The 72,089-nt window shown below is 47.1% G+C and overlaps 1 protein-coding gene and 1 long non-coding RNA gene across 2 annotated transcripts in view; both read left to right on the top strand.

The window, feature by feature from the left end:
- LOC146075511 (uncharacterized) overlaps positions 1 to 5,024 on the top strand; it is an 18,986-nt gene extending 13,962 nt beyond the window's left edge. Inside the window, exon 3 of the long non-coding RNA XR_014473587.1 lies at positions 4,890 to 5,024. This is a non-coding gene — a long non-coding RNA (uncharacterized LOC146075511). The remainder of the gene's footprint in view (positions 1 to 4,889) is intronic.
- Positions 5,025 to 15,229: 10,205 nt separating this feature from the next.
- On the top strand, positions 15,230 to 51,684 carry DOK2 (docking protein 2). Its single transcript, XM_083184805.1, has 5 exons — positions 15,230 to 15,833; positions 30,063 to 30,350; positions 43,141 to 43,240; positions 45,971 to 46,143; positions 48,013 to 51,684. The coding sequence occupies exons 1-5, from the start codon at positions 15,771 to 15,773 to the stop codon at positions 48,667 to 48,669; spliced, it is 1,281 nt and encodes a 426-aa protein (XP_083040931.1). The 5' UTR covers positions 15,230 to 15,770; the 3' UTR covers positions 48,670 to 51,684.
- The last annotated feature ends 20,405 nt before the right edge of the window (positions 51,685 to 72,089 follow it).

Raw genomic sequence — 72,089 nt, 5'->3', positions numbered from 1 at the left:
CTATCTAGCCCAAAACATATGCAATTCTCGCAGCGTGTATGGGCACCTTTAGTGCCTGCAACATTTTGCAGACACAGCACTGAGGTGGTGTATGCATACATGTACATGCACGGAGATCCTCCATAGGATCGCATGTTGCATACGCTCTCACAATCGGGCTGCAGCTTGTTGCAAAGGCAATGTGAAAGGGCGCAAAATTTATGGTTTGCAGGAGGGCGCCGGACACTATAGCACCGGCCCTGGCTGGAGGGCCATGGTTTGTCCATGCCTGCTTTACTGCAGGGTTGCCGACTTTAAAAAAATCCTCTCCGGGAGAAGCCCGGAGAGGAATCTTGCGTTACGCGTTTTGGGGGTGGGGCTTAACTGTGACGTCATTAAGCCCCGCCCCCATTACGACAAATAGCCAAAATAACTGTTGTCCATGGAGGGGGCAGGGCTAAAACGTCACGATTGTGCCGTTTTAGCTCCGCCCCCTCCCCTGAGACCCGCGGATTGCGGCATATAAATGCCGCGATAGGGGGGCTCAGTGGGGGTCCCCCTGATTCCGGGAGGGTTGCCCACCCTTCCGGGGGCCGGGAGGAAGGACCTGATTTTCGGGAGACTCCCGCAAATTCCGGGAGGGTCGGCAACCCTGCTTTACTGGTTATTATTACACCAGAATAGAGTAAGAGACATTTCATAGATTATATCAAGGGTTCCCAAACTTTTTAGATTACCGGCACCCTATAGTTTCAGAATTTTATCCACGGCACCCTTAAGCCAAAAGTTTGATGGTGAAAAATTAAATAAATTGTGTGTATATATCAACTTAAGGTTTAATTATTTGTTTCTATTCTGTAAATATATTTTACTAGGTGATTCATCGCGCCCTACGGGCGCTCTTCACACCGTCGTAAGGGGCTGCGCCCCCTTAATTTGTGAACGTTTGTATATGAGAAATATGGTTAGAATTGTATGAAAGATGCCCTGTATTGCAACTTAGGTGTCCGCGAATCGCGGGAGGGGGGGTCGCGGAGGGTGCCGCGAATTGCAGGAGGGGGGGTCGCGGGGGGTGCCGCGAATTGCAGGAGGGGGGGGGTTGTGGGGGGTGGATGCTGCGAATCGCGGGAGGGATTGCAGAGAATCGCGGGAGGGGGGTCGCGGGGTGGGTTGCCGCAAATCGCGGGAGGGGGGTTACGGGGGCGGGGTTGCGGCGAATCATGGTAAGGGGGGTCGCGGGGGGTGTGCCGTGAATCACGGGAGGGGGGGTCACGGGGTGGGGTGCCGAGAATCGCGGGGGTGTGTGTGTGTGCCGTGAATCGCGGGAGTGGGGGTTGCGGGGGGGGGTGGGGGGGTGTGACGCGAATCGCCACAAGAAAAAATCAACACAGAAAGGTCAACACATGTAAATGTTGACATAAGTGTGGCACTTCATTGGTGTCCATGTCGACACATGAGAATGAATATGAAAACATTCAAAAAATGAAAAAAAAAACTTCAAAAACTCATGTCAACCTTTTTCATTGTCGACCATAGCCATGTCAGTGTTTTCCATGTGCAATTTAATTCTGGAGCTGCCGCGAATCGCGGGGGGGTGCCGCGGGGTGGGGTGCCACGAATCGCGGGAGGGCGGGGTTCACAGGGGTTCCGGTGGGGGGTTGCCGCGAATTGCGGGAGGTGGGGGATCACGGGGGGTGCCGCGAATCGCGGGAGGGGGGGTTGCGGGGGGGTGTGACGCGAATCGCCACAAGAAAAAATCAACACAGAAAGGTCAACACATGTAAATGTTGACATAAGTGTGCCACTTCATTGGTGTCCATGTTGACACATGACGATGAATATGAAAACATTCAAAAAATGAAATAAATCTTCAAAAACTCATGTCAACCTTTTTCATTGTCGACCATAGCCGTGCCAGTGTTTTGCATGTGCCATTTAATCCTGGGGCTGCCGCGAATCGCGGGGGATGCTGCGATTTGCGGGAGGGGGGGGGGTTGCGGGGGGTGGGTGCCGCGAATCGCGGCAGAGCGGGGTTCATGGGGGTTGCCGCGAATTGCGGGAGGGGGGGGTCGCGTGGGGGGTGCCGGAAATCGCCGGAGGGGGGGGTTGCGGGGGGTGTGACGTGAATCGCCACAAGAAAAAAATCAACACAGAAAGGTGAACACATGTAAATGTTGACATAAGTGTGGCACTTCATTGGTGTCCATGTCGACACATGAGAATGAATATGAAAATATTCAAAAAATGACAAAAAAATGACAAACTCATGTCAACCTTTTTCATTGTCGACCATAGCCATGTCAGTGTTTTCCATGTGCAATTTTAATCTGGAGCTGCCGCGAATCACGGGGGGGGGGGGGGGGTGCCGCGAATTGCGGGAGGGGGGGTCGCGGGGGTGGGTGCCGCGAATCGCGGGAGGGCGGGGTTCACAGGGGTTCCGGTGGGGGGTTGCCGCGAATTGCGGGAGGTGGGGGGTCACGGGGGGTGCCGCGAATCGCAGGAGGGGGGGTTGCGGGGGGGTGTGACGCGAATCGCCACAAGAAAAAATCAACACAGAAAGGTCAACACATGTAAATGTTGACATAAGTGTGCCACTTCATTGGTGTCCATGTCGACACATGACAATGAATATGAAAAAATTAAAAATAAATCTTCAAAAACTCATGTCAACCTTTTTCATTGTCGACCATAGCCATGTCAGTGTTTTGCATGTGCCATTTAATCCTGGGGCTGCTGCGAATTGCGGGGGGGGGTGCCGCGAATCGCGGGAGGGGGGTCGCAGGGGGGGTGCCGCCAATCGTGCAAGGGGGGGTCGCGGGGGGGTTCTTTTTGCCGCGAATCGCGGGAGGGAGGTCGCGGGGGGGTGTTTTTTCCGCGAATCGGGGGGGGGGGGTCACGGGGGAGGGTTTGCCGCGATTCGCGGGAGGGGGGGGGTCGCGGGGTGGTGGTTATGCCGCGAATTGCGGGAGGGGTCGTGGGGGGGTTCTTTTTGCAGCGAATCGCGGGAGGGGGGGTCGCGGGGGTGTTTTTGCTGCGAATCGCGGTAGGGGGGTCGCGGGGGAGCGGGTGTTTTTGCCGCGAATCGCGGGAGGGGGGGGGGGGGGCGCGGGACAGGGAGGTTTTGCCGCAAATCGCGGGAGGGGGGCGCTCACCTGGTGGCTGTGGAGTAGCAGTGCTGGGCAACATGGGAAGGCAGTGGGTGTCTGGCACTGTCTGTGGGCTCACTGGGCTGGTTCTCTGTCACATACCTCCCAACATGACCCTCTCCAGGAGGGACACAATGCTCTTGTTTCTAGACTTCCCCTTAATGTATGATTGCCATCACCTGTTTTAAACAGGTTAATTTCTCAGAAAGGTGTTCAGCACAGATGAAGGCAATCACACATTAAGAGGAAAGTCCAGGAACAGAGCGTTATAGACACAGACACCCACTTTGAGTGACAGATGTAGCCAAATATATAGGAGATGACTGGCAGCCACAAGCATTGGTTTTGCCTATTACGTTGATTGTAATTAATTTGAATTGGTCCTGGACCACCAACCCAAGGCACCCCTGTAAGGGTCTCAAGGCACCCTAGGGTGCCACGGCACACAGTTTGGATTATATAATAATAGTTTTAAAGACATTTCTTCTCTTACAATTATAAAACAAATTCAAGTGTAAACATGTATACAATTTACACTTGCATTGCATAATTAAAAAGCACAGTAATGTCATAGCTATACCAGCCTGACTTTTTCATTGCTGCTGAACTGCTGTAAGCATTTAACCCATTACTGTAACTGCTCCTCGGAAAAGTTTTTTATTTTTCAATTTACTGAAATTCCGATTATTTTTTAAGTTTCTTGCTAACCTGAAATCTCCTGTTTTCAAACCACTGGCAGTCTATCACTTCCAACACGAGGCCAGGGAATGTAATAGGATTTACAACTTCATTTCTCAAGGTCCAATCTTGACATTTAAAAATGGCTGCTTGTTAATGAGAAGCCAGAATAGGTCTCTTAATTATATTATGGTTTCTTATTCACTGCAATAATCAGCACTGTACATATTTTGATTTCCCTGTAGAGTGTGTTAAGCCGTAGGTAGTAATTTTCCCAAACCCATCTGGGAAATTGCAGTATGGACCAACCATGTTGGTCAACATTAAATATTCAGCACAAAGTAATTAGCCTTAGACCTCCTTTATTAACACTAAAATTGCCAATGGGAGATTTTTGAAAATAAGGGTGAGCGATTCAGACCTGCTTGGTGCGGGTCGAATCCGTTACCCTGTTCGACTGTTGGGGTTTGCGTATGTGCAAAATATGCGCTTGTGCAAACCCCAGGAGTGAATGCCTTCGACGAGCTTCACAGTCACCGCTGCGTTCCGTCCAGTGGATTGGTATGAAATCCCGGCGGTCGGAATACCGGCAGTCAAAATCCCGACGCCGGAATCCAGACCGCCAAAATCCTGACAAGGGAGATACTTGGATCACCCCCCCTTGCGGGCTCGCTGCGCTCGGCGCACTAATTTATTCTCCCTTTATGGGTATCGTGGATAGAGGGACAAAGTGCCGGGATTCCGGCGTTGGGATTTCGACCGCCGGGATTCTGACCACTGGGATACTAACTGCATCCCCCCTCCAGGATGGGCTGGCAGGGAGCGGACAGGGGGGCGGGTAGCAGTGGACCACCCAGTGTTTCATAGGTGTGGCCTATCCCTATTTCCAATTGTAAAGCACAAGTTCAGTTGCGCTTTACAATTGGAAATAGGGATAAAACAGAAAATCATAGTGGTAGGAGAGCCCTGCTCGCAAGCTAACAGTCTATAGGGAAATAGGCATAGATACACAAGGATCTTTGTTATCTATTGCATGTTGGTCTTTACACATTGTTAGTGGTCATCACTTTTGTCATTTACTTGCAGGCCCATACCTAAGCAAAGGAAGAAACATTACTTGTGACCTCACTTGCCTAGCACAACATCTGAGAGCAAACTGAGAAACCTTGCTTGGCATCAACAAAGTTCTGAGGGTAGTACCAGAGTGCATGAAGAAAGCCCAAAAGAAGCTCTACAAGACTGTGGCTTTCAAAAACAATGATACGACTATTATAGTGTATCAGGGAAAGTCAGGTAAGAGCGTAATAGCTTGGAGTACTTTGCATACAGAGGTACAAATTGACACTTGACATGTTACAATGAAATGAAGTACTGGTTGATGTTAACCAGATGGCCTGAAAGCTGGTGGAAGATGGTGGGCTGTCCTTAGCTTTTACAGTGTTCCAGACTTGGCAGGTATCAATGCATGGGTTAATCAGAGCAGTAAAGAGCCTGGCTGGGCCCAGGTACTTTTTAAGGGGCCTAGTCATAGAAGGTCATAGCACTTTACGCACCTCCCTGGCCATGCATCAGCCCAGCACATAGCAGAATATGCTGGGTTGAGAAGAGATGTTGCTGCTGCCAGGTAACAGGGGCCCCACTGGGCCCCTCCATCCAGGACCTGATTAAGCAATAGGGGCATGGAAGCTAAGGTTGAAACTGTAATTATGACACTCTACAAGGCACTAGTTAGGCCTCATCTGGAGTTTGGGGTGCAATTCTGGGCTCTACGAAAGCCCAGACATTGCAGAACTAGAAAAAGTTCAGTGAAAGGCAACCAAGCTCATAAAAGGTTTAAAGACATGTATAAATATATTAGGGGACAGTACAAGGAACTATAAGGCACCTTTTTTACATTGAGGTCAGTGACCAGGACACAGGAGCATCCCCTTTGATTATAGCAGAGTAGGTTTAGGTCCCTCCAAAGGAAGGGTTTCTTTACGGTTAGGGCAGTGAAGTTGTGGAACTTCTGCCAGAGGAGGTGGTGTTGGCAGACACAATAACACATTTAACATAAGGTTGGACAAGTATTTATTGGATAAGAACATTCATAGGTATAACCATCAAAATACAGTTTTGTAGTGGGAACATGGGGCACATTAATGTCTGCACAATTCACTAGTTATACCCCTTTTACACCGCCGAAAAATCCGGGTCAGCGGCGGGTCAGACCCGGATCAGCGGCGGTGTAAATGGGGTCAACCCGTGCCCATTTACACAGGACCTCCAGGGGCAAACACAGGATTTTCAGAAGGGGGTTTCCAGAGGGGCGAAGCAAAGCACGGAGATGGACACTTAGGTGACCCAGTATATGCCGGGTCAGTAAAATTATTATAGATAGACCAAATACATATATATACACATATATATATATATATATATATATATATATATATATATACATACATACAGGGGCGTCAACAGCAGTGCAGACCCCTGGGCATAGCAATGTATTGGGGCCCCTACCGATCCTCCAGCAGTAGGGGTGGGGGGTGCTTTGAGCAGAAGCTTTGATGTCCCGCGGGTGGTAGGGGGTATTATATCAACCGCTCAGCATGTAGGGCCTGGATCAGTAATTTCCACTAATTACCCCTTTACTGCACAGATGGTGGGAGATGGGGTGGGAGAAGGGGGCATTGGGCTGAATGAAGGGGCCCTGATACATAACTTCCAGGGTGGTAGAGGATGTTTAATATGCAGAGGAGGGGTGTATAGTGGAGTGGGCCTATTATTCATAATTTTCTGGTGGGAGGACAGCTTGCTTGATTGCAGATATCTCCAGTTCCCGGAAATAAATTTCTTAGATTTTAATGGAATTAAAAACTAGAGAATCCCACCTACCAAATGGTATTGGGGACTAGGGGATCAGAGTTCAGGAGGCAGTGCAATCTGCCAACGAGTTTATAAAACTACATACCAGGTGTGTGGAGTTGGAGCAGTAACCAGATGCTCGAAGGCTAATATCTCTGGTTCTGGGCACAGTAGAGACAAGCTTCTAGTGTCCATCAAAGGGGGAGAGTCCCAGCTTTTGGAATATACCCTCAGAAAAACTCTAAGTCAGACAGAACCTGAAATATCTGACTGGGAAGAGCAATTAACATTCTTGGATGGGGACCACTGCTTTGAAGTCAGATATCTCCGGTTCCCAAGGGCCAATTTTTAAAATTCTTGTACCCTTGGAAAGAGGGGACCCTCAGCTTTCAGCCTAGGACCCTTTCTGGGTACTCAGAAACCCCCCCTGCGTGCGCTACTGACCTCTACCCAGGTCCTGACCTGGGTTGAACACGGCTAGGACCCGTGTAGAGGCCGGTGTAAATGGTCCCAGCACAGGTTGGACCATCCGAGCAGGACGGAGTGGGCAGGGGGCTGCAGCCCAGTAGCCGCTGCCCAAACAGGGGGATGGGGGAGGCACTGGCAACAGTGACAGGCAGACGTGACATCAGAGGCGGGAGAAAGCGTGGTCCCTGGTGGAGGCTGGCGGCAGCACAGAGCAGGGAGACAGCGCCTGGCACTTAACACAGCCAGCTCCAGCCGTGTGTAGGGAGTAGGGCACAGGTTCTTTGAGTCTTAGCCTCAAGTGGCTGAGCCCTAACAGCGTTTCATCGCAGGGGGTGGGGGAGGAGTAGGGGAGCGTGGGAACAATGATGCAGAGGCAGCCAGAGTTCTACAGCTGGGGGACAGAACAGCAATTTGCAGGCAAGATCAGGATGGGTGCCAGCTACCAAGTGCAAGCTCCCGCAGCACCCCCCCCCCCCCCCAGGTCGAAGTGCTGTGTAAATGGGGTATGAAGCTAGGTCCGACCCTGGATACTCTGGTGTTCGAAGACCAGGGTCCGACCAGGGATTCTGGTGTAAAAGGGGAATTAATTAGCCTAAAAGTAGAGAGAGAGAAAAAAAATGAAAACTCGATGGACTTATGTCTTTATTCCACCTTACTTACTATGTTTTTATGTTACTTTCCCCAAAACACCTATTTTCGGGAGTTATGCGGCCTACACAAGTAGCGATTTCAGGCCATGTTCTGAGCGAAATTACTAACGGTGTGAAGGAACCATCGCAATAGCGATGTGTGGCCATGTGCTTCACTATCGCCTGGCGATTAATATCCAGCATGCTGGATAGATCGATAATCGCCGGTGTTCTCACCTGCACATCACTATGCATCGCTGTGTGCTGAGAGATGCTGAGCGTTCTGAGTGATCTAGCATTACATCAGCAGCACATCTCCCCGTGTAGGCCCCATTAGCCACAAGTATTAAGTATCCCCCAAATGCCACCTGCCACTGCAACCGTAAAGCAGCCCCTGCAGCTACCGCAGTCTTCATCTCTGTTTTAGTATATTTTTTACTTACCTCTAGTTTGTTTTACTTTGTGGTGAAAACTTCTGGATTGCGCTTGATTGCAGTCATAAAAAAGTCATAATTCTTCAAGATGATCAGGCTCCCTAAATAAGATGTTTTATACAAGACATTAAGTAAAGGTTGCATTTATGTCTTGTTACATGAAAATATTTAAAACTAACTTTCTGAGATGACAATGCTTGATGTTTAAAATAAAATGTATATTATTTGATATATTACATGTTCGATTTTCAGACGAGATTTTCAGGTGCAAATTTTTACACAAAGTCACTTGTGTAAAAATAGATTTTTTTATGGAATGTGCAATTTTTATTGCAGGGACTTGGAGAAACACAAGTCCCAGCATGCAGGGCATAAAAGGGTCTGCTGGGACTTGTAGTCCCACTGCATAACTAATGTTACAATAAATACACACTGACATCCATACACCCACACGCAAACATACAAACGCACCTCCCCACACGCGAGTCTATCCTCTTCTCCAGTATGAAAAAACCCGGTACTCTTTACCTAGCACGGCGCCCACGATTTTGATCGTGGGCATCGCAGGTAAAAAAATCGCAGCCATCGCGGGCATTGAATGCACTAAAAATCGGGTGCGATGCGACCGACGCGATGCCCGCGATTTCCCATAGGGAACAATGTTAAATGTCTCAATTGACCCGATTTTCATGTTCAATGCCTCAATTGACCCGATTTTCCATAGGAAACAATGTTAAATGGCCCACAGAGGCCAAATAGGCACCCTGAAGTGTGAAATGGCCCCCACAATTCTTAACGCCACCCCACGATCAACGTGAACCCAAAGCGCAGCGAGCCCGCGAGGGGCGGCGGTACGCGTCCTACGACCTTTTCATACCCCCACTATCCACGTCGGCGTGGAGTTTAGAATAGAATAGTGTGGCGAGCGCAGCAAGCCACCGAGCCCGAAGCGTGGCGAGCGCGGCGAGCACACTTCAGGGTGCCTATTTGGCCTCTGTGGGCCATTTAACATTGTTTCCTATGGAAAAATTGGGTCAATTGAGGCATTGAACAGGAAAATCAGGTCAATTGAGACATTTAACATTGTTCCCTATGGGAAATCGCGGGCATCGCGTCGGTCGCATCGCACCCGATTTTTTAGTGCATTCAATGGCCGCGATGGGCGCCCTTCTAGGTAAAGAGTACCAAAAACCCTAACCCCCAAACTGGAGAAGCCGCTTGACTGACTGATTGATTTTATATAATTGACATTCTGTTGGCATTTGTGAAAGATTGTTCCAGAAAATGGGAGCATTGGTCTAGTTTCTGGGTGATTTCCTCCATGGAGGTTGGTCTTTGTAGTCCCACAGGTGAGACAGCGATGCTCTGGGGTCATTGGGTCAACCGATATTATGTCGATATGCACTGGGTCGACCACTGAATGTCGACAGGGCTTAGGTTGACACATGAAATAGGTTGACATGGTTGGGAAGTCGACACATGCATTAGGTCGACAATGGGAAGGTCGACAGTCAAACAATCGGCATGAGTTTTTCATGTTTTTTTTTGTCCCGAATGGCGACATAGTTGACATGGACACCGTCAAAGTGTACCGGGTCCCCTCGGATGGCTTGCTGTGTTTTTTAAACTCGTGTCGATCATTTGACTGTCAGCCTTCCCATTGCCTACCTAATGCTTGCATCGACCTTCCAACCCTGTTGACCTCAGCCCTGTCGACCTTCAGTGGTCAACCCAATGCATGTGGACCTAAATAGTGTTGACCTACTGACCGTATCCGGCTGTGGACCGCACAACGACAGCACAGAAGACAACCGTAGTTATGTGCTGTCCTTCCCATGCAAGGTGACATGTGTTGGGCGTTGGGAATTATATCAATAAACATTTCTCGTTTAGATCTGTGTATCCATCATTTGTATGTACATGTCTGTTACCGAGTGTTCTCTCTCTCTCTCCTCAGCCTATTTATAGCTTGTGTACATATACAGTATATGTGTAACGGAAATAAGTTCTCAGCTAGATAATGTGGAAGTCGTCTCCCCCTCCCTCCCCCCGGCTGCCCTACATGTGACAATGTACATGTGACTATGTCAGCTGCCCGCTCTGTCCTTGCACAGGGTGCACACAAAGCTAAGGCACCTGAGAGTGTCATAGATTTGCATGCGTGTTCCACATCATTCGATGGTCGGCTGCAAATGGATGTTTATGCAAAACATTCATTTGCAGCCGTGAGGGTGAATTTGATGTGCAAGGGTGGCGCAGGCGGCATTGGGAACGGTGGGCTTAAAATCACATGCAGCGCTGCAAAAGTTCACAGCGCCGCGTGTGAACCAGAATAAGGTCCTGCATAAATGGATAATTTGAGGCATGGCACTTGTGTAATGATGTGTAAATGCTTCTGTCCTATAAACAGATACAATGTAGAATGCCACTATTTGTAGTGTTGATTGAATAGTTGCATTGTGCTGCTTTATGACAATGTTTGGTCAAGTTGGCCATAGAATACCCACCTCCTAAAGGCACGGTGATACCAACACAATTGCACCACTTGATTCATTTGACGTTTTTCATTTAAATTGAATTTCCCCTAACATAGGACAAGGGATGTGCAACAGAAATCTGTCCTGGACACTGACACATGCTGCAATGCCTGTATCTGGGTAAATGACTCTACAAGGGGAACTGTGCCAGAAATACACTTCTCTAGTACAGGTAACGTCCACTGTGCAATGGGGATAATTCAGTACCGCTCGCTGAACTCGCAAAATCATTTGCTGCTTAGCGAGCAGCCTACCGCTGCCCGGCCGAACCAAAGCCACGTCAAAGTACCCCATGCTACGCACCAGTCAAGGTGCCCCATTCTAGGCACCAGCCAAGCCAAGTCGCCCCATGCTAAGCACCAGCCATGGAGCCCCATGCTACCAGCCATGCCAAGGCACCCCGTGCTACACACCAGCCATGCCAAGGCACCCCATGCTACACACCACTGTGTGAATCAGTCAATGAGACACTTTAGCTTACCGAACATGATGTCACAAATTCTATTCAAATGTCAAATCAAATTTTGCATAGGTTTTATTTTAGGAGAAATGTTGATACTTTAATAAAGGTTAGGGGTTGGGGTTTGGACTTTAGGTGACATTGTGGGCCTGATTCAAACCTGAATGCATGGCTGCACAGGGGCTGATTAGCAATACACCACGCATGCGTACAGTACATACGCAAGGCCGGCAACCTTTTCTATATGCACACGGTTTGCAAGGTGATTGACATGAAGTAGGTGTGCTGGGGTGGAAACCGGACGATTAGTAGGAGTGTTAAGAAAAACACAGGTGTGTCTCGAAAAAAAAATAGCTGGGAGTGTCTCAGTGTTTTAGGCCGTATTTGTCTTTTTCCTTCGCACTGCCGAGTAAGTCTTGGGTTGCGCAGCGTCTGCGATGAGTTGGCCAGTGTACAAATCATTTGATGGTGAGCCTGTTACGATGGAATGTGAACATTTTTGTATGGCTGTGAATGGATGTGTAGCTGTACACAGCTGCGTAACAATGGCAGGAACAGTGTTATTGGGGTGCATGGTCTGCGGATCCCAATGGATTTGGAAGACTGTATGGGATCTGCTGAAAATGTCCCTCCAAAAATGTCCCTGGAGTAGACAGATTCTAAAGGTACACGTGGATAGATGCTAGAGGTCCTACTGGGTAGTGTATATTACCACCCAGAAGTTACAGATTCTCGGTAGCGATATATGTAGACATTGGTGTCTGAAAAGAGATGTGGTTTTCTGCTTGCATTCAGATGGATCTATGTAGCTCCTATACATCTGCTTGGGAGAGAAGCTGTTGCTGCTATCAGCATGCATTTGCAACAGCCCTATCATGTCTGCTATAGATCCATCTGAAATCACAGATATATGCGCAGGGGCGGGCTGGGGCAGGCCCTCTGCACTGAGGACATGTCCTCAGTGCAGGAGGCCGTCGGCCATTTTCCTGTAGCCGCAGCCGTGTTCTGGAAGCCGCGGCCAGCGCAGGAGGGCTGCCTGGAGGAGGTGGATAGTGATCCAGTGCGGCCCGCAACCAGTGACCGGCTAAGCAGCCCGGGGGAGCAGGAGGGCTATCGGACCCCACCGGACCCCCCCGCCGAGCAGCAGCAGCAGATGGGGCATATGTGTTTCTGGCACTGTGGGGGCATTTCTGGCACTGCGGGGATATATGTGTATTTGGCACTGTGGGGGAATATCTGGCATTGTGGGGGCATATGTGTCTCTGGCACTGTGGGAGCATATCTGGCACTGTGGGGGCATATGTGTCTCTGGCACTGTGGGGGCATATCTGGCACTGTGGGGGCATATGTGTATTTGGCACTGTGGGGGAATATCTGGCACTGTGGGGGCATATGTGTCTTTGGCACTGTGAGGGCATATGTGTCTCTGGCACTGTGGGGCATATCTGGCACTGTGGGGGCATATGTGTATTTGGCACTGTGGCGGAATATCTGGCACTGTGGGGGCAAATCTGGCACTGTGGACATCACATTGTGTGGTGTAATGGGCATCATGGTATGGGGCGTAATGGGCATTACGATGTGGGGAGCATTGGGTAATTGCCATCACAGTATGGGGTGCAATGGGCATCAAGGTGTGCGGCATAATGTGTAATTAGCATCACAATGTGCAATCTGCAGGTACACAATACAATCAAGGTACAGGCCACGTCCCCTTATGATAGACCACACGCCTAATTTTTCAGCGCGCCTCGGCGCGCACAAGCATTCAGGCTTCCAGAGATAGGGGGTATGGGCCAGTGCTCTGGACTTGCCCCCTAGGCTAAAAGTTGCCAGCCAGCCCCTGTATATGCGCACTCTAAATAGGCCGCAACAAGCAGTCTGGTCCCTGGTATCCACAGACAGATTCCAAGAACCTCAATTTATTGCTCTATATGAGATAGCAGAGCTTAATATTATAGAGTGTGCATCAGGCACCACATGTCTTTGTAGAACTACAAGTCCCAGCATGATGGCACCTCATGATACATGTATATTATTAATGTGTGCATTTCAAGATTCCCCCCCCCCCATGATCTCTGAGAGAACAAGAGCGCTGCTGCCAACATGTGTCCACCATCAATGAGGACCACGTCGCTGCCATGCAGACCATAATCAAGGTGGATGTCAGGGTGACCATGGTCCACTTAGAGAAGAAGATAGGCATCTCATCAAGATCCATCCACTTGATACTCCATGAAAAGCTTGGCCTGAGCAAGGTTTCTATGCACTAGGGCCCATTAACTGACCAGGAGGAGGCTTGGGTGATGGTGCCGCAACATGCTGGCAAGGTTTGATGGTGGTTGCTTGAACTCTGTCTGGGAGATCATCAGTGGTGATAGTGGATTTAGTTTTCACCCTGAGACCAAACAATTGTCGGAGGAGGATGCCCGACATGAGTGCAGCATGCAGCAAAAGCAGATGGCCGCTGTTTTTGTGACCAAGACTGTTACATAGCTAGAATAGCTACGTAGTTACCATAGCTACCACAAATGCTACTGTAGCATTTGTGCAGCAGCCCACTGACACTGGTTACTAGTAAGCCAACCAGTGCCCGCTGTAAGTGCAGAAAGCCATTTCCAGATGCCACCCAATATATCATGTTTGTGGTGCCCTTCTCTATCATGACAATAAATCTACCCACAAGTCCAGGAAAGTGGTAGATTTTCTGGCCCAATTACCCATCCAGGAGCTTGTTCATCTACTGTCCAGTCCATACCTGACCCCATGCGACTACTTAGTGTTCCCACACATGAAGTGCAAGATGTGCGGGCTTCATTTTGAGTCACCAGAACCTGCAGTGGAAACTTCCCTCCAGCATGTAGAAGACATAACTGCTTTGGACTGGTCTAGCTTCTTCACCAAATGGTGTGAGCACCTTCAGCTTTGCATAAACTCATCTGGCAAATATTTTTTTTTAAAAAGTAGTTGCACACCCCTCATAGGTCTACCTCAGATGTGTCTGCTGTGCCTTCCACTGTAACCCAAACCCCTCTGTGGAAGATTTGCATCTTTATGTGCGCCAAGACACTTGTTTGAGGAGTCTTTAAGTCTGTTAGTAAAGCACAAGAATGCACTTTAATGACAAATGGCTTCACCAAGTGGGTGCTAAGGTGCAGAATAGTTGCATTTGCTAAGGTGCAGAATGGTTGCATTTGCTAAGGTGCAGAATGGTTGCATTTGCTAAGGTGCAGAATGGTTGTATTTGCAATGCATGATCAATTACAGGCAGAGGCGGCTTTAAGGTGGCCATACACACGCAGATTTATCTGTGTGGTTGGAACAAAAACATGGTTATGGATGAGAGCAAATGACAGTTGACCATTTGCTTGGAAATGCTGGAAAACTGACAAACTGTCCCTCATCCATAACCATGTTTTTGTTCCAAACAGCCAGATCTGAAGATAAATCTTACTAGTGTATGGGCACCTTTAGAGTTCATTGGTCCTTAGGCAAGAAACTAGTTTGGGGCCCCCCACTCTATCTATAGCACTATTTTTTGCTGCCAGCATCGATAGAGTACCTTGGCGTGTGCACAGTCTACTGATAAATGCTCAGCTGCGTGACCATCGGCATTGAACAAATTTGAATTTGGCTCTAGGCTCTATACCTGTAAAGGAAACTGACTGCCCCTTTACCTTACAAACCTTTTTTATCCTACGGAAGGACATCAAAGGGAGTGTGGGCAGGTCTATGTGATGTCATTATGTCATGCTGTAGTCATACAATGCTACTCTGGGAACATTTTGAATGGCAGGATATCTTTATGGGGCCCCTTGGGACCTGCTGGGCCCTAGGCGGGTGCCTAGGTTGCATGTGAAAAATTTACCTCTGAGTACAGGTCATAAAGCCGTCCATTGTTGGCATAAAACAAATACGATGGCATGCCTAACAAACAGGCCTGCTCAAAAACTAAATAGACTAACTTGTTGCAAGTAGACAGATGTTTATATATAGACTTACAAAGATACACACTTATGACAGGGTAGATTTCACAGCGGAAGCGTGTACAAGGGAGGGAGGAACTGAGAGAAAGAGAGAAGCAACCTGCTGAAGAAAAAAAACTACAAGGAAGAAGAAGATAACGGGAGAGAGGGTTCAAAAAGAGACTGCAAGAGCAAGACTGCTGAGAGACAAATGAGAGAGAGAGAGCGAAACAAAGAGACAGACACCTCAAGGATAAAATAGGGCAAAAAGTTTTATAAAACAAAACGAGAAAAAATAAATCCTCCGTGAGATCCAGGAACTGTGAGATAGATGCTCCCTTGGCACAGTACATGCAGAAGTGGTGAGGGAGAGAGGTGCTGTGGTGATTACGAGTGTGGCGAAATCTGCAAGAGGACAGTAATGATGAGCAGGGGCAGTTTTAGTGGAAGAGGGATATTAAAATATAATTTTGTGAGAGAGAATTAAGAGGTCAGAGACCATTCTGGACAGTGCCGGACGTGGGGAGACAGTTACTGTGCAGTAAAAGTTGAGAGCGTCGGGAGATACTGTGGGTGGGGAGGTCACAGTGTTATTAGGTGAGACAGTAGATAGGAGCACAGGTGATGGAGGTGGGACTAGTGAAGCAGGGACCTCTGTACTTGCAACATCAGCAGCGATTTGGAAAGGTGAGTGTTACACAAAGCTTTTATATGACTACTACAACCCATTGTAGTTGGACATGCCCTTGTTGTGTTGTCATGTGACTGATTTTGCGTCTGTTGTATAACTAAATGCGGCTTTCTGGGGCACTTGGGCACCTTTATCGGGTGGTATGATGATTTGTCTGCTGGAACTGGAGGAATAATATGTGGATTGCTGTGTAACAGTGGCGTAAGTTCATCCAAGTTGCCCGGAGGCAAGATAAGTATTGGTGCCCCCCCAAATAGCTCAATCAGTAAGGTGTCTGTCTCCAGTAAGGTCATGGGATCTAATACAGGGTATGATACTTGCAAAAATTATGTTAGAAGGAGGAGTCAGCCACATTAGCAATATCAATTGCTTTCAATTAGCTGATTCAAACTTGATGGGGAGGAGAGGTGCCCCCTTGGGAGCAGGAGCCCGGCGGCAGATGACTCCATTGCCTCCCGGAGTTCTGCCTCTGCTGTGTAAAATATTAAAGTGATCTCTAAAGGGTGAGGGTACTGGAATTATTCCCTAATATTCTTAGGCAATGCAGCACTAATGTGATAAATATATATGACGTTTATGTGCACCCTAATTACAAACACTGCTTCTTACGTCTAGGACATAGATTGTTACTTCCCTTGTTCAGAGTTTTGTAATAATATATATTTTTTTAATTAAATATAATAATAATAATAATAATAATAATAATAATAATAATAATAATAATAAAAACTGACACAAACTGGCATCTATTTATCCACAAACATTTCTGGAAGTGAGAGTATTTAATATTCATTGAATATATTATTGCTGAATATTGGGACTATTTTATTTTGGGTTGTATTTATCATTTCTATGTGCCATGTTTTCACAGCACATGTACAGTATAACTGGTTGGGCACCTGGAGCCAGGATGTGACCCCAGAGCAGAGCGCTTGAGCCATTGTGCAGGGCATTGTGCACCATGCAGTGCATTGTATACAGGGTGGGTACTGTATGACTGTCCCTCGCATGATACAGATCTACTGGATCTAGGAAACCTAGATCAGCATAAACAAATTCCAATGTACCTGATTGTTGCAGCTCAGGGCCCCATTCAGATTCATTCGGCCAGGTCCAAATTCGGACGATGGACGATGGTTTCTCTACTGCGCATGCACATTGGATGCAATGCCCATGCACGAGGCCCGGTTGCAAGCAGCTTCAGGAACCGTAGCCTGCAGTGAATTGCCAGGACTCCAGCTCAGCCTTTGTGACCAAGGCCAGTGGGTCAGAATCAGACTCACAAGATTCAGCCATCTGCCAGAATAAGCAATTATTTTGCTTGGAGCCCAAGGTAGAGGCCATTGCTGTAGTGAAGGGGCGATGATACAAATGCATGTATGACTTTAGGCAGATCTTCTGAGGGAATTAAGTGCTTGAATCTGGCTACTTTCCTTAGATGATTAAATGAGGATTGAATTGTGGTACTATCACATTGGCATCCCTTGAATCCACTCCCCTTTTAATACATGCCAGTGTCCGATTTGCTTTTGCTGCTGCACTTGAGCAGTGTGCACTATTACCCAATTTTACATCTATGATGACCCTCAAGTCCTTCTTTACAGCAGAATTCCCTATTATAACTCCATTTAGCCTATGGCCCTTATTCAGATCTGATTGCAGTACAAAGTTGTTTGGAATATGGGCCAAACCATGTGCACTGCAGGTGAGGTAGATGTAACATGTGCAGAAAGAGTTAAATTTGGATGGAGTGTGTTGAAACTGAAATCTAAATTGTAGTGTAAAAATAATGCAGCCAGTATTTACCCTGTACAGAAACAAAATAAATCACACAAATCTATCTCTCTCTATACATCTTACATCTGCCCCACCTGTAGTGCACATAGTTTTGCCCATTTTCCAAACAAATTTGTACTGCGATCAGATCTGAATAAAGGCCTATAAGTAGCTTGTTCATTGCTGTGCTCATAATTAATTACTTTACATGTATCAACGTTAAATTGCATTTTCCACCTTTCTGCCCACATCCTCTCCTGAGTTAATTTCCTTACTCAATTTTGTGTTGTCCGCAAATATTGCAACTTTACTCACTATGTCACTTCCTATATCATTAATGAATATATTAAACAAAGTTGGTCCCAATATTGAACCTTGTGGGACTCCACTTTGGAATGTATGCCATTTACCACCACTCTCTGTCCCCGATTGTGCAACCAGTTTTTAATCCAATTACAAATTTTATCTCCTAACCCTAAATTACCTAGTTTTATTAATAACCTTTTATGAGGCACCTTGTCAAAAGTCCATGTTGACCTCGCGACCTGTCGACCGAAAGTCATATTGACTTTTTCACCTGTACATTCTATATGTCGGTATTTTGACCTTGTCTGCATTTTAAATGTTGGGATTTTGTCCTTGTCGGGATTTTAAATGTTGGGATTTTGTCCTTGTCGGTATTTTGACCCATTCGGGATTTTGACCCTGACGGGATTTTGACCATCGGGATTTCATACCGAATCTGATCACTGTTCCCCAATGTTTCCCTTATGATTATGCTAGTAAGAATGTACCATTGTTGCTTAGGGTAAGTTAGTGTTCTGCGCAGAAGGCAGATGTGGGTCAGTTGTGCAATTACTACTTCCTGAGCACCGTTATCTTACTCTCCGGCAGCTACAGGCCATTGCTGCTCTTTTGTTTCTGCGCACACACACACACACACACACACACACACACACCCTCAGCAGCTGCAGCTGAACTCCCCAAAACTTAATTTTCAAGAATGATTTGCATGTAACACATCTGGGGACATGACTGCAGTACAGTTATTAAGCAGTGTAAATATTGTATGAATGCAATATAGGAGTAGGCACTGAGGGGTGCATCCAGCCAGTAAGTGCCATACAATGTACACTGAGAGCTGAAAGCAGAAGAGGATAAATGAAGACTAGAGTGAGAATTCAGAATTACTTGCAATATAAGACAGCCAAAACAGGAGATATGTTACTCTGCAGTCTGAGTATTGCATATAGCATGTGGAACAAGAGAAGTGGGACTCAGATCCCTGATTCTAAACAAGATGCAAAATTGCTGCATTTGCGCTATCCTGTATGTGCGACATCGTAGCATGAAAATCTTCCTACATGCCTGCAATAGATGAGTAGTGAGCCAAGAATGGAAATACCAAGTATAGGGTGGTGCACAGATGATGGTGATGGGTAGGGAGCCAAGGGTAGGAATACATAGTATAGGTGGTGCACTGATGTTGATGATGGTGTTGATATATAGGGAGCCAAGGGTAGGAATACCTAGTATAGGGTGGTGCACTGATGATGGTGATGAGTAGAGAGCCAAGGGTAGGAATACCTAGTACCGGGTCGTGCACTGATGATGGTGATGATGATGGTAATGATGATAAACAGGGAGCCAAGGGTAGGAATACCTAGTATAGGGTGGTGGACTGATGATGATGGTGATGAGTCGAGAGACATGGGTAGAAATACCTAGTACTGGGTGGTGCACTGATGATGATGATGATGATGGTGATGATGATGATAAATAGGGAGCCAAGCGTAGGAATACCTAGTATAGGGTGGTGCACAGATGATGGTGATGAGTAGGGAGCCAAGGGTAGGAATACCTAGTATAGGGTGGTGGACTGATGATGGTGATGAGTAGGGAGCCAAGGGTAGGAATACCTAGTATAGGGTGGTGCACAGATGATGGTGATGAGTAGGGAGCCAAGGGTAGGAATACTTAGTATAGGGTGGTGGACTGATGATGGTGATGAGTAGGGAGCCAAGGGTAGGAATACCTAGTACTGGGTGGTGCACTGATGATGATGATGGTGATGATGATGAATAGGGAGCCACGGGTAGGAATACCTAGTATAGGGTGGTGCACAGATGATGGTGATGAGTAGGGAGCCAAGGGTAGGAATACTTAGTATAGGGTGGTGGACTGATGATAATGATGAGTAGAATATAAGGGGGGGTGCACAGAATGCTGCAGACAACTCTGCATACAGGCAAATCCTGTGTATGCATTTCCCCATCACTCTGCACCATGCCCAGTAACTGCATGCAATTTCTGATTTCTCCAATATGTCAGAGTCCTGAGTAATTGCAGATCTGTTGCTACTCGTCCTTACCATGCTCACACACTGTAACATACATTACTACACTGCTAACGGAGTAACCTACAAAGAGCTCCCTAGCCCCTTGTTACCATATAATATTGTATAACTATGAGAGATGCTTCTGTGCGCAATAACTATACATTCTCTGTATAGTGTGACATCATGTATAATGGATATATTGTATCTCAGAAACATCAATGATAGTATGAATACACAAAGGATTTTATTTTAGATGTGTCTTATATGACCGCGGTTATCATGCATAAAGGAGGAAACGGCTTCCTGGTGGATGGTGGCGTTAAGTCCTGGACCCGCCAGATCAGTCGTGGCAATGGGTCACTGACCTTGCAGGCATATTGGAAGTGGATTTCACAAAGGTCTCCTCCAAATTCTAAACTATCTTGGTATTGTCATGATGTTTTACTCAATTAAAGTAAATAAATGAATATTCTGAGATGTAGCTAACGACTCATCCAAATAATAATAAATCTGTTGGTTGAGTTTTTCAGCGTTACATACTGCAATATGCATCTCAATGGAAACGGCAGGAAGTCCACAATGTTTGCAAAATCAGAGGTTACCGCTTCCCTCTGTAAGCCGTAGGCTGTTCTGTTGGTTTCATTTGGATGTGTTGGTTGTGCACAGTGTATAATGCACAGAATGTATATAATTGAGCTTCTTCTAGAAGCCAAATCTCCTCGCGGCCAGTCCGGCACAGAGGAGACCAGTCATTTGCAGCTGCCTCCTTACACATTAAATGTTTCTCCCTTTTGTTCCCTGCAGCTAATGTAATGACCAGTTCACTGCCACTTTGTGTAGCAGCTGTGTGGCTGATTGTAGAGAATAACCTTGTTTCCCATTACACAAGTCATAATACTACAGAATACCCAGAGCACTAACTGCTTCACATCATAGGGACTGCACACCAGGCCCAGAGGCCTTTCCTAGACCCAACCAACAGCAGCCAACCGGGGCGGTGGGCACCGGGCTCATAAATTAATAAAATATTAGATAAAACTATTGTGTAATGTTGTGGAACTACAAGTCCCAGCAAGCCTACACCACATGCAGGGACTTGGAGAACCACAAATTCCAGCATGCGGGGCATTAAAGGGCCCACTGGGTCTTGTAGTTCCACAACATGACAAATAGTGAAATAAAATACACACACACGATCAGCATAACTTTATTACATACTACATTCATTGTAATAAATGCCGGTGATCTCCCCAGGCAAGGGGACAAAATTCGGTACCTAAAACTTGGAAATGTATAGCAATATTCTTAAACTTCAGAAGTGTATTATTTATTTATTACCAGTTATTTATATAGCACACACATATTCCGCAGCGCTTTACAGAGAATAATTGCACATCAGTCCCTGCCCCAGTGGAGCTTACAATCTATATTCCCTACCACATGTAGACGCACACACAGACATTCTAGGGTAATTTTGTTGGGAGCCAATTAGCCTACCAGTATATTTTTGGATTTTGGGAGGAAACCAGAGTACCTGGAGTAAACCCATGCAAGTACGGGAAGAATATACTAACTCCGTACAGATAGAGCCATGGTGGGAATTGAACCCATGACCTCAGTGCTGTGAGGCCCTACACAACATATTACCTCACGGTGTATTGCTATTAGACACAGTGGTGCTGTTTTTTTATAGAATACTCAAGGTCTGGAGCAGAGTATGATAGTAGTCACATAAATGAAACAGTATAACAGTGTATGATTCATTGATATACACTGTATATATATTTCTGCTACATAGTTGCAATCAGGGGATACTTCATATGTACGTTCAGAGATAGCCCTTGATGGATTATTTTGCATTGAATCCTTGGTTATACAGGGCTAACCCACTGCACTAGGATACATTGATGTACAACCTTCAGACCCAGACTACCGAGTAACATTATATAAATCGCCAATTTTGGCACAATTATCATTTATAAGTGTATGTTTGTATGTTGTTGTCTCTATTTTTAAATGTGTGTATGTGTGTGTCATTCATTTTAATTGACCTTAATAAAAGTTAGGTTTTAAATTATTCATAACCAAGGGACTCAGTCCCACGTGTTCTTTGCCTAGAAACAGTGAATGACCATAGACTACACCACCATATTGGATACACACAGGAGTGTATTTGTTACCTATATCATACCATAACTCAGGGGCGGATTGGGAACTAAAAGTGGCCCTGGAAAATTTCTGAAAGTGGCCTCATGTGGGCGGCAACAAATCAATAAGGGGTGGAGCCAACATTACATCAGGCGGGATTATTACATCACTATACTTAGATAAATTGTTGACAGGCAAAACGAATGCCACACCTCGTAATGCACATTACACATCATGTCAGGGCTTTACTCATTTTTGTAAAGCAGGGACAACTGGGATAGTGTGCGCCGCAGGCACTCCCCAAAAAAATCATACCATAATGCCTATGACACGTCACACACCCATTACATAGTATACCACATGCAACAATGGCCTGCCAGGCTTGCTGGTGCCAGGCCCCCAGACCCCCCAACTAACAACTACACTACGGCATTATGGCTAGTGCCGTACAAGAACCGTTGTTAGTGTTACCGATGATTTTCATGCTAGTCCACAAAGCAACTTACTGCAGACTTTTTTTTAACCGTAATCCTGTATTAAAACATACATCGCTCTCATACATACTCCGCCACTCTTGACCATACATACATACATCGCCACTCTCATACACACACCAATTTCATACATAAACCGCTGTCTTACATACAACACCGCAACTCTCATACATACATACACCGTTCTAATACATACACTGCAACTCTCATACACACACCAATCTCATACATACACCGATGTCTTACATACAACACCGCAACTCTCATACATACATACACCGTTCTAATACATACACTGCAACTCTCATACACACACCAATCTCATACATAAACCGCTGTCTTACATACAACACCGCAACTCTCATACATACATACATACATACATGCATGCATACACTGCCACTCTCATACACACACCAATCTCATACATAAACTGATGTCTTACATACAACACCGCAACTCTCATACATACATACATACATACATACATGCATACACTGCCACTCTCATACACACACCAATCTCATACATACACCGCTGTCTTACATACAACACCGCAACTCTCATACATACATACATACACCGTTCTAATACATACACTGCCACTCTCATACACACACCAATCTCATACATACACCGCTGTCTTACATACAACACCGCAACTCTCATACATACATACACCGTTCTAATACATACACTGCCACTCTCATACACACACCAATCTCATACATACACCGCAGTCTTACATACAACACCGCAACTCTCCTACATACATACATACAGGCATGCATACACTGCCACTCTCATACACACACACCAATCTCATACATAAACTGATGTCTTACATACAACACCGCAACTCTCATACATACATACATACATACATGCATACACTGCCACTCTCATACACACACCAATCTCATACATACACCGCTGTCTTACATACAACACCGCAACTCTCATACATACATACACCGTTCTAATACATACACTGCCACTCTCATACACACACCAATCTCATACATACACCGCTGTCTTACATACAACACCGCAACTCTCATACATACATACACCGTTCTAATACATACACTGCCACTCTCATACACACACCAATCTCATACATAAACCGCTGTCTTACATACAACACCACAACTCTCATACATACATACACCGTTCTAATACATACACTGCCACTCTCATACACACACCAATCTCATACATACACCGCAGTCTTACATACAACACCGCAACTCTCCTACATACATACATACATACATGCATGCATACACTGCCACTCTCATACACACACCAATCTCATACATAAACTGATGTCTTACATACAACACCGCAACTCTCATACATACATACATACATACATACATACATGCATACACTGCCACTCTCATACACACACCAATCTCATACATACACCGCTGTCTTACATACAACACCGCAACTCTCATACATACATACATACACCGTTCTAATACATACACTGCCACTCTCATACACACACCAATCTCATACATACACCGCAACTCTCATACATACATACACCGTTCTAATACATACACTGCCACTCTCATACACACACCAATCTCATACATAAACCGCTGTCTTACATACAACACTGCAACTCTCATACATACATACATGCATGCATACACTGTTCCTATTGATCCCATCCCTCCCTCATGCTAGTGCACAGTTAGTTGATGCCACAGCCATTGGACTGCTGAGAGCAGTCTTCTGCTGCTGTGAGCGGACTCAGGGGAGCAGGAGCCACAACTGAGGACTCCAACACAGGCTTCTTCCGTTCTGATCCTCCCACCCTGCCCCAGCATAGTTTGCGCCTCTTGTAATGTGCGCGGTGACGTCATGACGTCCCAACACACATACAATCACAGACTCAGAGTGAGACTGTCACTCCAGAGTCCGCTGCCCTGCCTCCTCCCAGTGCACTCCCCGGCGAACAGTGCCCTGCCTGCTACTGGATGCGGCCTCTCTCCAAGCGGCTACTGTCCTGCCTCCTCTCCAGGCCATGTATGTTATATAAAATAAAATAAAAATGAGTCCCCGGCCATTGCCGATCAGCAGCCGTCCACGCCGCATGCAGCAGCGCTATCCACTGCACTGGTCCCCACAGAGGCGGAACAAGCAAGTTGTGGGCCCAGGTTCAAAAATATGGTTTGGGCCCCCAAACACACACAAAAAAAACACATTGTGGCTTGTTTTGTTTACTTCAAATTTAAAGCCCATTACACACTAGTGCCCATTATACATTCACACACTGTAATGCTCATTACACATTCACACACCATGATTCCCATTACACATTACACCGCACACTGTAATGTTATTACACATTATACCACACACAAAAATGCCCCTTACATATGATACAACATGCCATAATGCCCATTACACATTATACCATACACTGTAATGGTCATCACATATTATGCCACATAAGGGCCACTTACCTACATGCCCAATATTAGGGGCTACATATGCAATGTCAGGGGTTGCATGCTTGTTGCCAGGACATACATCCTCATTCCCAGGGGATTACATGATTATATACTCCTTGCCATGGGGGGGGGGGGGGGGGGTGTGTTACATGCTTGTTGCCCAGGGGGATTACAGCTCTGGGGTCTGAGCTTGGTGTTCTGCGGTGGAGACTGGATATAGGAGCGTGGTGGCTGTTGCTCAGTGCCTGAAGAGACTGACTCCACAAAGGCACATGGGAGTAGAAGTTGCTGCGGCTCGCCATATGCTGCAGCCCTCCTCTATGACCAGCAGACATTTTTGGAAGGGGCAGCTCAAGGCCGTAACCAGAACTTTTTCAGGCCCCATAGCAAGGTTTTGAAGGGGCCCCCATCTGCAGAGACAGGATATATAGGGCATATAGGTATTTTGCACTCTCCTCTGACTCTAACACCCACAGTAATGATAATTGGCCCAGGCCCTATCAAAGGAAAACATTTTGGAATATACAGTATGAGTGAGGAACCTTTGGCACTCCAGCTGTTGTTGAACTACACATTCCAGCATGCCTTGCAACAGTTTTAATAGCAAAACTGACATGTGTATTTCAACAACAGCTTGGGTGCCAAAAGTTCCTCGTCCCATATTATTGAATATGCCACTTCCAAGAACGTATTTAAAAAATGGTAAATAAATGAAATAAAAATATTGGGACGTGCAGCACACTTATTTATTATCACTAATTTAGTGCTGCAGTGCATCAGAGCAGACACTGATGCTGTGTACTGCTGCAGCGCTGCTTACTAACAAGGTAAAGGCAGTGGCAAACAGGATTTTAAAAGGGGGGTTTCCAAATAATTGGTTACAGACCAATGAAAAAAAATATTGAGCAGAATAAATGTCCAATATACAATTTATTGTGTAACAATAAATAATATGAAATAACATTTGGGCATATACTTATACACGTAACGCACACAGTAGTAACAACGCTTATACACATAACACCCGCAGTAGTAACGATACTTATACACATAATGCCCACAGTAGAAACTACGCTTATACACATAACGCCAGCAGTAGTAACAATGCTTATACAGGTAACGCCCACAGTAGTAACAACGCTTATACACATAACACCCGCAGTAGTAACGATACTTATACACATAATGCCCGCAGTAGTAACAATGCTTATATACATAACGCCAGCAGTAGTAACGATACTTATACACATAACGCCCACAGTAGTGACGATACTTATACACATAACACCCGCAGTAGTAACGATACTTATACACATAACGCCCACAGTAGTAACAATACTTATACACGTAATGCCCACAGTAGTAACGATACTTATACACATAACACCCGCAGTAGTAACGATACTTATACACATAATGCCCGCAGTAGTAACAATGCTTATACACATAACGCCAGCAGTAGTAACGATACTTATACACATAACGCCCACAGTAGTAACGATACTTATACACATAACACCCGCAGTAGTAACGATACTTATACACATAACGCCCACAGTAGTAACAATACTTATACACGTAATGCCCACAGTAGTAACGATACTTATACACATAATGCCCACAGTAGTAACGATACTTATACACATAATGCCCACAGTAGTAACGACGCTTGTACACATAACGCCCACAGTAGTAACGATACTTATACACATAACGCCAGCAGTAGTAACGATACTTATACACATAACGCCCACAGTAGTAACAACACTTATACACGTAATGCCCGCAGTAGTAACGATACTTATACACATAACACCCGCAGTAGTAACGATACTTATACACGTAATGCCCACAGTAGTAACGATACTTATACACATAACGCCAGCAGTAGTAACGATACTTATACACGTAATGCCCACAGTAGTAACACTACTTATACACATAACGCCCGCAGTAGTAACGATACTTATACACATAATGCCAGCAGTAGTAATGATACTTATACACATAATGCCCAAAGTAGTAACGATACTTATACACACAACGCCCGCAGTAGTAACAATACTTATACACATAATGCCAGCAGTAGTAATGATACTTATACACATAATAGTAACAATACTTATACACATAACGCCCGCAGTAGTAACGATACTTATACACATAATGCCAGCAGTAGTAATGATACTTATACACATAATGCCCACAGTAGTAACGATACTTATACACATAACGCCCGCAGTAGTAACGATACTTATACACATAACGCCCACAGTAGTAACGATACATATACACATAACGCCCGCAGTAGTAACACTACTTATACACATAATGCCCGCAGTAGTAATGACGCCTATACATGTAATGCCCACAGTGTGGCTGGGTTGTGGGTGAAGGAACTTGCACGGCAGGAGGGTTGAGTGGGCGGTCGGCTGAGTAGGGTGCTGTGTAGGCGGCTGAGTGCATCATCGCCGCAGCCATGCTTTGGGGCCCCTGAGAACGCAGGGGCCTGGGTCAGCTGTACCCTTGGACCGTGCCTGTTGCCGGGCCTGAGTACATCCCTCACCCCCATAGGCAGACTTGTCACATAATCAGATCCCCCTCCAGCACAGCCCCCCACCCCCCCACAAATATGCAGACTCACATATTCACATGCCACAGGCCCTCCAGCACAGCCCCCACCCCCACCCCATAGGCAGACATGTCACATACCCCTCCAGCACAGCCCCTATAGACAGACATGTCACATCCCTCCAGCACAGCACAGCTCATTCTCCCCCCACCCCATAGTCAGACATTTTATGTCTGATATGCCTATGGGGGGGGGGTCTGAATATGTCACATGTCTGCCTATAGGGGGGCTGAGCTGGAGGGGGATCTGAGTTGTCACAGTGAGTCTGTCTGCCCTAATGCAGACAGCAGGCAGTCACAGACCCCCCTTCCTCCCATATGCAGGCATGGCACATATACACAGAATCTCTCTCCCCTCCCTCCCTGCCCCCCACCCCCGGCGGCCCCCACCACCAGTGTACTTTGATCATTCCCTAACAGGGTTGCCAACCAGTGTTGGCATCCTCAGAGCCCACAGTGTGACTTACATGATTCTTTCCGAATGCTGCAGCCCGGCCACAGCGCTGCTGCTCTTCGTCTCTCTCCCCTCTCAGGCTGACGTCATCAGTCTGAGAGGTGCTCCCCCTGCCTGTCAGTGGCTGTATCTGCAGCTCAATGCAGCTGCAGCAGCTCACTGAACTCTGCTCTGTTACTCGCGGCCATCGGAAACAGCATTCGATATATCGGGCGGGGGGAGGCGGGCCACCATCTATGACGGACGGCAGCCACCCACCAATGAGGATGTCGGCCCACACCGTGGGCGAAGCCTCCTGCCGCAGAGCGGCTGAGCAGCCCCGGCCTCAGTCCCAGGCTGTCACTCTAAATTCGTGACTGTGAGTGTGCGCATGCGCACCTTTCAGCAGCGGCGGCCTCTCTGTAGTGTCGGCCTCCCGGGAAAGTTCCCGGTAGATACAATGGCCAATCCGCCCCTGCCATAACTACATAGATACTTTGTGTACTAAACTTTTTCCATCCAAATATTTGCAGCCTTGCAAATCCACCAAACCCCACCCGGCGAATGTCCACCTCCCCTTCGCAGCGTGGGTTCGCCCGCACAGGCTGCGAATGGATGTTTAGCATAAACCGACCATCGAAAGTTGTGGAAGGTACACGCATATAAAAGTGACTTTCAACTCACTTCCATATGCATCAACACTGGGTCGTATATGGGCCGGTAGCTGACATCTGGTGATGTCAGCTGCCAGCCCCCCGCACCCGCGTCACCGCCTCATTACCATGAGAACACCCAGAATTCCCATGGGAACGCCCATGGAACGCTGGGCATTCCCATATGGTAATGGGGCAGCCTGGTGCCCCCGCCCTTTTCATACCCCCGCACGCCGTGGAACCAAAAGTTTGCCTTGGGCACCCTAAATCTGCACATGCCCAGATACGCGCCACACTCTGTGACATGACAGGTAGAAGCTGATTTATCACTCTCCATTGTATCACTTTCTGAAGGTTGATACATCTGGCCCTGAGTGATGTATCTAGATCACTAATGAAATGAAGCACAGATCGCTCCGTGTGTGTGGCCCCCGGCTGTCGTGTGACTAAATGGATGCTGCATTCACATTAAATCTAGTCATCATCAGTATTCTCTCAGTTGAGAACAATGGCCATGGCAGATCGCTCAGTACAAAGCGCTAGTGCAGTGCTGAGCGATCTGTGCTTAACTAGATCACTCAGCTCACTGTGTGTACGGTGTGTACGGGGCATAAGGGGTATGTGCACTAAGCCTTGTGGGACGACTTTTTTTACATTATTTTTTATGCATGATTTTAGTATCACCCGAATGCTTTAATGGGAGCAGGGTTGGTGAGTATAATTATCAGGGTGTTGAGTGGTCCTGGAGCCGGAGATTGTTGCGACAAGGAGGAGGGCCAGTGTCAGTGGTAGCGGCGCAATGTTAGCGGCGGCGCATACGCAGCACATGATTGCTGCATTTTTTTTTTTTTTACGAAAAATACCCAGATAGTGCTGCAGAGACAATGCCCCACTGGAGGGACAGGGCTTTATCGTAAACATGCGATAATTGGTGCAATGTAGATTATCACGTTGCGTGTTAGGCCGATATCATCACATCCGCATGTGAAACGTATGTTCAAACACAGCCTGTAACAAGGCAGATAGAAGCTTATTGACTGGCACTTTATCTCCATCAACTTTATCTTTCACTAAGGCTTAGTACATAGACCTATAAATCATGTGGGAATCATAATTCATGTGGGATTAAAAAAAAAATCTTGAAAATACAAGCTGTTGGTGGTAGGTAAGGACCGGATTTGGGAAGCCCTCATTTACACATACCTGTGTCATGTCATAGCTATGTCCCTTACTTATACACTATCTCCACCAATAATCTCTCATCTCTTTGTCCCATTGCAGAAGTGGAAGAAAGTATGGGGATTTTTGTATGAAACTAACCCCACTGGTTTGGCACGTTTGGAGATGTACGAGGGCTCCCAACCCCCAGAGACTGGCCGCAAGCAGGAGTGCTGGAAACTGCTTCAGCTCAGCGACTGTGTCAGCCTCTCCGAGCGCTCCGGGGAGAGCAGCCCAAAGGACACCCGTGCTTTTAGCATTGAGACAGCACAGCGGGTCTACCTGATTGCCAGCGACATCATCGAGCAGCCAAACTGGGTGAGAGTGCTCTGCAGCTTGGCATTTCCACAGGTGAGTCCACACAGCTGAGAATAATATACAATTAAATATTCTGAACAATTTGTCTCATATGAGTATGTGTAAATATAGATATGAAAGAGAGCGCCACACATCTGGAAAAATATATATGTTTTCAAATTTATTTTCTAAGATTTAATTTCTTAAAATATATACATAAAAGCAAAGCACATTAAATTAATATAAGAATTGTTAATGCAACATATCAGCGCCTCAAAGTGGTACCACGCCTTCAAAAGGAAACGTTATTTGAGAAGTCTCCAAATTGGTTGATAATAAAGTTCCGGTAGATGGCGGCGTCGGCGGTATGCAGCTGGTGGTGAGAGGTGCAAGCTGTGGTCCGTGATTTGAAGGTGGCGGGCAATCCGGGTGGGTAATATGCAGAGGGTACAAGCTTCAAAAGAGTCCTTGACGCGTTTCTCCACTGTAAGGGTATAGCGGTTTCATCAGAAGGAGGTGGATTTGGAACCAAGGGCCTCATATATTTAACAAGCAAACCCACCAATCAAAATGACAGGATCACGAGCTGATTAGTAAGTCCAGATGGGAGTTAACTCTCAATGAGCTCTACAGAAATTCAATGGAGCATATATAGACATATAGTAACAATTAAAATAAACAATATTATTAATAATATCCGGAAATAATAACAATAATAATAATATTGATAATGATTAAGATACAGAGATCAAGATTTGCATACATACATATAATTCAATTAAATGAACACAATAAAAAGGAATGGCATCATTTGAAGAAAAAAAAACAGCAGTCATATTGAGGTATGAGTAAATCGAATTCCTCAAGCTCTATAAATGGAGCTATTGATCAAATGGTAGGGCGCTGGTGCTTAACTACAACACTCCACAGTTTTGAGACCTGTTCGGATTAAATTTAAATGTTCAGATTTTGATGTATTATTTTGAATTTATAAACTCAGGTTCACTTACCCCCATTATGACTTTTTATTAGTTGTTGAAATCAACTATAGTTGACCTATTGACATGAAAAAACATATCTGCACAAGTAAATAGCTTGTCTAAGATGGAAACTATATGTATCTATTCCTTGTACTTGATAAAATGCAAGTCATACATACAGTACATATCTTTCAAGTCCGTTCAGCATGGAATATAGAGTCCGCAAGGGCTAATTTCTATGTATGACTACATAACATTTTAAATATACATATAGAAATGGGAGTCAAATCCACTTCTTAAAATGCAAACTATATGTACATATAATTCAGATAAATACTGAATGGAATATAGGATCTACAAGAAATTGGTATCTATAGATGACTACATAACACTCTAGACCAGGGGTGTCAAACTCAAATTCAGCGGGGGCCGCATCAGCAGTTTGGTCACCCTCAAAGGGCCGGTTGTATCTGTAGGACTATGTGTCCACTCTTTATTATCATAAATTATTGTCACTGCATGGGACAGGGCACAGTGACGTGACGTCAGATCGCCCAGCAGGTGACCTGGGCCTCTGGGTTCGCAGGACTCTCGCTAGAGTTCTGGACTGGTGGTGACAGTGGGACAGATAATGATAATGACCCTGGACACAGGCAGCCGCACTGCAGATTTGTGGGCTCAGGCTGCGGCTGTGTGCTGCTGGCCTGGCTCTCTGCCTGCCCAGCCACGGACTCTGGACTGGACAGACTGGTCTGGACAACATTAGACAACACAACTGTGCCCACCCCACTGCCGAACTTACAGTAAATATACTGAACCAACTGATGCCACTGCTGCGCAGCGCGGCACCACAGGCAGGAGGCAGCTCACCGCCGGGCCGGCGTCCAAGTCCGACAGGCAGCCGCAGCAGCATGCACGTCACGGTGTCACTGGCACTGCTGTCAGACGGGCGTGTGTCACACATGGCAGCGCCGTAGCCGCTGCCTGCAGGAGGAGCCGGGGAGGAGTCGGGCACGTCACACAGTGACACTAACAAGTCTGTATCCACTGTCCTGCCTCCCTCCTCCTCCCAGCGAGCGCCGCGGCGGAGTCACTGTGTCACCCGGCTTCCTCACGTTGTTAGGTATGTCTCTCAGTCTCGAGTCGTCATGTGAGTGTCACTGAATGTGATGTGACACTCACACTGTGATGGTGGTAACCCTAGGTGAAGGCAGGCGGCGGTTGCGCGGGTATATATATGAACATAGGAATATATGAACATAGGAATAAATATTGTGTATCACATGAGTCAAAAATAGGTCTTGATTGGGTACTTGTTTCCTAGCACGGCCACAATCTGGAGTAATCGTGTCCCTTACTTAAGGGACACGATTACCCCCGATGGACCCGATTTCTTTTGAAATCAGGTCCATTTTGCCGGCTAGGATACAATATCGGGGGCATCGCGTCGGTCGGGACCATTAACATTGGTCCCGACGCGACCGACGCGATGCCCCCGATATTTCCATAGGCTTCAATGTTAAAAAATATTTAAACATTGAAATCTTGTCGGGAAAGTTAAAATATCGGGGGCATCGCGTCGGTCGGGACCATTAACATTGGTCCCGACGCGATGCGACGCGATGCCCCCGATTTTTGCATAGGCTTCAATGTTAAAATATTTTTTAACATTGAAATGGTGAAAAATTGTGAAAAAATGTGAAATGGGCCAATATGACCCATTTCACATTATAGATGTCCCCGTCGTCACCCCACGATAGACGCCAACCCGAAGCGTGGCGAGCGCAGCGAGCCCGCGAGGGGCGGCGGTACGCGTCCTCCGACCTTTTCATGCCCTACTATCCACTAGGGCGTGGAGTGAGAATATAATAGTGTGGCGAGCGCAGCGAGCCACCGAGCCCGAAGCGTGGCGAGCGCAGCGAGCCCCGCGAGGGGACGCGGATACCTTCACAGTTATACGCGTCCCCTTGCGGGCTTCACAGGTGTCCATGGCGACGCGGACACCTGTGAAGCCCGCGAAGGGACGCGTTTACCTGTGAAGGTATCCGCGTCCCCTCGCGGGGCTCGCTGCGCTCGCCACGCTTCGGGCTCGGTGGCTCGCTGCGCTCGCCACACTATTCTATTCTCACTCCACGCCCTAGTGGATAGTAGGGCATGAAAAGGTCGGAGGACGCGTACCGCCGCCCCTCGCGGGCTCGCTGCGCTCGCCACGCTTCGGGTTGTCGTCTATCGTGGGCTGGAGTTTACGCGCTTACATTTGGGGGGGTTTGGAATTTTTTTCATTTAATCCAATGTAAAATTGGGTCCCAGGGACCCAATGTAAAATTGGGTCCCAGGGACCCAATTTACATTGGATTCAATGAAAAAAATCGGGTCCAAAATCAGTCGGTCGCGTCGATCGCATCGCATGCGACCAAATCGCATGCGATGCGATCGACCCGATTTTTCCGACACGACCACCCCGATCTAAATCGGTGTGGCCGTGCTAGGAAACAAGTACCCTTGATTGTATTATGCAATAAACTACAATAGATGGCAATAATAATAATAATAATAATAATAATAATGGCCCTTTAAACATTGTTCAATTCAATACATTCATTCAGGCCTGCTGGATGTAGTGTATTCAGCGCAAAAATCCAATATGCTTCTTTTCTACATAAATGATTGAATCTATCTCCCCTTCTGGGAGTAGAGTCTATAATTTCAATGCCCTGTATAACTAGATTCTCTATGTTACCCTGATGTTTAAGTTTAATATGACGTGACAAGCTGTGTGTTAGAACACCTTTCAGCACATTCCTTCTGTGTTCTAAGAATCAATGAACGAGTGGTACGTCCGACGTATTGTACCCCACAAGAACAGGTAACTAGGTAGATGACATAGGTTGAGGAACAATCTAAATGGTTATTAATGGTGTGAAACGTACCTATAGTTGGGGACACAAAGTGAGTACCACTTTTAATAAATGGGCAAGTAATACATTAAGGTCTCATGCATTTAAAACAGCCTTTCTTGTTATTTGTCCCATTGTTAGAATTTGTTCCCCTGCTACACATATCTGAATCCATGGAAAAATTTCTAGGTGCAAGGCCATTCCTAAGAGTAGTGTTATTTTTAAAGACCATTTAAGGATATTCATCTAGTGCTTCGGCCAAAAAATTTTAGAATCCTATGATTTTTAGTAATAATATATTTGGTTAGAATGAGTATTGAATTTAGACACAAAAATGTGTATATTCCTCTAAAAAACCTTTATTTTTAGATTCACTACTTTTCATCAGAATGGAGGCTTGGGTGTTCTCTGAAGCCTCTTTCTTAGCTTCCCATAGGAGACGTTTAGGATATCCTAGCTCGACAAATACTGTCGTTAGTTCGTCAGCCTGTCTTTTAAAGTCACAATCTTCAGAACAGTTCCGTCTGATCCTTAAATATTGGCTCTTTGGTATATTGGAAATCCATGTGCGATGGTGGCTGCTTTTAAAATTCTCAAAATTGTGACAATCAACCTCTTTGCTATAAGTTGATGTGCATATTGATCTGCCCTTGACCGAGAGCATGATATCCAAGAAAGTAATCTCGCTAGAGTGCATAGTGCTTGTCACGGACCCACCGGTCGCCTGCTCCGATACGTCAATCTGAGCAGCGCCGGCCGTGACTGGGTTCACTCAGGACACTCGGGTCCTTTCCTTGAGGTACACTGCCACCAGCCAAAACCTGATTTTAGCGCCTGAAACTGCGCAAGGGGCGGCTTGGCTCGCCCCTGACCACACAATACAAGATAACAATGGTAACGTTTTCCAGCCTTTCTCTCCTGAGGCCAATGAGTCTTAGGAACACAGAACCAGAACTGGGAATATGTATTATTTATTCCTAGAGCTTTAAACAAAATGCTTACAAGACATTACAATGATTTTAAAAGTACACACAAGTTTTGAATGCAATTTCAGAAATAAAATAAAAAGAGAAAAATGACAGAACCGTATCCTACAATCCTGAAGTGGGGGGGTCCTCCACAAGAAATCTCTCGTCGCCTACAGCCTGCTTGCTCGACCCCCAGGTAGTGACTCTGAACTATAGGGAGAAGGGTCTTGTTATACCTTGCAGGCTCCCTCATCCCTCCCACCCTTGGGATTCCACTCTTTCCATGCTGAAGGAATGTGGAAGGTCCCTGGCAATGTACAGTCTGCTGTTTTCAAAGTGATTGATCCTCTTTCCTTGCATAGCAGACCCACTGATAAGAGATGTGAAGGAAGAGGACAAACTCTAACCTCTTCTTCTGGACCATGGTTTATGAGGGCTCAGATCTTATCTTACATCCTAACTCCGGAGGAGTCCACAGATGTCACACTGAGGAAATACAGGCCTCAAACTAAAACCAGGGTCACCTACAGTTTACATACAAGACATGTCCTGATTCCAATACTCACAGGAGACATAACTATTACACCAATATCAGACATACATTGATTGAACAGATAATCAGAACAGGAGGCATACGTTAATTTGATCGATCACCTGATCTGATCGTTACAGTGCTCGTGAAGGTTAATCCAAAAATATTAGTGTTAAGATATGAGACAAATTGATGTGCTAAAGAAATATCCCCATCCCAAAGAAAAAATAAATCATCTATGTACCTCCCATGGTACACCAAGCTCATCCTATATGGGCCGCTCCATATAAACTGCTCCTCGAAGCGGCCTATATATAAGTTGGCAAAACTGGGGGTGAACTTGGTTCTCATGGCGGTACCAAGAATCTGTAAATAATTTAACCCATTAAATGTGAAATAATTGTGTGAAAGAATAAAATGTACAGAATTAATCAAAAATTCACGTGTGGTGTCACTGAGGTCATCATCAAGATATAGATAGTGTTTCAAAGCATCAATCCCCCTGAGTGGGGAATGTTGCTGTATAGTGATTCGACATCACAAGTCAAAAATATATCATTTGAATTCCATTCTATATTTTTAATATTATGAAGGAATTGTGTGGTGTCTTTAATATAAGACCTCAGTGACACCAGAAAACCTCGAAGATGTGTGTCAATGAAAGCCGATAAATTGGATGTGAGGGACCCAACACCAGAAATAATAGGTTGCCCAGTAGGTGAGGTGATTGATTTGTGAATATTTCGGTAAATGATAATAAGTGGGAGTGAGCAAAAATGGATTGTGTAAAAACATAAAATCCTTCTTGGATATCGCACCCCCGGCCAGCGCATCATCAAGCATACGTTTACGTTTCTTAGAATAAAGGGGGGTGGGATCCTGTTGGAGAATTTGGTAAAAAATGTTGTTGTTAAGCTGGCAATAGGCTTCAGCCAAAAAGTCTATTTTATCTTGAATCACATGCCCACCCCCCTTATCTGCTGTCTTGATTATGATGGAATCATCTCCCATCAAATCTCTCAGTGCTACTCTTTCATTGGGATGAAGGTTATCATTTTTAGATTTGGTTGTTTTGTCATTCACCTTCTCGCACATAATTTTGAAATCTTGTAGTGCCAAAGAATAAAAAGCTTCGATGCAGCCTTCCTTTTGTTGAATTTGGTAAAATTCTGACTGTTTTTCTTAATTTATTAACATTTTCAGTATTTATATCATAGACAGGGAGTCCACACAGCTGCTAGCATTGGTTATTATCAGACAGGATATAACCACAGTACTCAGTGGGCCTGAGTAAGAGGGCTGCATGTCGCAAGGTACTGATTTTAGGTACTTTGTGCACGCGCTGCATGTGTACTGTACATGTTCAGTATTTAGTCGTGCACTACAAACCAGTTCCTGTACAACAGATAACAGTCTCTAAATTACATGATGTTTACAAATGATGTTATGAAACAGTAACAGAGGGATCCCATGTTATGGTGATCTGACTCCATCTGTCATATAGGTACTATTACCACCAACGGGCCAAATTTTGGAACGCTTAAGCCGCTTAATATAATAGAGACCTGTCATACACACAAGTAGTCCCTGCACGTGCTGTTTTTAAACACGCACTACCCTCACTTTGTTAGTCATTTCTGTATGTTTTTTTATATTTCGCAGTTTTTAAAAGACTATTTCCAATAAAAGTTACATTTTATTGCTGCATTTATTTCTCTTTGGTGCGCCACACCAGGACACGTCTTTCTCTCTCTGTGTTGAAACTTTAGTCGTGCACATACTGCCCTTTCCCGTGGACCTGTGAATTACTGCATTTTGGGAATGTCAGTGATTGGAAATCTACTGCTATTTAGGTGTGGCAGCCATCTCCTGCTGTATTACCATATTCTAGTATTGCCTTCAAAGCAGCAGTGACACAGTGGGTAGCGGATGACGCTCCGACAGAGGGGATCCCGACTTGTGGGGGTCCACGACCCCCATTGAGGGAAAATAAAACCTGCAGCGAGCCACCGTGCCCGCAGTGTGGCGAGCGCACTGTGCCCGCAAGGGGCTTCTTTGCGCTCCCCCCTCTGTCTGGGCACCGGCAGTCGGGATACTGACTGTCGGGATCCCCTCTGTCGGAGACCCATACCACACCCTGACACACTCTCCTACCACCTCTGCATCAGACCCAGTGTATGCAGCTAACTAACAGTACAGTACACAGTATACTTATAGTATCAGTGTGGTACTATGAGGAAGGATCAGCCAATCACATTACATATTGTGAGTAAGGACAATGGTGCAATTTTATCACAATCCACATCCCAGATGCAGATGTGATGTGATAAAATTTACCCAATCAGTAATGTGCATGGATATATCACCTGCACCTGCATCTGCATCATCGGCCAATTAGCATGAGAACAGATCTGAGCACTTTTTATTACTTTGTTATTTTTAACAAAGTAACTTATTTTACTATGTTATTCAACTCTACCATATCCTGCATCCCTGACCCACTTTTTGTAGTGGCCGGACCCCTTTTTGGGCCCCTGGCGGTGTCGGGTTTGCAGGTGTTAGTGGCTGTGAATTTTATCTGGACCCAATCAATGTCCTCTACCCCCTGTATGTTATGCAACTTTGCCATATGTTGCTCCCCCACCCCCCCATGGGGGTGCTAGGGGTGTCTTACCCCCATAATTTTTTTTTAAAGATTGTAAGTCATATGTGCATATTGGGGCAGTACGGACGGTGTAATGGTTAGCATTACTGCCTCACAGCACTGATGTCATGGGTTCTATACCCTCCATGGCTCTGTGTGGAGTTTGTATATTCTCCCTGTACTTGCGTGGATTTACTTGGGGTACTCCGGTTTCCTCCCACAATCCAAGAATATACTGGTAGGCAAATTGGTTCCAAACAAAATTAACCCTAGAATGTCTGTGTGTGCGTGTACATGTGGTAGGGAATAAAGATTGTAAGCTCCACTGGGGCAGGGACTGATGTGAATAGTCAAATATTCTCTGTAAAGCGCTGCAGAATATGTATGCGCTATATAAGAAACTGTTAATGAATAATAAATAAATATGTACCAAGTTTGGTGTAAATTGCTCCAGGTATGCATATGCTGGAACATACACACATTCATTTTTTATAAATACAAAAAACTCTGCAGCGCTGCACATAACATTTATAAATGCCCAATGTGTTACGCATCACTTTACTAAAAGGGGATCACAGAAAGAATATATTTCAAATAATGTCACGAACACGGTAAAGCTGCTGCAGCAAAGTGTTGCGCAAAACAACGGATGCATAAGGATAGTGGGATTCCAACTGCAGTTGGTGAAAGGGAAAATGTGTGTAGAGGCTGTAGGGCCACTTGTATAAACTAGTCATTGTACAAACCTTATAACAATGCTCTGTTGGCGACTAGATGGTCTGTCACAGCCTCACAGCTTTCACACGGATGGTTTAGTTGCTGACTGAACATGTATGATATTCCTGAGCAATGGTGCGAAGTCGCGAAGTCTAACGTGTCAGTGGCACTCACTAGGGACCATGGACAATGATTTTTGCAAATCAGGTCATAGGGATGCCAAAGTCAGAACCAGGAGATTACTGGCAGCAGTTTCAGGGAAGAAGACAAGGAGAATTGTCATATGGGGCCTTATTTTGGTTCATTCTTTCTGACAAAATCCTTCTTAGATGGACAAAACCATGTGCACTGCAGGGGGGGCAGATGTAACATGTGCAGAGAGAATTAGATTTGGGTGAGTAATTTTGTTTCTGTGCAGGGAAAATACTGACTGCTTTATTTTTACACTGCAATATAGATCTCACTTTAAAGTAAAACCCCACCCAAATCTAATTCTCTCTGCACATGTTACATCTGCCCCACCTGCAGTTCACATGGTTTTGCCCATCTAAGAAGGATTTTGTCAGAAAGAATGAACCAAAATAAGGCCCATGGACTGGATCAGAACACTCGAAACTACAACCAGCCGTTGGAGTGCAGGCTATCAGCCTAATACTCTGGCACTGAATGGTGCCCAGAAACTCTCTTATACAGTATAGTGAGGGTACGTGATATGATGTCAACGCAAACCCATGCAAAAAGTAGAGAAGAGCAGCATGTGTGTTCCTATGGGAATGCCTTCTAATGGGGGGGAAACCAATGGGGACTGGAGGGCACCAGGCAGCCGTACAGTAACTGCCAGCGGAACAGAAGCAGAAGGATGAGGTGGGTGACAGACAGCAGAACACCAGTACCTGCCGGGGGACCAGCTCCAGTAAAGGCCCCATTCCTACACTAGTACCTTATGATCCTTTTATACACAATTTCGACCCATTGGGCCAATAAATCGTATACAAATTGTCATATCGTATGTAAATTGCTTCCGCTTCTGATCTGATGCACTGCTCTGTGAGCACCAGATCAGATCCAGAGATTGGTATGGCTGCCACAAGGATCTGGCGTATCATGGGGCAGCGAATGGCTGAATGGTGGAAAGGACTGCAAACGATGTATCGTATGCGATCATAGCTGCCTGGTAGTTGCCGAGGTATCGCATGTGAGGCTGCATGCGATACCTCATCTAAGTGAATGAGGAGCGGACTCTGAAGAGCTGCAACTCTATTCCTCCCCAGTAATTCCGGTTCTGGATAAGTCTTTTGCTTTCAAGTTGCAAGGGATTGAGCTTGTTTGCATGGGAAATCTATGACATGTTGATGCTGCAGTTCCCAATTCCAAAGTCACCAATGGCACGATGCATGTAATTGTGCTGCATGCCCAGCAGTATGTCCCATACCACCTCGGACTTGTTGATACCTTGTTCCACTCTCGCCTTGTGCTTATCCTCCAGCATGGAGCAGATATCTGACCAGTTGGCATCATGCTAGCAGCTGGGCCCAGTGCCAGGACACTTCTTATTAATATAAGTAGATAAGTAAAGACACTGTCATTTCCCTGTGACTTCGTGATCAGAAACCTGAATTGGCATTCTTAGAATGTGTCTCCCAGGATATGGAGGAATCAGAGAAATTACTGATTAAATCCATATTTCTATCGCTCTCTTTGGGGCTTATTTATCTTTTATTGAATTTAAAACCTGATAATTATAATTTCCTATTGCAGCGATTCACAGCAAAAAAAAATGATGTACTGCCCAAATGTTTTTAAAACATGTATTGGCGTACCTAGATAATTGTGGGCCCCATAGCAAAAGTTTGTAAGGGCCCCTTGTTTAGCAACTGATGGTGATAAATGTATGTAAAACATATACTTAGACAGCAAAGATGGGCCCCCTTCAGCTCTGGGCCCCATAGCAGCTGCACCCCTTGCACCCATGGTTGTTACGCCCTTGTGTATTACAATGTCCAGGCAGGTTCAGAAGGTCTGAAAGGAGAACAGGCCTGAAATGTGTGAGAAGTGAGGTGATCGCTACAGAACCCTCTCCTGGTAATCTCTGCCATCTGTAGCTCATAGGCTACAGCGGGCAATGCCATCTAATAAATCTGACAGCCTGCTGCCAGAAATGGAAGGACTGCGGCAAGTGTTGGAGATTATGCGCATGTGCAACCCCCCCGCACGAATATGCAAATCCCCCGTGGGAACGCCTTCTGTGGGTTTCACACTCCCTGAGGTGTTTGTACAGTGAGGGGAGGGAATAGGAGTGCAGGAAGCAGGGGAACGCCAGCATTTTATGGGCGCACCCATAGAAACGCTGGGGATTCCCCTGCGAACGCAGGCGTGTCAATGCCTAACGTCCACACTCGCCCTGAAATCGGCGATCTCCAGCCAAAGATAAAAGTCAGGCTAGACTGACTTTTATCTTAGAACAGGAAAGAAATAATTTGATGGTGAGCAACCATCGGATGACTCTTCGCCCGTGCAGTCGGCTGGGCGGTGTTTACCTGTACATATGCAGCCTAGTGTACGAATCTGAATCAGGCCCTTTGGCCAACACAGGATTTTTCATTTAGGTTTCTTTACACTGTGGAGGGTGTAGTGTACAAGCAAATGGAGTAGTTAGGAAGATTTGCCACAATGTTCCATGCAATCTTGCACTACACAGTGGTACTCGTCGGCATCACTAAAGCTGGCCATACATCCGAAAGATCGATCTTAAGATCGATTGCGCTCATGATTGTGTACAATTTCCCTTGAAATCCCCGGCAGTCCTTGGTGGTTTTTGGACACACAATCTACACACAATCCATCATACAATCAGTCATACAATCCATCTGCTGCATGATTTTGTACACAAGATGTGCACACAATCTGCATACAATCCATCATACAATCAGTCATACAATCCATCTTATGATCGATTGTATGATTGTGTACACAAGATGTGCACACAATCTGCATACAATCCATCTTACAATCAATTGAGATTGTATGATTGGGTACAATATCTTTCTGATGTATGGCCAGCTTTACACCATGCAGTACATACAGTACATTGGAATTGCATCCTGCAGATGAGAACTTGGAGGAGCTGAGAACCTCTGCACGATGACCTGATACACCACAGAATGTCAGACATTCTGCTAGCGGTATCTATAGCTTGAGGCAACCCCAGTGAGCAGCTAATCTGGGGGAGTGTGAAGGAATAGGGGATCGCTATGGATAAATATAGGCCACACTAACCGCCCCGGTTTCCTCTCTGTATTATTGGTCTGGGGATATGTAGAATTTGTAGTTCCTTGTTTGTAGCATACGTTTCACACGTGTTCTGTTGTACAAATCGTCCCCCCAGGTTGTCTTGTTTTAGCAGAACAGAAGGCTATAATGCTGTAGAGTTACTGTACATGTGTAATGGAAAAAAATGTGTGCTTCTAGTTGCACTTCCCTGTTTATCTGTATGACTTTGGACAGACTAAGCTGTACAATACATTTTTTCTTTGTATAATTTAAGTGTGGCGAGTGCATCAAGCCACGAGCCCGAAGCGTGGCGAGCCCCGCAAGGGGCCACGGAATACACGTCAAGTAATCCACGTCAAGTAATCCGCTGCGCTCGCCACGCTTCGGGCTCGGTGGCTGGCTGTGCTCGCCACACTTTGTAAAATCAACTCAACGCCGACGTGGATAGTGGGGGTATAAAAAGTTTGGGAGGACGCATTTCTGCACATGTACAATGCATGTAACAGAGAGTATAAGCAATACACCGCTTTCACTAGCATAGTGAAAGTCAACAATGTAGATAAAAATCTTTATTTATACATCCAATTTTCTAGTGGAATCACCAGAAATTAGGATTTTTGCTGCTTTGGAAGCACATGGGTTGTGGAGCAAACCTTGAAAGGGGAAAATGAATGTAACTGGGATTCCATATTTAATTTATATAAAACAAAAAAAACAACAAAATGTTTTTTATATAGAAAGTAAAAGCTTTGTGCAAAATGCTACATATTCAGCCTTTTTCATTGGAGGCAGAAAGCTGTTTTTAAATGTCTCGCTGTCTCCACCTCTCTGCCCAGGAACGGCGGTGTCTGGAGAGGACAGACAGTCAGCCCCTCAATTCATCTCTCCAGCTCCAGGAAAACTCCCTGTACAGTACAAGCCATGATGCCGCAACAAGTAAGCGTAAATGTCCGGTAAGGGGGTTACAATGGGATATGTGGCGGTAACATAAGATAAGGATGAGATGTCTGAGGTGCATGTCTATATACAGAGCAAGGTACTGTATGGAGTAAAATATTTTGAAGGGGACAGTAGAAGCGGAGCTCATGGTATGAGAAAGTGACATTCAGTGGGTGGTGAGACAAACTATGTGCTTCAGACCAGTATGTAGAATGGGATAGACAAGGCAAAGTACTGCGGTATAGCACAACGTAAATAAGACAGTAATATCCAATCTTCTGTAGAGATGTGCAGACTCGGATTTCAGAGATCCGAGCCCCCACGGACGTCATCATTCTGAGCCTGATTCCGAGCAGCGCTCGGAGATTCCCGCCTGACTCGGGTCCGTCCGCGTGATTAGAACGTCATCTCCCGGCGCCGGATTTTGCAAGGCTTTATAAGCTGCTGCCGCGCCCGCCATCTTCACTCCAGTCAAGTAGTGGGTTGGGAGAGGGTGTGTTGGTGCTGCTGCTGGGGCTTAAACTTGAGCTTGACCTTGAGCGCAATATTTTGCAATCGCTGGTGCTGTCTCTCAGTGCTGCTGTGTAGTCTAACTGTGTACTTGTAGTACTACTGTCTCCTCTGTGTGGTCTACCTCTGGTGTGCTATGCTGTAATTAATTATTTTATTTGCTAGGGCTGTCTCCCTCAGTGCTGCTGTGTACTCTGTTCTCAGCTTAGGACAACAGTCTAACTGTGTACTTGTAGTACTACTGTCTCCTCTGTGCGGTCTACCTCTGGTGAGCTGTGCTGTAATTAATTATTTTATTCGCTGGAGCTGTCTCCCTCAGTGCTGCTGTGTACTCTGTTCTCCTCTCTGCTTAGGAGAACAGTCTAACTGTGTACCTGTAGTACTACTGTCTCCTCTGTGCTGGTGCATACCTTGGGTGCTGTGCCATTTATTATATATTATTAATAATTAATTAATTATATTAAATAAATAAATATATAGTCCACTGGTGCTGCCTGCACTGAATCTGCCAGTATTATTTAGTTACTCAGTCCACTGTTGCCACTGGCAGTGCTACTGCCTACCTAGTGTACCTACCTAGTACATACTAGGCTGCTACAGGTATATCTAATTTAATTCAAAAATAATAATTGTGCTGTGTCGGACTGTAAAAAATAATTCCATGCTGCTGGTGCACTGACGTGTGCCACTGAGTGCCACTCTGAGTGCCACGTGTTTGTGCCGCACACTTGTGTGGCTTAACATAGTTATCCAGCTACCTCGGTGCAACATTTTGCCCTAAAAACAATATTGTGATGTGTTCAGAATAGACTGGAAATGAGTGGAAATGAATGTTATCAAGGTTAATATAGCGTAGGAGCAAAGAAAAACCAAAATTCTGCGATTTTAGCGGTTTTTATGCTTTTTTAAAAAAAGAATCAGAACCCAAAACCCAAGAAATCCAAACACAAAACACTTAGGAGGTGTTTTGGCAAAACCCATTAGAACCCAAAACCTCAAGGTAATCAGAACCCAAAACCTCAAGGTAATCAGAACCCAAAACCCAAAAAGTGGCCGGTGCACATCTCTAATCTTCTGTTATGTAATTAGTTTAACCAAGCTCTGGAGCCTGGACGCAGTAGCTTATGCAATCTGAAGATTTTGTAAGCCTTCAGTAGTCTAGGCCAGGCATTCCCAACACAAGAGCTGGAAGCAGAGGGATTGATTACACCAAACATGTCCTCAAGATCTACCAACAGTTCATGTATTTCAGGCAACCTGTGGATCTATAGTAGGAATGAATGCAGCATGTCTGTGCACCAGCTAGGGAGTCTGGGAAATGTGACAGTTAGTAATGACTGCAGCTATGCACCAGCTAGGGAGTCTGGGAAATGTGACAGTTAGTAATGACTACAGCTGTGCACCAGCTAGGGAGTCTGGGAAATGTGACAGTTAGTAATGGCTGCAGCTGTCCACCAGTTAGGGAGTCTGAGAAATGTGACAGTTAGTAATGACTGCAGCTATGCACCAGCTAGGGAGTCTGGGAAATGTGACAGTTAGTAATGGCTGCAGCTGTCCACCAGTTAGGGAGTCTGGGAAATGTGACAGTTAGTAATGACTGCAGCTATGCACCAGCTAGGGAGTCTGGGAAATGTGACAGTTAGTAATGACTACAACAGTGCACCAGCTAGGGAGTCTGGGAAATGTGACAGTTAGTAATGACTGCAGCTGTGCACCAGCTAGGGAGTCTGGGAAATGTGACAGTTAGTAATGACTACAGATATGCATCAGCTAGATGACTTTGAGAATGTGGATTGTTGGTAGATCTCAAGGACCGATTTGGCCACACCTTTTTTACACTATCCCTATGCTCCCTGGTTGGGTCAGTGCGGGGAAATAGAAAAGGATCCTGAGGAGCACTCTCTGAAAAAAAAATCCCATCGATGTTTAAAAAAGCCTCAACCTTCCTCCAGCTTAGTGTGTCTTGAGGACCGTGGTTTAGAATGCCTGCTCTATGCGCTACTGTATCAGGGATTTTCTGCCAGAGAGGGATCCTCAGGATCCTTTGCTGTCTCCTGGCATAAGAGCATAATAGTACATTTGCGTAACTTTCATAATGTGTAATTTAGCCATAAAATATATTGATACTTTTTTTTCTCAGTCAATAAATTCTCAGCTAGCTGGTAACCGCATGAAGTACAAGATATACATAACATGCAATGCTTTCCATGTTTGTAGATGGTCACTTTCCAGTGAGGGTGAGACAGACCAGCGCATCCTCTCGCTGCAGTCTGTCCGGTATGTACACACTTGCAGCTGAAGGCAACTGTCTCGCTCTGCGAGATCGTCAGTCTGGGAGTCTGATCTTCAGCTGGCCTTACCCATACCTCAGGAGATTTGGCAGAGACAAGGTAAAGAAGAGTTTATTCCTGGGACACTCTGGGCCTGATCACAGAATAAATTTGTTCCCAAAATTGTCAAAACCATGCTGCACTGCAGGTGGGGCAGATGTAACATGTGCAGAGAGAGTAAAAGTGTCCATACACTACTTCAACTTGTCATAGGCACAAGTCTTATGCCATTTCCCTTGAACTTCCCCATTTCCCCAACTTCATCCAACTTGGCACTTGATGTGCCACTTTTTAAATGCGATATATCACATGCGGTTTATCACATGTAAAAGGACTCCAGGGGAGTTCAAGGGAAATCGGATGTGCTGCTGATGGCTCTGATTCAGATTTATCCTATGTGCCGCACGTCCGACCTCTGACTCACATCCAATTGGCACGGGAATGTGCATCGGATCCATTCAGATTTTATTATTATTTATTTATTAACAGCAGGGCCGGTGCTAGGCACCGGAGCGCCCCAGGCGGAGAGGGCCCCCCCCTCCCCGCCTGGGGCGCTCCGGTGCCTAGCAGTGCCCCGGCGATCAATCACTAACCCGCTTGAGGGGGGCCGCCTGCAAGGTCCAGTGATGCGGCGCACATCGCCGTGACGTTCCAGGGGGGGGGGGGTGACAGTGATACAGTGATACAACAAACAGTGTATTTACAGACAGTCAAAAGGTAGGAGGGCCCTGCTCGCAAGCTTACAATCTATAGGGGGATTCAGTATGAAATCCCGGCGGTCGGGATCCCGGTGTTCAAAATCCCGATGACGGAATCCCGACCGCTGAAATCCCGACAAGGGGGGGACGTGGATCGCCCCCCCTTGCGGGCTCGCTGCACTCGCCACGCAGCGGGCCCGGTGCCTCGCTACGCTCGGCACGCTAATTTATTCTCCCTCCAGGGGTGTCGTGGACACCCACGGAGGGAGAAACTGTCGGGATTTCGGCGGTCGGGATTCCCAACGCCGGGATCCCCACCGCCGGGATTTAAACTGCATCCCCTATAGGGAAATAGGCATCGATACATAAGGATAGATACTGTATTCTTTATTGCATCGATTCCACCAGAATGCAAGGTTCCGTGACTGGTTCTGGAATTTGATAAGCTTGTCTGAAGAGATGAGTTTTCAAACACCTGCAATTTGTCTGCTTATCATCCGATTTATCAGGTCAATCCGTCACAATCGGATGAAAACATGCAAAATCGTACTAGTGTATGGGTACCTTTAGATTTGGGTGAGTTATTTTGTTTCTGTGCAGGGTAAATACAGGATGCTTTAGTTTTACACTGTAATTTAGATTTCAGTTTCAATACACCCCACCCAAATCTAACTCTCTCTGCACATTACACTATCTCCCCCACCTGCAGTGCACATGGTTTTGCCCATTTTGAGAACATATTTGTTTGAATTAGGCCCCCTGTTTTTTGATCTAGTACTAACTCCCGGCCATGCTCTGAGGACGATCATGTAAATTAAATATAACTGACTGATCCAAACTTATCTCATCCAGAGAAACTCCCAACACATGACATGCTGGGGTTCCGAGGAGAGAGAGCTGAGATGCTCGGCTAGAAATCTCCATGACAACTGTCTCAATGGTGCAGATGTGAATGTTTCCCCTTCTCTGTACTGTTTGAGATCGCTAGTCAGACTGATTTCAGTTGTTCCAGCCAACTCCCGTACAGTAATTAAAGTGATTTATATGACATCTTCACCATGGAAATGGTTACTTACTGTAAGAACATTTAACAAATCATCTGCTAGGTGGACATCGTTTCACATAGAACTATTTCATCAGCCACAATTGTGTCTACTGTATTTTGTTTAATGTTCCTGCGCTCTCTCTTTGCATTTATTTCTGCATTATTTCTCTTCCTTTCCCACAACAGACCATGTTCTCCTTCGAGGCCGGCCGGCGCTGTGCTTCTGGAGAAGGCAACTTTGAATTTGAGACAGCCCATGGGTGTCAGATTTTCCAGGCCATTGAATGCGCCATTAAAGCCAGCCAAAATGAAGCCTCCTCCCCAACTATACTAGAACATCCTCAAGAGGAAGCGATTGCCGCACCACAGCAACCCGTTCGCTCTGTTTCGTTGCACCCCTCTAAATGCCCTCAGAGCAATCTGGCTGCTAACAGCACAGTCCTGGAGAGCGAATATGCTGTCCCTTTTGACAAAGTGGCCAAAAACCTGCTGGCTACAGGCTTTGGGGGACTTCTCGGTCCAGTTCCCACCCAAAGAAAATCAAAAAGCCTTCGCAAACATGAGCATATTTACGATGAGCCAGAACTGCCTACTAATCCAGTGTACGATGAGCCAGAAGGCATCCGGGTCGATGCTTGGAAGAGTCAAGGCACCGATGCCCACGAATACGGCTATGAATACCCATATTTACCAGGATGGGACGATTATGCAGTCCCCAGAGGAGGGGGAACTAAACACAAAGGGGGAAGAAAGATGCAGGATGATGATGATGAGTGGGGAAATCAGAGTAGGGATGAAAGTCAATATGACAATGTAACAATAAAGGGTACACAGGAGAGCTGAAAAATACCAAAATCTACATTAATCCAGCATTGTAAAATACCAGATGTGTTCCTGTGATCCCATTTATCCTATACAAAGGTTATTATGGACTTTAAAAAGAAAAACTTATTTCAGCATGATGATTTTTTTTAAAAATGGCATTGATTATGGGTATAGTAACGTCACATGACAATGTCTCAGAACTGGAGTCGGATTGGACAATAGAAAGTAGGCGTGGCAGAGGATAAGAATGGGCACTTATGCTGCAAAGTGTGTATAACATAATCACCAGGTGGATTATCTGACATGCGGAGCTGAAAGGACTCGCGCTGCATATATTTGCTCTCCACTGTCCGGCATAGATTTGAAACTTGTAGGCTTGAACTAAATTTCATCAGCTGCTTGGGGAAAGAATGCAAGTAGCATAGAATAAAAAAAGCTGATTTCTTTACTGCTGCAAATATCTTATAATAGTGTTGTCCAAGGCTTTCTTGGACAACAGGGAAGTAACCTGGCACAGCAATGTGTAATGCTCCAGCTGATGACCTGGGTCCATTTTGTGGTTAACCAACTATAACTATTGATTGTACACTGATGGCAGGACGCTACAACTCCAGTGTAATACAGGTACAATGTGCTGCAGTGAGTGTGCCTCACAGTCCAATGACTTGCTCTACCTATTTCTGCTATTTAATGTTATGTTACAGTGAACCTCATCACCGCTGTTATCAGCATCAAGTTAGAGCAGTGCTTCCCAACCATGGTATTCAAGTACCCCCAACAGTGCACGTTTTCCAGGTCTCCACACAGAAACACAAGTGACATAATTAGCTCCACCTGTGGATCTTATAAAATGTGTTTGAATAATGAGTGCACCTGCCGGGTGAACTGGAAAACGTGCACTGTTGGGAGTCCTTGAGGACCAGGGTTGGGAACCACTGAGTTAGCGGAAGCTTTGGGTGCTCCAGCCAATCAGCTCCCAACTCTAATTTTTCAAACACATGACAGTTAGGAGCCAATTGGCTGATGCACCATTTATCATACACAAGTTTTTATTTATATTCACTTGGGCAGATGTATTAAGCCTGGTAAAGAGATAAAGTGGAAATATGTTGACATGCACATTGTCGGCACAGACATAATGTTGACACAAGCAAGGTTGACAATCATTTTTTTTACATTTACATTTACCATCCACATGGACTACGGTGCACTGATTGGGGGTCCACGTTCTCAGACGTCAACTTCAAAATACCATGAAAATCTCATGTCAACAATTTTCATGTTGACCTTTTAACAGTCTCGTCTTTTTTTGTGTCGACCTAGGCACTATGGATCCTATAATCTATACCCGTGAATAATTGTACGGATAATTTGTCATTGTTCAGCTCTGTTGGTTCTTCCATGAATTAACTTGTTTAAAACAAATTTGCTGTGCGAATCACACGCATAAGCGGTAATAACAATATGTTCAGACTTGGTACATATGCGAATTGCGTACAGCCGGGGTGATGCGGCTACACTACCCTGCAGGCGGGCAGGGATCTAAATACCGAGATGCAGAAGTTTAACAATTACTGACATGATAGAAGTATCTGGGGCCTTTCAGTGAGGGAAGCGGAGAACGTGTTCCCATCTGCAGAAGATAATGTAATGAGGTAAACCTGCAATGAGTGTTTGCATTGATCTAATGCAGCGGAGCAGGATAAGCACGCAGAGGGCACAGATTTACTGTATATCATTTGTCAGTGACCCAGCTTATTGACTGCTTTTATTATGAAAAAAATGTTTAGAGGGAGGAATCACTCACAGCAAATTGAGAAATTATTTCTTATGCTTTAGAGCTCGTTAAATCTAAAATAATATTTCAAAGTGCTTATAAGACATTACGAGGATGCCAAGTACTGTATAGATTATATAGCTTCTGAAAAGAGAGATACTTTCATTTAAAAATAATGTAACCTTAAATACCGGTTTGGATACGTATATTGGGGGTGATTCTGAGCACCACTTTCCTCTGCGTGGTCGCACAGGGGAGCGATGGTGCAAGTGGGCACGGGAACTGCTTGTTCGCCGTCCCGTTCACACCTAGCTGTGCTGGTGTGGGGCGGCGGCGAGGGGTCGCACCCATGGGAACACCCAGTGTTTCATAGGCGTTCCCATGAAAACATTGGGCGTTCCCATGTAAATGCGCGTGTGACGCTGGTGCGGGGGTGGACAGCTGATGTCAGTGGATGTCAGCTGCCTGTCCGCTTTCCGCATTGTAGAAATCATTCGATGGTAGGTGACCATTGAATGACTTCCACCCGCACGTAAGGCACTGATTGGAAATTTATGCTAAGGTGGGGGAGTAGGCGGCTCTTCGTGCGGGCGGCAGGCAGCGTTTAAACCACATACAAAGCTTTGAATTTCGCAGCTTTGCGTGTAGACCAGAATAAGGTCCATCTTTTAAAATTTAGCATTTGATGTACTGAGTCTTGGAAAGAGATAAAGTGGAGAGCAATAAATTACCAACCAACCAGTTCCTGCCATTTTTTAAACAATTTTTATTTTGCATAGTGAAATAAGCAGTTTACAGTATTGATGAGTAGACTTTGAATAACAAAAACTTTCCTTAAACATACCTATGTCCCTATAATGCTCAGTGTATCCAGTCTAAGCTTTATCCTTATCTCTCATTTCTCAAATGATTTTTGTGTGTTTTTCTACTATCTGGTCAAAGTGCTGTTACGAGTTGTAGAGGGACTATGGCTGGATTAAAATGATACTGTAGAATAAAAAGCCTGTTATTATATTTATTACTTGTCTGAAAGTCTATTTTGTCTTATCTCTCCCGGTAGCTCTCACCGGAGCTACTTTGCTGTATCTAATCCGATGGTTCACTTCAGGGAGTATATTCTCCTATGAATAGATATTTCAATTACAAATTTCAAGTGGCTGTATATTTGGCTTTACCAGCAATCGGAAATTAACTATTACTCTAAAATATAACACTCATCTCACTAGACAACAGTAAAAGGGTAAAGGGGGGAGGGAAGAGTTAGGGGGGGGGGGAATTACTTCAGAACTAATATTTGGGTTTCGTACCTCAGTGTCATATGTCTCATCGCTCTCCTCTCTTGCCGACATTGTCAGTCATGTCTATTATCCTGCTACTTGTCGTAGGAGGTACCAGGAGGTGGATTCAAAGAGCTTCTGTATGCGCTCCTGTGTAGTCTGGTCTAGGCTCATGATATATAATTCCCACTTCTTGTAGAATCGTGGGGCTCCCTTTTCTAAATCTGTTATCGTACTCTGTCTTTCATAAAACAGTATATTGAGGGTTGCTTTTTTTAATTCTAGTATAGAGGGGGCTCTTCTATGGATCCAATGTAGGAGTATTAGTTTCTTTGCTAACGTTAATAGAATCGTAAGGATTGGTATTATCTGTGGCTTTTTGGGACCGAGATCCCACGTGTGGAATTGTAAAAATAGACAGGCCAATGGGCTTTTCTGTAGTTTCAGGGTATATGTACGGTTGACATAACCCACCAGCTTATCCCAGAAATTCCTGACCTTACCGCACTCCCAAAAGTTATGATAGTATGTGGCTTTTGATTTTTGACATTTATAGCAGGCCCCCGTGTCCTCAGGGACAAAATGGGCTCTTTGTACTGGGGCAATATATGCTCTGTTGATAAATTTTATATGCGTTTCCTGTAAGGATATGGATTGTAGATGTTTCATCGTGGATGTGAGTTTATTAAACAATCTAGGAGGAGCCGTAAGGTCAGGAATGTCTATTAACCACTTCTCATGTAGTTGCTTATGATAATGTTCCACGCCGGCTGTAATCAGTGAGGAGTAAAGGTGTCGTATCCTATATCCCATCACGCAGTCTGGTCTAAGTAGGGCTTCTATGGGGTCAGCTATCTCTTTTTTATCCATGGGGTGCACCTGAGTTTGAATGAAGTGTCTGGACTGCAAGTACATGTAGAAATGTCCATTTGGGATACCATATTTTTCTGCTAGTTTTGAGAACGGCATTAGAATGCCGCCTGGATCAAAGATTTTGCGGATATTGGTAATTCCTTTATCTCTCCATCTCTTAAACTCCATATTATCCATGCCGGGAACAAATAAGGGGTTACCCCATAGAGTAGTGAAAGAGGAGCACGCAGGGTTTCTGTGCAGGATTTTATTTATTTTTTTCCACGATCTGTATGTGTCTCCAAACAATACCGACTCCCTGATCTGCTTTGGTATCATCCTGACCGGAGCATGAAGTAGTGCTGCCGGGGAGTATGATTGGAATAGCTGTCCTTCCAGAGTGGGGATCGTATATTCAGATCTGCCCAAAAACCAATCTGTTATATATCTAAATTGGGAGGCTAGTGAAAAGGCCTGTATGTCTGGCATAGCAAGTCCTCCGTCTTGTTTTGTGAGTCGTAGTCGGTCAAAGGGGATGCAAGGCTTTTTGCCCGCCCAGGTAAATTTTATAAATAGTGTCTTGAACTTTTGTAGGTCTGGTTTTTTCAGCTGGAGAGGCAACATTTGTAGTAGGTAGGAAAGTTTAGGGAAAGCTACTGACTTTATGACTGTTATCCTGCCCGCGAGTGATAGAGGGAGTGTCATCCAGCTCATTAGCTGTTTTTCTACTGCTATATATGTGGGAGGAAAGTTAACAGTGTAAAGGTCCTCTAGTTTGTTGGGTATCAGAACTCCCAAGTATTTAAGGGTGGGGTGGCATATCGTGAATTGTGAGGTGAACGAGGGGGGAGGAGAAGAAACCCTGGGAGGAATGGAAGGGTAGTAGGCGAGACTTGTCATAGTTTACTTTGAATCCTGAGAACTGGGAGAAGTGGGATATTATGTCTTGTATTGCAGGGATGGAAGTGTTGGGGTCGGAGATGAACAGCAATATGTCATCAGCAAAGAGGCTTAGCTTGACTGCTGATGTATGTACCATTATACCCTGGAAGTCTTGGGATGCCCTCAGGGCCACCGCCAGGGGTTCAATCGCCAGAGCGAAAAGCAATGGAGACAGGGGGCACCCCTGTCTTGTCCCTCTTAATATCGGGAAGGAAGCAGATAAGTAATTATTGGTTAATATTTGGGAAGTAGAGTTATCATATAATAATTGAATTGTACGGATAAAGTCGGTCGGGAGTCCGAATCGTCTCATGGTATGGAATAGGTGGTCCCAATTGACTAGGTCGAACGCCTTTTCTGCATCAAGAGAGAGCAGGGCATGTGGACCCGTGGACCCGACCGACTCTATCCACTGCATTGCTGTGAGGGCCTTTCGTACATTGAGTACTGAATGGCCACCCCATACAAATCCTGTTTGATCAGGGTGGACCAGCGAAGGGAGTTTAAGTTTAAGTCTATCAGCTAACAGTTTTGTAAAGATTTTATAGTCGGTGTTTAGAAGGGAGATGGGTCTATAGGAGCTCGGGAGAAGAGGGTCTCTGCCCGGTTTATGTATGATTTTTAGGATAGCTGAGTTGAAGTACAGTGGAGGGGGCGTACCCTGTAGTATTGCATTATAAAAAGAGCATAGGGGTTTGACTAATTTAGGGGCTAAAAGCTTGTAGTATTCATTAGATAGCCCGTCGGGGCCTGGGGATTTTCCTGTCTTGAGGGCTGTAATGGTGGCCAGGACCTCTTCCTCTGTTATTGGGGCTGTTAGTGTGTGTGAGGAGTCTGCGTTTAGTGTCGGGTGTGTTAAGGATTCCCAAAATTTCTCTTTTTCCTGTGGGTCTATTTGGGGTTGGGAGTATAAGTTTCCGTAAAAGGTATGTAAAGTTTCTGCTATTTGTGAACCAGAGTGTATTACTGTGCCATCTGTTTTTTGGAGGGCTTGTATAGTGGTAGGGGGGTGCTGGCCTCGTAGTAGATTTGACATAAGTCTACTCGCTCTATTGCCATGTTTGTGGAATCTGGCCTGGGAGAGAAATGAGAGTTTAGACTCCATTTTAGATAGCAGAATTTCGAAGAGAGATTTCTGCTCTTCATACTGAGCTCTGTTTGTCCTCGTGGGGTATTTTTGAAACAACTGATATGCATCAGTTAGTCTAGTTTGGGATTCTAAATAGAGCTTCTGGGATTCCTTCTTATGTTTCGAGGTGTATGATATTATTGAGCCTCTGAGGACCGGCTTTGACGCCTGCCAGAATAGGAGAGGGGTGTCTTCTTCCGCCTGCGCATTAGAATGTTTGTAATCCATCCAGGTTGCGTCTAGCATATTACGGAAGTTTTCCGAATCAGTTAGCTGGGATGGAAAGCACCACTGCCTTACAGGGCCTCTATCAATGTATGTCGCGAGCGCCACCCAGCTAATCCCATGGTCAGATAAGGTTATGGGTTCCAGTGCTGAGTCCTGGACCCTTGGGAACAGCGATGAAGACATCAGCACGTAATCTATCCTGGATAGGGAGCCGTGTGCTGCTGAAAGGCACGTGTACTCCCGGTTAACCGGGTGACACGCCCTCCAAACATCAATTAGTTGTAGTTGGGCTAGCAGGTATTGAATTCCATACTTGGATGTCTGGCGTCTGGTGGGTATAGTGACATTTCTGTCAAGTATGTTAGAGGCAGCTAGATTAAAGTCTCCAGCTAGGACTATTTGTTGGTGGGTATAGGGAAGTAGTTTCGTTACTACATCTATGTTAAACTGGCTCTGATTGGTGTTGGGAGCGTAAATATTGGCAAGAATGTATCGAGAGGAATGTATAGTTACGTCGGTTATTGTGTATCGTCCCCCTGGGTCAGATTGCGAGGAATGTATCTCAGCTGGTATCGATTTTTTTATTAGGGTGACTACTCCTCTGGCCTTAGAATTATAGGGAGCTGACGACAACACCTGCCATCCTAGGGTATTCAATTTAAGTATCTCCGCAGGGATCAGATGCGTTTCTTGTAAGAACGCTACCTCAATCCCCACTCTGGAAAGGTACAGCAGGATTTTTTTCCTCTTTGCGGGGGAGTGAAAACCTCCCACATTAAATGTTCCTAATTTCAGGGAGGTCATTATACAGTCGGGAGACAAGGTAACTCACAGATCCTTGGATATTTGCTCAAGTTAAACATGCTGGGCCAGCTTCTCGACGTCAGCGGCAGGTGGGCTCTAGCTGTAGTGTATCTGAGTAAACAAAACCATGTTAGATAACTTTCGGGGTTTTGGGGAAAAAACATGAGGAAAGGAGGGGAAACAAATAACATTAACCACAAAAACATCAACAATAGTTCAAACCAGGTGCTTCTGGTGCACCTAACCTTCTTTTTTTCCATTATCAGCTTCCGGTTGGTAACGGGTGAGGTGAGTATAGGCCTGTGCCTAAGGGGCTGAACCAGCAGTCCCTGGCTCCCTCAGCCTTACCAAGCGGGTATTAACAGACACCTTAGTGGTGTGAACTTATGGGCTACCGACTTATAATGTCTTTCTGCTTATAGCAGAAAGGGGCAGATATTATCATAGATTATAATTTTAACCTCGCTGGTCCTCTCATCGTAGTGCAGTCTTTTTGAGTTCCACATATATGGAGTCCCGATAAAGTGAGAGGAAGCCAAAAGCTGGACCAGGGGACCAAAAGTTAGGGATGTTTTCTTCGGTATTAATTACCTTCCCTAGCATAAACCTCTGGTGGGAATAGAAGGGGGGGGGGGGGGGTAAAAGGTGAGATCAATTATTCCTCTGTCGGGGCAAGTGTACTGTGGCTCTTTAGCTGGAATGCCTTTTCAGGAAGAGTCTCAATTCTGGACACCTTTCAGGTGGTAATGTAGAGGGGAAAAGTTATAAGAATAGCAGGGGGGGGGGGGATATTGGGTATTGGGTTTAAATTTTGCAGGGGGTAAAAGTGTGGGAGGGGGCGGAGTCACTCATGTTGGTCTTGTGTGAAGAGGGATTGTGAGGACGGTGATGCGGATGATGCTGATGTCTCTTCGGATGTTTCTTCTGCAAGGAAGGCTTCACCATCTGATGCCGTAGAGAAGTCTTTAAAGGAAGATCCTGTAAATATGCGGAGGCGTGCCGGGTATAGTAAGGCGAATTTCCTGTTGTTCTTGGCTAGTCGGGAGCAGAGAGGTGTGAATTCTTTTCGGGCTCTTGCCACTTCTGCAGAGTAGTCTTGAAAGAGGATGAGTTTGGATCCATTCCAGGATATGTCTCGTTTCCTCCTCGAGGCCGACCACAGCGCCTCCTTGTGGATGTAATTGAGACAACGGAAGATAACCGGTCTGGGGCGTGCGTCAGTTGAGGGTCGCTGGGGGCCTATTCTGTGGGCACGTTCTATTATCATTCCCGTGCATTCCTCGGTGACTGATAGTATTTCCGGGAGTGTGGTTTGTATGAAAGTAAGTAGGGCCTGTCCTTTTACTTCTTCAGGTAGACCCACCACCCTGAGGTTGTTCCTTCTGGAACGGTTCTCCAGGTCATCTATCTTTGCCTGCATTTGGTATTGCGACTTCTGCATGGCTTCATGTTGGGCTTTAAGTGTGGTGACATCTTGGAACGTCTCACCGGCTAGGTGTTCTGTGTGGGCTACCCTTTTAGTGATTTGCTTGAATTGCGACCTAATGTCCTGGACTGCTTGTGTTACTTTTCCAGCATGGGTTTCCATAATAGGGCCGATGGTGTCTTGTATGGCCTGTACAATATCTGCATAAGTAACTGGGCCTTCATTTGGCTTTGGGGCTTGAGTTAGCTGCCGCCTTAGAGTAGGTGAAGATGACGGTAGGTTATCCGTCAGGTCAGTCGGAGTCTCATCAGTGGGGGTCCATAGTGGGCTTGTCTCAGTGGTTACTGACTGTGCGGGGGCAATTGAGGTGTCCTGGGGTTCTCCACCTTTCTTCCCCTTGGTTGCAGTGCCCTGGGACTTGGGCTGTGTAGTGGGAGCTGCTGCGGTCGCCATTTTGTCTCTGGCTTGGCGGCTGGATGAGCGGTGCCGTGGGGTTTCCTCTAATGCAGAAGTTTGCTGTCCTTTATTCATGGTAAAGGGGGGGGACCTAGGGTCAGCCAGGGTTTAGAGGCTTGGTTGGTTGGGTCTGTATCTCACCTCCCAGTAGGTCTCTGCTGGGAGAAAGCGTGGTGCAGGGAGTCTCTGTGAGGCAAGGTTTTGCTGCTCAGGGTGGGTATGGGGTGCCGGGTGCCGGCTACAGCAGGGTTGTGATAAGCTGATGGACAGTTCTCTTGGGTGAGGAAGTGTGGGATGCCGGGGCTGCTTAGGTGCAGAAATCAGGGTGTGGAGCTTACCTCCGCCTATGCTTTCTGCGTGTAGCGGTGCCTGTGTGGCTTTGCAGGTGCCGGGACCAGTGCGTCGCTGCGGACGGGTGGGAGCCGTCAGCGCCGGAGGATCAGGCCTGGGGCTTCTGGAGACACCTGGCAGTCTTTCCGTGGAGGATGTGAGTAGGGGACCGGGTCAGCCTGAGCGCGGCAGCCAGGGAGAAGTGCTCTCTTCTGTCGGCGTCTCTCCGTGTGAGAGCGCGCCTGTTGTCTCGTGCGGCTTGAAGCTGAGACTGAGACGCCGGTCACGCGGCAGCGGGGTCCGTGGTGCTGCGATTCCGGCGATGAGCGGCTCGTTCTGCGCTGCGAGGTAGCCCGGGTGATCTAGGGTGGGTTGGGGGGGGGACCAGCGGGGTCTTTCTCGGTCGGCTTTGCTGTTAGGCTGGGGAGCACACGGAGCCCTATGCGGGAGCTGCTGCTTCCTCCAGTGCCGGAACCGGAACACCTTTGAAACAAACTTTATCTCTCACTGCTTAACCAAGGCTTAGTACATCTCTCACTTTGTGCAGAAAGACTGTGATCTTGTGGACAGGTGAAATATTCATATTCAAAATGCATTGATCTCAAATATATTGGGCCTGATTCAGACCTGGTAGCAGGGCTACAATTTTAGGAGATGGACAAACCATGCTGCACTGCAGGTGGGACACACACTGGTCCCCACAGGAAAAAACACATTGGCCCCAGATCAGTTGTGGATTAAAGGGGTAAATTTCCCTCAAAGTGTGATTGTGTGCTGAATTTATTTACAAAGACGTCTTGGAGTGCTGCAGACTATCCTACCATATCGCAAGGGAGTGCCGGCATCTACACAGACTTTATCCCAGCAGTGCACATCCTTTCCACAGGAGTATTATTTGGGTGACTGTTTTTGAATAAGGTCACTGAGCGCCTTCCTCTCAGAGTCCATTTAGAAAAAGTGTTTCTCTAAGGAGCCAACATTGGCGGAAGTTTCCTATCAACTTGGATATATCTATTTTTGGATGTATACATAAATATTATGGTGAATGACATCTTTAACATCTATTAGTGTTTTACCGAATTTGCTGTTCTTCTGCCCCTGATGAAGTCATGGATATGACGAAACGCGTTGGGCTCTGCACACTTATTCGATGACTGTGACCTTTAATTTGGATTAAATTCTGAAAGAATCTATCATGTTTTGCCCACAGGGCTGATTTTTCTTAAATATTTTATTTATATATTGGTTTGTTGGTTTCTTAGCACCCTCTGAACCTTCCTTCTTTGCCATTTCTAAAACTTTGGGGTCCATCTAACAGGGGATCCTCAGAGGTGCTTCTCCCCACATTCATAGAGCACGGTTTGGGGTACTCTCTACACACATATATATATATATATATCTTATATATTTAGCCAGATCTGTCACTCATCCCCTATGTAGCTAACGCTCCCGCCCAGCTGGATACACAAACCTGCCCCCCCTAGGGAAAAGACCAGTGTTTTATGTGTATAACGTTTTCATGTGTATGACGTTCCTCCCCCCGCCCAGCCAGGGCTACAGTACACGCCCACCATCCACTATTACTCCACAGCCACCATCCACCATTACTCCCGCACCCCCTCTCTGCCAGCAACCCCCCCGACACCCACGACCCCCCTTCCGCGATTCACGGCACCCCGCGACCCCCATCACCCCATTCGCGGGCCCCCCGCGACCCCCCCTCCCGCGATTCGCGGCACCCCCGCGATTCGCGGGACCCCTGCGACCCCCCCTCCCACGATTCGCGGGACCCCCATGACCCCCCTCCCACGATTCGCGGGACCCCCATGACACCCCCTCCCGCGTTTCGCGGCACCCCCGTGACCCCCCCCTCCCGCGATTCGCAGGACCCCCGCGACACCCCCCTCCCGCGATTCGCAGGACCCCCCTACCGCGATTTGCGGGACCCCCACGACCCCCCTCCCGCAATTCACGCGACCCCCCCACGTGACCCCCCCGCGTGACCCCCCTCCAGCGATTCACGGACCCCCCCTCCCGTGATTTGCGTACCAAAGCCCCCTCCCGCGATTCGCGGACCCCCCTCCCGCTATTCACGGCACCCCCCCCCGCAGGACCCCCCTGCGATTTGTGGCCCCACGCGACCCCACCTCCCGCGATTCGTGGCACCCCCACGATTCACGGCACCACCGCGCCCCTCCCGCGATTCGCTGCGCCCCCTCCCGTGCTTCGCTGCGCCCCCTCCCGCGATTTGCAAACCCCGCCCCTCCCACGATTCACGGCACCCCCCCTCCTGCGATTTGCGCCCTCTGCGATTCTAGCCCCCCCGCGATTCGCGCCCCCCCCCCCTGGAATTTGCGGACCCCCCTCCCACAATTCACGGCACCCCTTGCACCCCCTCCTGCGATTTGCGGACCCCCTCCCACGATTCACGGAACCCCACAGAATCACAGGGCCACCGTCCTGTACTCCTGTGCTGCCACGCTGGACCCTCACCCACTGGCAGAAGCTGCACAGTGTCCCCCACCCTCCTCTTTAGTCCCCCTTATGGCCTCACACCCAGGGCTGGAAACAGAAATCTTGGGGCCCTGTACAATGATATTTCTGGGGCCCCCAACCTAATCCCAAATCCACACAACGCTCTTCTGCATGAGCCTCATTTAACCTTTTTCTGCTCCAGATCCTGCTTTCAGGTGCAGACTTCTCTCGTTCTCAGTCCTGCTGGCTTGGCTCCTGCTGCTGCTTCCTGCTGGCTCCTGCTGCTGCTGGCCTGTCACTTTCACAAAAGAAAGCTGAGCACTACGAGCAGGCAGGGCAAGTAAAAGCATTCTAGTTTGCAGGGGGATGCAAAAACCCTACCACTGGCCCTGTCTCTGCCTAATAGGGGGAGGGGAGAGGGGGTAATTAGGTGGCATAGAGAAAATTAGTTCCCCCGACTCTGCATGACCACTTTAAGCCCTGGGCATTACAGTGTGTGGCATGCACTGTCCCTGTTTCTGGTTCTAGCCCAGGGTTGCCGACTTTTAAAAGCTCCTCTCCGCATGCGATGTATCATTTGCAACTTCCGGGGAGCTGCAATGTGGAGCGAGCAGGGGGGCCGGGGACATCGAGGTGGCGGGCGGGGGATGCTGCAAGGCGGCTGGGGGGACGGATGCACGCTGCTAGTAGTGCGGACGCTGCGGGGGACACAGGCGGCAGTAACATAGAGCCGGGCGGGGGGAGCCGGGAGCTGTCAGTACTGAAAAAAAGAGAGCGCTCAGCCAATCACAGGCTGCACATTGATTGTATGGGCTTTTTTTTCAGTGCTGACAGCTCCCGGCTCCCCCCGCCCGCAGCGTCCGCACTACTAGCGGCGTGTCCCCTCCCCCTACCCGGACGGAGCATGACAGCTCCCTGCTCCGGCTCCCCCTGCCGCCCCCTCCCTCGCCGGCGTCTCCCGCCCCCCTCCCTCGCCGGCGTCCTCAGAGTCCCAACGGCTGCACATAAGATTTATCTTATGTGCAGCCGGTCCGACGTCCCGACTCTGACCCGATGCACACGGGACCGCGCATCGGGTCGGACCGGGTGTCAAAACCTGCGATTTGGTCCGATTTCACTGCCCGATCCATCTGGATCGGGTGAAATCGGGGCCAAATCGCATACTGTATGGCGGCCTTAAGTATACTCTTTTGATTTACTTTTGCTGCCTGCATTTACAACATGTCTGGCCGTCCTAAACGTTCAGCTCCCCCTCCCCGCTGGCTGGCAGATGCTGTGCGGCCACTTGCGACCGCTGCGTCACGCGCGGCGGGCGGGGGTCATCTGGGCGCAGTTACACGGTCACCCCCCCGCCAGGCTCCCCTCCACGCCCCGTCCCCGGAGCTCCGGAGGCGGGCATGCCCCTCTTCCCAGGGTCACACGCTGGCGCTGGCTTCCAGCTCCCGGCCGCGAGTCACGCGGTCCCGGGGGAAGCGAGCACCTCAGCACACAGAGGGTCCCCCGCATTGTCAGGGGAGGCCGGGGTAGCTCCCGATGCCTCCGCTCCAAGCACCAGGGGCATGTCCCAGGCTGGACCAGGCCTACAGGGTCCTGGAGTCCCTAGGTGTTAGATTTTAGGAAGGCTGATTTTGTAGAGATGGGAAACTCTGTAAGGGATTCTTTGGCAGAGTGGAAGAACTTGGAAGGAGTGCAGGATAAGTGGGAAAAATTAAAAAGTGCAATTCTAAAAGCAACAGAACTTTGTGTCAAAAGAGTTAGGAAAAACACAAGAAAAAGAAAGCCATTGTGGTTTGCAAAAGAAGTAGCAAGTATTGTGAAAGCAAAAAAGTTGGCCTTTAAGAAATTTAAGCAGACGCATGAGAAGAATGAGGACAAAGAGGTGTATCTTGTTAGACAGAAGGAGGCTAAGAAGGTAATCAGATGTGCAAAAGCACAGGCTGAAGAGAAAATGGCCCTCTCAGTGGGTAAAGGGGGAAAAACTTTTTTTAGGTATATAAGTGAAAGGAGAAAAACAAAAAGTGGAATAATTAGACTGAAGACAGAGAGTGGAAGTTTTCTTGAGGGGGACAATGTAATAGCAGATAATATTAATAATTATTTCTGCTCAGTATTCACAGCTGAAAGAGAGGGGAAGGGGCCACAGTTAAGTTGCAAGTATAGTCAGAAAACTGAGGGAGAGACAAGTACATTTACAGAGGAGAAAGTCCTCACAGAACTCTCAAAACTGAAAGTGGATAAATCAATGGGGCCAGATGGGATACATCCAAGGATACTAAAAGAGCTTAAAGGGGAGCTGGTAAAACCAATAACAGAATTATTCAACCAGTCACTAGCTACTGGAGTAATCCCAGAGGACTGGAAAACAGCGAATGTAGTCCCACTGCACAAAAGTGGAAGCAAGGAAAAGGTAAGCAACTATCGACCAGTGAGCCTTACATCAGTAGTAGGGAAATTTATGGAAACACTCTTAAAACAAAGACTTGTAGAATATCTCAAAACCAGCAATCTACAGGATCCAAAACAGCATGGGTTTACTGGGGGAAGATCATGTCAAACAAATCTTATTGACTTTTTTGACTGGGTGACTAAAGTAATAGATCAAGGTGGGGCTGTAGATGTAGCTTATCTAGACTTTAGTAAAGCTTTTGACACTGTCCCACATCGCAGACTGTTAAATAAACTTGAAAGCTTGGGATTGGATTCTAAGATAGTTGAATGGATAAGAGCGTGGTTGCAGGACAGAAAACAGAGAGTTGTAGTAAACGGAGTACAGTCAAAGGAGGGAAAGGTTACAAGTGGAGTACCCCAGGGATCTGTACTTGGACCGGTGCTTTTTAATATCTTTATTGGTGATATTGCAAATGGAATTGAGGGTAAAATGTGCCTTTTTGCAGATGACACAAAGGTATGCAACAGGGTAGACACACCAGGAGGGGTAAAACAAATGATTGAGGATCTAGGCAGATTAGAGAAATGGTCAAGAGAATGGCAACTACAGTTTAATGCCAAAAAATGCAAAATCATGCACTTGGGTCTCAGAAATCCAAAGACTCAATATAGTATAAATGGCACTATAATGGAAACTACTGAGGAAGAGAGGGATCTAGGTGTCACTATTTCAGGGGACTTAAAAGCAGGTAGGCAATGTAACAAAGCAATGAAGAAGGCAAGTCAGATGCTTGGTTGCATAGGGAGAGGTATCAGCAGTAGAAAGAAAGAAGTAATAATGCCACTGTATAGGTCATTGGTACGACCTCACCTAGAGTATTGTGTTCAGTTCTGGAGGCCATATCTCCAGAAGGATATAAATACATTAGAGACTGTACAAAGAAGAGCAACTAAAATGGTGCATGGCCTACATCACAAAACGTACCAGGAAAGACTAAAAGATCTTAATATGTATACTTTAGAGCAGAGAAGGGAAAGGGGGGGACATGATAGAAACTTTCAAATATATCAAGGGCTTTAACAAGGTACAGGTGGGAGACATTCTTCACAGGAAGAGGAGCAACAGAACACGAGGACATGCACTGAAACTAGAGGGAGGAAGATTCAGGGGAAACGTGAGGAAGAATTTTTTCACAGAAAGAGTAGTAGATAAGTGGAATAGCCTCCAAACAGAGGTGGTAGACACAAATACAGTAGTACAATTTAAACATGCTTGGGATAAGCATATTGATATCCTTACAAAAAAATAAGGATCAAATATGGTTTGAGGTAACATGTTTAAAAAAAGGGGTAGACTAGATGGGCCAAGTGGTTCTTATCTGCCGTCAAATTCTATGTTTCTATGTTTCTAAGCCCCACGTGCTCCCCTGTAAGGCCTCAGACACGGGGGGGGTCACCGCATGCATCCACCCCCTTAGGCAGCCCAATGCAGCTTATAACAGGGGGCCCCTCCAGGGGCGCCATCCCTTTGCTGCAGGGGCCGGTCATCGCCATCCACTCAGTTGGGGGCGTGCAGATGCAGTCAGTTTTAAACAGGGTGCCCAACAGGCCTCCTCAGGCTGCCCTGCTTTTTACTAGTGACCCTGCAGGGCACATGCAGGGCCAAGCCCCTACACACACACACGCACCAGGTTTGGCTCAGCAACAGCCAGGGCTGCCCAACACAGCAGGGGGCATTGGGCCCCAACAGTGGTTTTGGGGGTCCCGGGTTACAGTCAGCAGGGGCATCAAACATACGGGGCACAAGGGTTTCAACCGGGTTACCACCAGTACCCTCAGCCTCCAGCCCCTCCACAGACCCTGCAGCATTGGGGTTTCCCATTCCCTCTGGTGAATGCGCCTCAGGGTTATACGCCCGCGCAACCGCAGTATACACCGCAGCACTCCTGGAACCAGGCCCCTGGTTTGCCATATTTCTCCAACCCTAGTGCGGCTGCCGGGGGGTCCTATGGTCCTCCTTGGCAGGGCTACCAGCCACAGCCTGCGCAGTACTGGCCGGCTGGCCAGCAGCCGGCCCCACGCTGGAGGGGGTACTCACATCCGTATGCTCCACAGCAATCAGTTGCCCCACCTCAACCCCAATTTGCCTCATCTGGGGTCGGGCAGGGAGGGCGTTTGCACAGGAGTGTCATAGGTGAGCCTTCACTTTCCGGCTCAGTCATTAATGCTTTACCTTTGTCTCCCGAGCATACCACAGGTGCTGGTCGTGATACCGGAGCCGGGGGGTCATCCCGGAGTCAGGAGCAAGGGGTCTCTCGGGACGCGGAGCCAACTGCAAGGCCAGCGGCTAGACAGGCAACACCAACAGCGTCAGCATCGGTCAGCCACCGGGTTTCCACAAACTCTGCCGTGGGCGAGCATCGCAGCCTTCCCTTGCTGTTATCACTGTTGGGATCGACTCTCAGGGCTGCCTCCAGTTTCAACCCCAGCCGATCAAGGGGAAGCCTCCATGGGTGGTGAGCATACTGATTCTTCTGGTTGTGAATCGTCCTCTGGTCACTCATCTGCTAGCAGCGATGGGTCGGGGTCCCCCAAGCGCCCGCGTAAATTTGCTAAGATGGTGGCCCGCGCAGTAGCAAAAAAGGTTGCGGGTAAGAAACGCCACAGGAAGGAGGATACGCCTGGTGAGGCTCCCCCCTCGGGGGACATGGTTCATTGCTCCAACACAGCAGTGTCACGCGGGTTGCGCAAGGGGATAAGAGATAAGATTAGGAAGGGCAAGTTTGTAGACCTTTTCTCCCTCACCACCAACATGAAGAAAGACTTAGACAAGGCCAAGAAAGTGGCTGGTAATGGGGAGCTCGCTTTAAAAAGTTTCCACAATTGGCTCAAAGGGTTCTTAGTCTTTGCCTCGTGTTACCTCAGCACCAGGCCAGAGGAACATACTAATGTCCTTCGTTACCTGTACTTAGTTAACAAGACATTCATTTCCTACAAGGGCACTGCCTGGCGTGACTACGACGAAAAGTTTCGTCTTAACCACGATGGGTCCAAAACCATGCCTATGGGGTGTAAACACGTGGAGATTTGGTTAGAGGTTATAGGCAAGGGCCAGTCCTCCATGGATCCCGCCACCAAGAAGTCCTTTCCTGGGGGCAAACCCGGGGCCAAGCCCGGCGGCAAAGGGAAGTGCTTTGCATTCAACTACGGCAAATGTGACCGGGGCGCAAAATGCCGCTTCCGACATGAGTGCCGTTTGTCACACTCAGCCGCGGCGGTGCGCGGCGGGCATATTACTCACCCGTCCGCGCCCGCCGTCGGCTAGCGTGTAGTGGTCTCCGGGTCAGCGGCAGCGGGCAGCGGCAGTCTGGTGGGCAGCAGGCAGCGTGGGACATCGACAGGTGTAGCAGTGTGTGCTGTAATGGTGCCGGGAGGCCGGCGCCGCCATCTTGGTTAAGGGCAAAATAGCAGATTGGCCCAGGTCTGAGGTTTCCTCCCATACTGACCTGACAGCCAATGGCAGCCGCCCTCTTGGGATATAGGGGATCTGCCTAGGGCTGTTCAGTGTCAGTGCAAAGAGTCTCCAGAGGCGTTCACAGCTCCCAGCTGACTCCGGCTCTCTGACTCACCTCTCCTGACCTTGGTGCCTTGCTCGTGCTCTGTGTTGGTCTAGGTTGCTGCTTAACCCCATCGCTGCCAGTTCTCTCCACAGTCTGGTCTCTGCCTGTATCCCTGAGCTTCCTGGCCTAGCCCTTCAAGTCTCCTGCTTCCAAGCAATTCTTCAATCTTCATTCATCATTCATCTTCTTCCAGTCTTCAAGGATCCTTCATTTACCATCAAGTACATTCTCTTTCCGGATCCTCTTATTCTTCAAGACCCCAGCCTGCCGTCCTATGCTATTTGAACTGTCATTATTCAAATGAACTTTCTTCTTCTAAAGTGCCTTACTGGCTCAAGTATTGTTTATCACTAACTGCCACTTTAAGAAAGTATTCAAGTGTGTATTGTTTCCATTTATGAATTCTATTATTAAACCTGCACGATTTAATCCTTCATCATCTGGTCCCTCTCCAGTCGCTACACACCACACGACTTCATCCAGCCCTTCAGTCGTGACAGTTTGCACTGACCCGATGGAGTCGGGTGAAGTACAGGCTTCCATGGCGGACGTCTTTCAAGGTATCGTGACTCGTCTTGAACAAGTGGAAACTACCCAACGCCAAGTGGCTCAATTTCTTCAGGCCTTGTCCCCGCCCCAGGCGGCTCCCTCAGTGTCGGTTGCTCCAGCGCCAGAGATTCCAGTTCCTGTTTCCACACCAGGATCCGTAGTTCCTCATCACATGCAACTCCCTACTCCTAGCAAGTATGATGGTTCGCCAAGGGCATGCCGTGGGTTCCTGAACCAATGTGATGTCCACTTCACCTTGCAGTCATCTCACTTCCCAACCTCCAAGGCAAAGGTGGCCTATATTGTGTCTCTCCTGGCAGGGTCAGCTCTGGACTGGGTGTCCCCTCTCTGGGAACGCTCTGACCCCCTGCTCAATGATTATGAAGCTTTTATTACCTCTTTTCATCGCATCTTCGATGACCCTGGCAGAGTGTCCTCTGCCGCCACTGAAATCCTGAGGATTCGCCAGGGTAGCCGATCGGTGGGACAGTATGTTGTGCAGTTCCAGACCCTGGCCTCAGAATTAAAATGGAACGAAGAGGCTCTCCTCTCCGCCTTCTGGAATGGGCTGGCAGGTCGTATCAAGGATGAATTAGCTACTCGTGACTTCCCGGCTACCTTGATCGAGCTCATCTCTCTGTGCAACAAAGTAGATCTACGGATGCAGGAACGCCAACTAGAGAGAAATCGCTCTGATCGTCTTCGCCCTCGCTTCACCCCAAATGCTGTTCCCGTTCCTAGACCAAGTCCTTCCACAACTACACCACCTGATGAACCTATGCAGATCAATCGTTCTCGGCTCTCACAGGAAGAAAAGTCCCGTAGACGACGGGAGAATCTCTGCATGTACTGCGGGTGTGCTGCCCATTTACTGTCCTCCTGTCCATTGCGTCCGGGAAACGGCCGCTCCTAACCTCCCCGAGGGAGGCCCGGTTAGGAGTCTTGCTTTCATCTCCCTCCTCAGCTGTTTCCACCATTCCAATTACCATTGTGTGCCCTCAAGGGGAAAATAAAGTCCAGGCCCTATTGGATTCCGGAGCGGCAGGAAACTTTCTTTCTTCATCTTTCGTCTTTCAACACTCCCTGGCAGTACAACCCTTGACCCATCCCCTGGTTCTCACTGCAGTGGATGGGAGTCGTATCTGTAGTGGGCAAATCACCCTTCAAACCAATCCAGTGACAGTCCTAGTGGGTGCTCTACATCAAGAGACTCTAGAGTTCTTAGTTCTTCCTCAGTCATCACACCAGGTGGTCCTGGGTCTACCATGGCTCGCTAAACACAATCCTCATATTGATTGGACCAGCATGGAGATCAAGGCCTGGGGTACGAACTGTTTAACCACTTGCATGACTCGTATCATTCCACTCAATCAAATGAATCCTCAAGAAGAGGGAGGTTCCAGTCTTCCGTCTTCACCAGCTTCACCCTTGTCTATACCCACACCATACCATTCTTTTTCTGATGTCTTCAGCAAGGGAGGTGCCGATTCTCTGCCCCCTCATCGTCCTTGGGACTGTCCGATAGAGTTGGTACCCGGGAAATTTCCACCGCGGGGTCGTATCTACCCCTTATCTCTACCCGAGACCAAGGCTATGTCTGACTACATTCGTGAAAACTTGAATAAAGGCTTCATTCGTCCATCCACCTCGCCAGCCGGAGCGGGGTTTTTCTTCGTTAAAAAAAAAGATGGGACTCTCCGGCCATGTATCGACTATAGGGGTCTCAACGATATCACAATCAAGAACCGCTACCCATTACCCCTCATCACCGAACTCTTCGATAAGATCAGAGGGGCGTCTATTTTTACCAAACTGGATCTGAGAGGGGCGTACAACTTGATCCGAATCCGTTCCGGTGACGAGTGGAAGACGGCTTTCAACACCCGGGATGGCCACTACGAATACCTGGTGATGCCATTTGGCCTTTGCAATGCCCCGGCCGTCTTCCAACAGTTTGTAAACGACATATTTCGGGACTTACTGTATCATTCTGTCGTGGTGTATCTCGATGATATCCTCATATTCTCTCCTAACCTTCATCTCCATCGTCAAACTGTATCTGAAGTCCTGCGCCGTCTACGCCAAAATCAATTGTTCTGCAAGCTAGACAAATGCGTCTTCGAGGTCACTTCCATTCCATTTCTTGGCCACATCCTCACCAGCACTGGGATAGAGATGGACCCAGAGAAAGTAAGAGCCATCCAAGACTGGACAGCGCCTACCACGCTCAAAGGTATCCAGAGGTTCCTGGGTTTTTCAAATTATTATCGTCGCTTCATCCGGGACTTCTCCACCCTTGCTGCACCCCTTACAGCTCTAACCCGCAAGGGAGTAGATCCTAGTCAGTGGCCACCCGAAGCCTCGCTAGCTTTCCAACAACTAAAGAATGCATTCGTCTCTGCTCCAATTCTTCTTCAGCCGAACCTCGACAAACCCTTCATTATCGAGGTGGATGCATCCTCAGAGGGAGTCGGGGCAATCTTGTCACAGAAAGGAGAGGACCAGGAACTTCACCCCTGTGCTTTCTACTCTAAGAAGTTTCTTCCAGCAGAGAAAAATTACCCCATTGGGGAGCAAGAGTTACTAGCAGTAAAGTTAGCGTTGGAGGAGTGGCGGTACCTCCTGGAGGGGGCACGACATAAGATCACGGTATACTCTGACCATAAGAATCTCTCATTTCTCAAGCATGCCCAATGTCTTACTGCTCGTCAAGCCCGCTGGGCCATGTTCTTCGAACGATTTGATTTCCAGATCAGATTCAGACCCGGGTCGATGAATGCCAAGGCCGATGCCCTTTCACGCTCCTTCGAGACTCCGGCCGACCTAGAGACTCCTCCTCGACCAATCCTCGACCCTCTGGTTTTTGCTCAAGTTACGGTCCAACCTTCACCTCCTCCGGGCAAAACCTTTGTTCCCCTCAATCTTCGCAAAAGAGTGCTGTCCTGGGCACACGCTTCCCGTTTTGCAGGACATACTGGTGCACAGAAGACCCTAATGTTCCTGTTACGTTCATATTGGTGGCCCACCATTCGTCAAGATGTAACCAGCTTTGTCGCTTCCTGTGTAAAGTGCGCCCAGCATAAGTCCCCCAGAACATCTCCTGCCGGTCCTCTTCTACCTCTAGCCATTCCTACAGAACCATGGTCCCACTTGTCTATGGACTTTATCTGTGAACTTCCTCCCTCCAAAGGGCATACGGTAATCTGGGTGGTGGTTGACCGGTTCTCAAAAATGGCGCACTTCTTCCCATTGAAAGGTCTTCCATCCGCTCCAGTTCTGGCTCAGCTCTTCATCTCCACAATCTTCAAACTTCATGGGTTGCCCAAAGAGATTATATCTGACCGTGGAGTGCAATTCGTTGCAAAGTTTTGGAGGGCTCTCTGTTCCGCTGTACAAGTCAAACTCAAGTTCTCCACTGCATTCCACCCACAAACCAACGGGCAGACGGAACGGGTCAACCAAGACTTGGAAGCCTTCATTCGTTTATTCATCTCTTCTTCTCAAGACGACTGGGTCGATCTTCTGCCTTGGGCGGAATATGCGCACAATAATTCTTATCATTCATCCTCCGGCACCACTCCCTTTTTTACTGTTTTTGGCAAACATCCCCGATCTCCAGATTTCTCAGACTTATCTTCATCCGATGTTCCTGCAGCTGCTGCTTCTTTACAACGGTTTGCGAAAATCTGGTCAGATGTTCATACCGCTCTCCTCAAAGCATCCGCTCGATACAAAAGGATGGCGGACAGGAAAAGAAGAGCGGCTCCCAAATTGAAGGTTGGAGATCGAGTGTGGCTGTCTACCCGCCACATACGCCTTCGGTTACCATCCATGAAGCTGGCTCCCCGATTCATCGGACCGTTCCCAATCACGCAAGTTATTAATCCTGTTGCATACAGACTACAGCTTCCTTCTTCCCTGAAGATCTCAAATTCTTTTCATGTGTCTCTTCTAAAGCCCTTGAGATTGAACTTATATCAAAAGAAGGTGCCCAAACCGCCCAAGATTGGTTCTGAAAGAGAGATTGAGTTCGAAGTGAGACGCATCATCGACTCACGTTGTCGCAATGCCCATCTGCAGTATCTGGTGGAGTGGCTTGGATTCGGTCCTGAGGAGAACTCCTGGGTTGATGCTGCAGATCTCCATGCTCCCCGTCTGGTGAGGCAATTCTTTCAAAGGAACCCACATAAGGTGCGTAGGTGCCCTGGGGTCACCCAGAAAAGGGGGGGTACTGTCACACTCAGCCGCGGCGGTGCGCGGCGGGCATATTACTCACCCGTCCGCGCCCGCCGTCGGCTAGCGTGTAGTGGTCTCCGGGTCAGCGGCAGCGGGCAGCGGCAGTCTGGTGGGCAGCAGGCAGCGTGGGACATCGACAGGTGTAGCAGTGTGTGCTGTAATGGTGCCGGGAGGCCGGCGCCGCCATCTTGGTTAAGGGCAAAATAGCAGATTGGCCCAGGTCTGAGGTTTCCTCCCATACTGACCTGACAGCCAATGGCAGCCGCCCTCTTGGGATATAGGGGATCTGCCTAGGGCTGTTCAGTGTCAGTGCAAAGAGTCTCCAGAGGCGTTCACAGCTCCCAGCTGACTCCGGCTCTCTGACTCACCTCTCCTGACCTTGGTGCCTTGCTCGTGCTCTGTGTTGGTCTAGGTTGCTGCTTAACCCCATCGCTGCCAGTTCTCTCCACAGTCTGGTCTCTGCCTGTATCCCTGAGCTTCCTGGCCTAGCCCTTCAAGTCTCCTGCTTCCAAGCAATTCTTCAATCTTCATTCATCATTCATCTTCTTCCAGTCTTCAAGGATCCTTCATTTACCATCAAGTACATTCTCTTTCCGGATCCTCTTATTCTTCAAGACCCCAGCCTGCCGTCCTATGCTATTTGAACTGTCATTATTCAAATGAACTTTCTTCTTCTAAAGTGCCTTACTGGCTCAAGTATTGTTTATCACTAACTGCCACTTTAAGAAAGTATTCAAGTGTGTATTGTTTCCATTTATGAATTCTATTATTAAACCTGCACGATTTAATCCTTCATCATCTGGTCCGTCTCCAGTCGCTACACACCACACGACTTCATCCAGCCCTTCAGTCGTGACACCGTTATTGCGGGGCGGGCCACCCCGGGAATTCCTGCCGGGCGCCAGGTCGCCACGCTGAGCAGAGTGAGCCCAGCACTAGCAGTAAGTAA

This window comes from Crinia signifera, chromosome 4 (assembly GCF_055691185.1).
Source record: "Crinia signifera chromosome 4, ASM5569118v1, whole genome shotgun sequence".
NCBI classification, from domain to species: Eukaryota; Metazoa; Chordata; class Amphibia; order Anura; family Myobatrachidae; genus Crinia; species Crinia signifera.
The sequence above is the reverse complement of the archived record's forward strand: the minus strand, read 5'-3'. Positions and strand labels throughout refer to the sequence as shown.

Coding starts and splice junctions, on each gene's coding strand:
- DOK2 (XM_083184805.1), top strand. CDS start 15,771: ATGGAGGTGGGACTAGTGAAGCAGGGACCTCTGTACTTGCAACATCAG. Junction 30,351..43,140: donor GCAGCTTGGCATTTCCACAG/GTGAGTCCACAC, acceptor CTCTCTGCCCAG/GAACGGCGGTGTCTGGAGAG. Junction 46,144..48,012: donor GGAGATTTGGCAGAGACAAG/GTAAAGAAGAGT, acceptor TTCCCACAACAG/ACCATGTTCTCCTTCGAGGC.